Source organism: Mercenaria mercenaria, chromosome 4, assembly GCF_021730395.1.
Source record: "Mercenaria mercenaria strain notata chromosome 4, MADL_Memer_1, whole genome shotgun sequence".
Lineage (NCBI taxonomy): Eukaryota > Metazoa > Mollusca > Bivalvia > Venerida > Veneridae > Mercenaria > Mercenaria mercenaria.
The window spans coordinates 23,100,372-23,157,015 of record NC_069364.1 but is presented as its reverse complement, the minus strand read 5'-3'; the positions used below and the strand labels follow the sequence as shown (position 1 = coordinate 23,157,015).

Below are 56,644 nucleotides of genomic sequence, written 5' to 3'. Positions count from 1 at the left end.
TCAACTGTCGGCATTAGCCGAACTTCACATTCTTTAAAAAACGCTTTGATAATAAGACTAATTAGGTTACTTATGAAGTAAGATAGGAATCGTTTTTGAACTGAATGCGTGACAGTATCATTGTCATTGTTTAAAACAGACCACTTGCATGAGCGATAGCGTGGCCTTGTTAAAAGTCTGCGATAAAACTACTGCTCTTTTTAGACAAAGTAACGATGTTAAAAAGAAGCGTATTAATTGTGTGCTTACTTTCGCTAACCTATTCAAATGTGGAGGCTGTTCCTGGTAAAAGGGCAAATGATGTAAAGAATTGGGATGTACAGTTAGCAACAAAGGATGATATAAGAAATGTGTTGGAGTTAATGAAAATTCAGGAACAAAAAATTTCTAATCTTGAAAAGAAGTGAAAATTAGGGATGAAGCTTTGGCCCGTCAAAGCGCAGCGGTGATGAAACTGGAAAGAATTGTCCAACAACAGTCTCAGAAAATTTCAAAACTAGAGCTTGATGCGAGCGAAAGAAGTGTTAAACTGAAAACGAAACTGAAATATTTCGAAGAAAAATGTAAGTTGAACTGTTGTAAATTTGACGGCAGCGTTTCAAATTATTCTAATTCCATGGATAGTAAATCGATTTCGCCAGTTGAATCGAAAGAGGCCTCAATGAAAGGACACCCAGACCAGATGACGAAAAAACGTTTACCGAACAGAGAAATTAGAAGAGGTAAAAGTTATAGATTATAGTGGAAAAAACTTCTTGCCTGGGTCTACAGTCTCTAGGTTAACTGTTAAGGCGATAACGTGGTTCTGTCGAGTTACAGCGTAAACAGTTACCAGAGAGCCAGATATTCCAATCTGTCCCTACATCCAGTGGCAGAACCTTTTTCTTGCATGTTATATTCAACACATAAAAGTAAATATAGATCATACAAAGGATTTACTTATAGTACTTTATTCTTAAGGTAAAGTATTAACAAAGCACGTGAGCTATATGTCCATAAACAGTCCATAATAGTTCCGGTTTTGTTTCATCATCTGCAGTAAAACGTTGTGACTGTTCGTAAAATCGAGAAATAAATTATAAGAAACAAAGAAGAACTATTGAAGTATTTGAGTTTAATCCGTTTTTACGTAAAACATGATGACTGCACGAAATTCCTACACGGATCTCTTTCGTTATACGTCATTTACAGCACTAACTATCAACTTGACAATAAACAGCATATACCAGTTTGAATCAGGTGATTGATGTGATGCCATTATGGCCCTCTTGTTTAAAAATATAGTTTTGACGTATTTTTCAGATCTTTTCCCAAGGCGGACAGCCAGTGCCCATGTGTCTTTCTCTGCATACTTATCTTACTTTCAAGAACATTTAGGAGTACATCAAGTTGTCAAGTTCAACAGAGTAATCACAAACGATGGTAATGCCTATAACTCGCATACCGGTGTGTTCACCGTACCAGTAACTGGAACCTACATGTTCATTTTCTATGTCTGCTCTTCTAACACCAATGTTCAGTTCGATTTGGTGGTTGACGATTCCATAAAAGCGTCCGGAGTGGCCAAACCATCTCCTTTAGGACAGAGCAAAGATGTCCAAGGCGGAGGTGCGGTCATCCTTAAGTTGAACCAAGGGGAATCTGTATGGATAGAGAATATAGCAGCCGACAGTGCAGTATATAGCAGAGGCGATGATAGATGGGTGACATTTTCTGGATTTGTAGTGTATTAGAACCGAGTAATTAAAGTTCCCTATATCAGGCTGCTTATGATTTTAGTGACTTTTTCTCACCATTTGTTAAGACCACTTTTGTTGTGATGACCTAACGCTTGCATGTAGTATGTAGGATAAAAGTCAGAAAGAAAAGTCACATTCAACGCTGCCACCCATGTAAGCAAAGAGTAATTACAAGAGTCTTATCTTTTATCTATAAGAATATTACTTTTTATCATATGCTGAGATGCTTTAAAGGCAGTCTACCTTTTAAAGCTCATTTAGATGTTATTTTAAATATGTCCAGTAACACTACATGAGTTTCTAATGTTTTGCTTTGAAATAATTACTTCATTTCTGTAGGGCTTAAATAGACGCATTAAAGGGCGAATTTTTCAGATATTAATGATGAAGGAAGAACTAAAGCGGCACTTATGCATTTATTTCAGCGCAGCGGGCAACTGAGTAGAACCACCGGCTGGATGCTTCCTCACATGTACTATTCCACACCATATCTACATCAGAGAACCTCTCTGCTACGGAGGCCGCTTGTCAAATTTAGCACTTATATGAATATACCATGAATTTTGACTTGTTTTTGTCCTCTAAGTGCGCTTGTTTTGTCTCTGTGTTTGTGTGGTAGAGATTGAGCGTTTGATGTTAGTGTGCGACACATGCTGTGGATGGCGTTTGGCGGAGGCTGCATTTTTGGGACGTGGCTTTGCTGGTTGGATTTTCATCAGTGTGTGCATGCGTGCGTGTGTTCGTGCGCGTGTGCGTGTGTGGGTGTGCGCGTGTGTGTGTGTGTGTGATAATTTGAAACAAAAGTAAAGGAAGTATCCCCTTCACCAACAGTAGGATAACAAAACAGACGTTTTAGGTAAAAGACCTGTAATGAGATTTCATTATAATGTATCCTCCGTATGCTATTGCGGATTTTTTTTCTGGCTTGTAAGGAGATGCCATGCACGCACTCATCATATATCATAAAGATCTTTTTGCTAGTTGAAGATGCGGATGGAAATATGTGGCTCTGGTAACTGTTTAGGTGGTAACGAGGCTTTTGCATGCTGTTTTTTTTTATTAAAAGGTCGAACGTTTTTCTTTTGAGCAGTATTTTATTATAGTAGCGTATGAATTTACGCATTAATTTGCAACACGTGAGTCATCTTCAACCGGGGTGTAAGACGAGTTTTTCCAGTACCAACAAAAACACGAAAAACTTCTATCTGGCACGCAAGAATGACTGTGGTATAAGTATGAGAATATGTAATCTCATCGAAATTGACGAGTTTCATTAAGGGTCCACTACCTTAAATATATTGTTTCTTCTTATGACATAATAATATTATGAGAGTGATTTGGTAATACTGATTTGAAGATCAAAACACTACTTTCAAAAGGTGCCATTATGATACATGTTTTAATAAAAAATACTTTTTAAATAAAACAGCATCTTATTCTGGTAAAATAGTTGAAACGCTATACAATTATCACCATGTCCTCCAACATGGCCATATACGCCCAGATAATAAAGAATAAATGGTGGTTTTGACTTTAAATCTCTGAGTAGAAAGTGCAGGTATTTCTCATGACAAAAAGTTAGTATTTCAGGTGAATGTAAATTCCAACCAAATTTTTATTATTTTGTGACACAGTCCGTTTGATTCAATGCCCAAACACGTTTATATACAACAGTCACAAAGTGGCGAAAAACGAAATGTGTCGAAAATATTATTTCAACATGACTTGTGTGCTTATTAGTTTATAAATGATCTGTTGTTGACTGCCTGGTATCAATTTCGACTGAAAAAAGGTGCTGCGTTTAGAGAGAGAACAAGTCAAACCACGTGAATGTACAGAAACTGAAATGCTGTATGACGCTTTGTATACCCGAAAATATGCACCAAGTAAAACATCAAGGGCGCTAGTGAATGTATCACAAAAGTCTTTTTCCTCTTCAAAAACATTTTGTCATCGCCTATTTTCGTATCCAATTACGGTATGGGTTTTTTTTCGTGTTATAACATCAGCAAAATCCCGCCTGAGTATACAAAGGTGTTCTGCAGATGTTATGACACGAAACGAACATGCGTTAACGCTGTTCTGGTGTAAATGTGTATAACGTCAAAGATGAATATGTGTCAATCAACGTCATCAAATATTCATGAAATGCACGAGAATGTCGGCGCTGTTTGTTCATCGAGGAGATGAGACAAACGTATAAAGTTTCTGTCAGAGTTTTTGAACTATTCAGCCAGAAGGAAAGTCGAGATACAATAGTTTCGCGCTCACCAAGTTCCGACGTACAGAGTATTACTGGTAAAGTATTGTGCCAATATTGTACTACTAGTACTTCAATGTTATAAATGATAGCATTTATGAGCCAAACATCAATAAGTCAGGGCAGAAAAAAAATAACAAGAGAGACACAGGCCGAAAAATCTGCATGATGGGAGTGGAATGTTGTTTTAATGCATAGACAGCAGTCTGACGGGAACATCAACAAAGCCAGTAATGTAATATTTCAGCTTGTAGGGGGTTTAAAAGAACACCAGTAAATATATGCTTTTAGTTTAAAACATTCCAAGAGATTTATCTGATCTCATAAATTATTATTATAATAAAATAATAATGTATTAGAAAATCATTGCTGCACGAATCTTTGGAATATTTATGAGGGTCTCATCAGATAGTTTTTCAGCTGGTTTAAAAAAATAAGTCATGTCAGGTAATTAGACTAATTTCACTTTTCGAGATTTAAAAAGTATAGGCACATCCTAGAGCCATATCTCTTGACAGTACGCTCTTAAACTCCTAGATTATTTCAACTATCGTCCCCTGACAAACCTCATTTTCTTTTACAAGCACTTTGATAATAAGACTAATAACGCTTCTTATGAAGTAGTAAATCGTTTTTGAACTGAATACGTGACAGTAACAATTGCCATTGTCTAAAGCAGACCGATAGCATGAGCGATAACGTGGCCTAGCAAAAAGTCTGAGATAAAGCGTCTGCTAGTAGCACATTTAACAGCTAGTATGATGGCGATGTTGAAAAGCAGTGTATTAATTGTGTGCTTACTTTCGCTAAGTTATTCAGATGTGGAGGCTGTTCCTAGTAAAAATGCAAAAGATCTAAATAAGGGTGATGTGCAGTTAGCAACAAAGGATGATATAAGAAATGTGCTGGAATTAATGAAAATTCAGGAACAAAAACTTTCTAACCTTGAGAAAGAAGTGAAAATTAGGGATGAAGCTTTGGCCCGTCAAAGCGCAGCGGTGATAAAACTGGAAAGAATTGTCCAACAACAGTCTCAGAAAATATCTAAATTAGAGCTTGATGCGATCGAAAGAAGTGTTAAACTGAAAACGAAACTGAAATCTTTCGAAGAAAAATGTAAATTGAACTGTTGTAAATTTGACGGCAGCGTTTCAAATTATTTTAACACCATGGATAGTAAATCGATTTCGCCTATTGAATCGGAAGAGGAAGCTAAGAAAGAACACCCAGACCAGAAGACGAAAAAACGTTTACCGAACTTAGAAATTAGAAGAGGTAAAAGTTATAGATTATGGCAGAAAAACTACTTGCCTGGGTCTACAGTCTCTAGGGTAACTGTTTAGGCGATAACGAGGTTTTATCCGGTTTTACCTGAAAAAAAATGATAATAACTGCAGGAATTTCCTATACAGATTTAGTTTGTTATACGTCATTTACAGCACGAAGTCATCTTACACACTGGGTTGTAAAATGAAGTTTTCAAGCACCGATAAAATGACCGGAAATCTCAGTCTGGTATGCAAGAGTTATAGTCATTCGATAAACAAACAATTCATACGACCATAGACAATTTGGCTTTTCTAAGCTACTTGCCTAAACAAAAGCGCTAAGGTGAAGTTATTGTTGGCCAACACCAGTGACCTTTGGATACCGTACACTAGGAGAAAATGTCCCGATTCAGGAAGCATTTTACCTATATTTTCCTTTTTACTTGGTGGATTTTCATAAGAAAAAGAGCGCCGGAGACAGCAAAATGAGTGCTTTTCTGTGCACAAAACGTCTCAGTACCTATCTCAAACACTTCTCCCGATTGGGAAATTGTTTGCGTTATCTACACTGTTAGTCCACGAAAAGTTTAGATAATGCAAATATGACCATCATATGTTGCATACTGTTATATCATGGAATGCGTAAATTCATGACTGTTCGCCATTCATATATCTTATCTTAAAACTACCAACTTGACTATAAGCAACATATTCCAATTTGAATCAGGTGACCATTATAGCCCTCTTGTTTAAAAATATAATTTTGACTTATTTTTCAGATCTTTTCTCAAAGCGGACAGCCAGTGCCCATGTGTCTTTCTCTGCATATTTATCTCACTTACAAGATCATCTAGGAGTAAATCAAGTCGTCAAGTTCGACAGAGTAATCACAAACGACGGAAACGGTTACAACACGCACACCGGAGTTTTCACCGTACCAGTGACCGGAACCTACATGTTCATTTTCTATGTCAGCTCTTCAAGTTCCAATGTTCAGTTTGATTTGGTTGTTGACGATTCCGTAAAAACGTCCGGAGTGGCTAGACCATCTACTTTAGAACAGAGCAAAGATGTTCAAGGCGGAGGTGCGGTCATCCTAAGTTTAAACCAAGGGGTATCAGTATGGATAGAAAATATAAACACCAACGTTGCAGTATATAGCAGTGACGATCACAGATGGGTGACATTTTCTGGATTTTTAGTGTATTAGAACATAGTCATTAAAGTTTCCTGTATCAGGCGGCTTATGATTTTAGTCGGACTTATTCTCACAATTTGTTCACACCACTTTTGTTGTAATGAAATGTAATACATAGGAGAAAAAAAAACAGACAAAAAGGGCACATTTAACGCTGCCACCCAAGTAAGCGAAGAGTAATTACAGGAGTCTTATCTTTTATCTATACGACTGTTATTTTTTCAAATGTTAGCTTGTATTTTTTACCATATACTGAGATGCTTTAAAGGCTATCACCGTTTCGAAGGTCAGCAAGATGTTATTTTGAATATGTCTAGTAATATTGCCCGCTTAGCTCAGTAGGTAGAGCGTTGCTCTACGGATCGCGGGGTCGTGAGTTCGATCCTCGGGCGGGGCGTATGTTCTCCGTGACTATTTGATAAACGACATTGTGTCTGAAATCATTAGACCTCCACCACTGATTCATGTGGGGAAGTTGGCAGTTACTTGCGGAGAACAGGTTTGTACTGGTTATGTTAACTGCCCGCCGTTACATGACTGAAATACTGTCGAAAAACGGCGTTAAACCCAAAACAAACAAACAAAAGTAATATTGCATATGAATTTCTTATGTTTCTTTTTGAATTATTTACTTTATTTCTGTTGGGTTTAGAGTAGACGCATTATAGGGCGTCTTTTCCAGATATTAATATTTTTGAAATAAAACACGTCAGCATATAATTCTGGTTTAAAAAGGTTAAACTCCATACAGTTTTCACGCTGCCCTCTAACATGGCCATAGAACTTTACGCCCAGATAAATAAGAATAAAGGGTGCTTCTTACTTAAATTCTCTGCGTAGAAAGCTACGATATTTGCCATGACATTAGGTTAGTATTTCAAGCGAAACTGTCAATTCTAACCGAAGTTTTATACTTTTGTGACACAGTTCGTTGACTCAATGCCCAAACACTTCGATATACCGATATCGTTCCTCATATACCGCAAAGCAAGTCACAAAGTGGCGAAAACAAAATGTGTCGTTTTCAAAAAACGCCAAATCTTGCCTCCTGGTGTACGATCCAAGATGGGTTTTTTTTTAAGTCATATAAGGGTTAAGGTCATTTAGGTGGGCCGTGGTCTTGTGGTAACACGTTTGACTGTCAATTCAGAGGTCCGGGGTTCGGACCCCGGTCCAGGTATAGGAAATTTCTGAGGTGCTCTTGAGTGTCTCCCTCCGAACTAAAAGGCCTGTACTGGTTTTCCTAGGAAAGACGGGTTCTTGGGGCTGTTTCTCACTCTGACGGTCTGGTCAGATCGCTCTGTGTCTGTGCTAGTAGAGGATGAATTTCGTGTCCTGTGTGGCTGCTTTTGCTAATATGTAAAGCGCTTTGAACGTGTTTATCATGAAATGGGCGCTATATAAATCTGGTATAATAATCAGTTAAATTTAATTTATATATATAAAAGACTGAAACTGCTTTATTTGATTAAATGCCTAATTTTACACATAGTATATTCACTGGCGTTGTACATTAAATTAAAAAAAGGAAAAAATATGATAAATTATATACATAATGGTATCAAACAATGAAACACGACATATTTGACAAAATTACTGTACAGTGCAAATTACAACATTGCGTATAAAACATACGTCGATCACACTACATAGTAGAGTATACTCAGCGTCTCTACCATATTCAGTCCACCAACAGAGAGATAATCAGAACCATGATTCAAAGCTTTTAAAAAAACAGTGTTTTGAGCTTTTTCTTAAAAGTGTCTACCGAATCAGAATTTCTCACTTCTACTGGTAGTTTGTTCCATAGTTTCGGACCTACAGTTTGAAAACTTCTATCGCCAAATGTTTTACGTTTGTTAAATGGTACATCGTAACAACCTGTAACAGAGTCTGAAGACCTTAAACTACGTTTTGGTGCTTGTTCCGATAATGATTCAGTCAAGTAAGATGGAGCTTGGCCGATTGAACAATTAAACATGACAGTTAAAATCTTAAATTCAATTCTAGCTTTGATAGGAAGCCAATGTAGTCGGAACAAAGCTTGTTTTGAACTGTCGTACTTGCTGAGTCTTAAAACGAGTTTTTTCCTATTTCTGTTTTTTTTTTTTTTTTTTTCTTTTTTTTTTAAACGAGTTTGGCACACATGTTTTGTATCCTTTGCATTTTCTGAATTTCACGCTATATAAATCTGGTATAATAATCAATTAAATTTAATTTATATATAGGTCTTAGTCTGTGTCGAAGTGTCCGAAAATTAGAGTTTGTGTTTTTTTTTTGCTATATTTTACAAAGTTGTGTTTTTTTGAAAGTTTAAACACCCAACCTCTCAAAATCCATTGGTAACATTTTTTGATCATCATTATTTTGGCGGCCATCTTGAAATCTCAAATTACGCTATTTTCCATTTTCTTACCAATTAAATTTCTCTAAAATGTACTATATGCACTTTGTACGTTACATAAATGCTAGAGTGTATTAAACAAGTTTAAATGGAACATTTAATTCTATCTTGTGCTTTTAAAGTGGAATAATTTGTGCTTAAAGGGAGATAATTCGTTTATAATGTTATAAATTTAATATAATTTGCAATATCTTTCAAATACATATTTGACATGAACAAAATACATTTCTTTATACAAAATGTATCTAAATCAACAAAACTATATGCCTTTTTAGTTAATCTTTACAATATAAAGCATAGCGATAACATGATAAAGACAAAGTAAAGGGAGGTAAAAAGCAAAAAATGTGTTTTTGCTTCTTGTCATCCTATATTATTGAAATTATTCAATTATCGACAAAGCGATTGTATTTATCAAATTAAATAAGTCAAGGTAAATTTTGTGTGTTATTATCAGTATTTATCTTTTTGGTTTAATAAAAAGGGAGATAATTACAAAATGTGAGAACTATATCAAGATACTTTAGAATGAACATTCACACTGTACCAATTTTTCTCCATTTTGGAGCTGCAGTTATGATATACAATGCTTTATTATAAAACCTTTAACTTGAATAAAATAAATAGGAAATACCGGGAAGTAATTTTAGACAAATTGTTGTTATAATTATCAAATGTAGTGTTATACTTTTACTAAATGGCGGCTATCTCAGAGCAATGCATAACTGAGTGGTTAAAAGGCCTTTCTTTGCCATTCAAAGCTGACCATTGACTTTTAAATCACTTTTCCATCACTTATGTGGGATTGAAATCCTTCAAGTGACGTAAAATTCTTTCAGTTATGTTATCAATGCAGCTATTTACCGAAGATTATTGGTTCTACCCAGGCATCTGCTCATGCCTATAATGGCGGGTGCCAGGGCCTTCCTTTACCATTCAGAGCTGAAAAATTGCCATATTCCTAAATTGTTTTGGTAGGACAAAACAAAGCTTCATGGCCTATTTCTTGAAGACACTCTTACGTTGTACATAATTATATATGTTTAAAGTTTTGCATCCCATTGACACAGTGCAGGATAAAAGGAAACTTTCTATCTGTAATTATTGAGGGAGACTCATATGCCCTTCTGGGCATTATTTCGGGCAATTGTGGGCACCTGGCTGAACCGCTGTCGTTCCGCAAGCAGGCTGGATGACTTACATGATGACCAAAGCAGGGCTCGAACCCTCAGAGACTATGGTCTAGTGATTTGACACAGACATCCTTCATTACTTGGCTACGGAGGTACCTTGCTAACTGAACTAGATGACCAGTTAGATTGTCAAAAATAAAACATTACTGAATAGAACATTTACATTTCTGGGCAATGTGATGTGTTATTCAATGAGTTAATTATGATTTTTTTTTAAATAAGGTTTTACAAATTTAGTAGAAAGGTATTTCCCTGGCTTTTCTTTCATTAAGGGTTTCCAGTTTTTAATACATGTAGTAAATTATTTACATATAACTGGGTATTCGATTTGTATGCCAAATATGTAGAAAAAGTTCAACATTAACTGGAGCAAGATGAATGAAATATGATTACAAAAGAGGACCAATGGCGTTGAATTTGGGAGAATAAAAGTGAAGTACCAACGTAAAACTCAGTGATGCTCAGATAGATTCAGATCATTTTTAACTAGAAATGACAATATTTATACATATCAGCATGTGTAGTTAAACTTTTCCTAATCTCAGGAATTTCATACAATACTAAAGACACCTTTTAGATTTGGTTGCTTACCATTTCTTGATACCACTAGTGGTCAAGGAAGTGAAGGCACTTAAGTTTTGTTCTGCGGCATTTTCTTTTGTATATTCAACTCTAATCTCATCAGATAGTCGACATTTCAAGAAAGAGTTAAATCAAACTCGTAAAAACAATATAGAAAGTAGATTTGAAGATTAATTCCCCAACAAGCTTACTAAGGTCTAACAATGTTATTGCCATATCTACAGTTGGCAAGCCATTAAGCTTGCTTTGTTGAACAAATGTTTACATGTATTTAATTAAGAGATAGCGCTCAAAAATGCATTTTTTCTTCAAAAAATGTTATAATAAGGCCTTGTTAAGGACTCATTCAGTGGGTGATTGTAATACTTGAAATTCTTTTAGCAACTGTTAATACTCAGTTGTCTGAAGATATTGGATTAAATAAGACTAAACTCATTAGATCCCGATAGAACACATATCAAATGTTATACTTTTACTAAATGGCGGCTGTAACAACTCTAATTTCATCACCATTATCCATATTTGTGTTTTCTTACACTATACATGTAGTAGGTATTCATTGCAGCTGGGACTTTTTTTCTACATTCTTTCAGTCACGATTTATAAATACAATGTCTTTAAATAATTGATACTATGTTTAAGATGAATGTCTTAAGTGTGTATTTGAAAAAATATACTATTTCTTTTAAAGAATGTCCACATTTTACCATTTAAAAATTAGATGTATAAAAAAGATGATTTTCTACTCATTTGAAAGTCATGTTTTTCATGTATATAAAATCAATACTTGATTAAAACTTTAAAGAAACCTGATAAATACAATCCATCAATTACTATTTAGAAATATAAATTTCTATTTATTAATTAGAAAAACAGGTTTATTTGAAGGCTAGATTGAATATATAAGACTATACTAACTGAAGTATAGCCGCCGTTTTGAAATTCAAGATGGTTGCCACAGTTATGGCCGAAAAAAAATGTTAGCAATGGAATTCTTAAAAAGTATCACATAAGCTTTCATAAAAACATAACTTTTCCAAATATAGGAAAAAAATCACAGGATTACGATTCGCCACAGACTATCTTGTCACAAGGATAATTGAGTGTGAGTATGAACTAAATCGAGTCATTAATGTGGTCTGTAGGCAATCTGGTTCGTACGGACGAACGGACGGACAATCTAACAGTTCAAAGCTGTATGCCCAGGGACATCTGTATGCCCAGGGACATAAAAAGGTTTATCGCTGATTGTAAATTTTATCCCAGCGCAGGTTGAATATGAGATTTTTGGTGCATTTCTAACACATTAGAGGTCAGAAACCTCTTTCAAGGGTTATAAAGGTAAGCTTGGAGACCAGTCACGAAATTCCAGCATTTGATAGGTAGGGTCTGAGCTCATTTTTGGTGTGACATTCTGAAAAAGGTTTCCAAACCTCATATCTTAGTACCAAGTCTTGGAAAGAGGTTGGTTTGAGTAATTTAAAATGCGTGATGTTTTAAGTGCGTGCAAGAAATGCAAGAAACGTTACACATTTTGCAAAGAACACTTTCAGATATTCATGTTCAAGTGTTAACTCAAAGACATTGCATAAACAGTACAAATGAGAAAAATTGTCCTAAAGTTGATCCTTGCCAAAAGCTTTGTAAAAACTAAAAAGTAAAGCAGGCGATAACATTTTCCCGTTAGCATTTTCCACCATCTGGGAATCATCTCCACTTGCAATCTTTGTCCGAAAAATAACTGCTATTCCCTCGTATGTGCGACTGTCCGCGGAAGAAGACAATTGAGCGTAATAAACAGATTGAATTTATGCCATTATGGTTCTAGAATGCTATTGATAATAGTACATGTACTTACTTAAACCGAACATCAAAAGTTGAAGTTCTATCAGAGTTATTTAGCTACTTAGCCAGAATGAAATTTCCGGCATATAGACAGCCGGGGCCTATATAGCTTTACTAATACAGAAATGTTTTAGATGATATCATTTATGAGCCAGACATCAATGAATCAGTACAACTAATTAATTAGAGTGAAACAGGCCAAGCATATGCACGATAGGAGTAGAATACTTTTATGTTAAGACAACAGCCTGACGGGACTGCAACAAAAACGCCATGCAGTCAAGTAATATTCTAGGTTGTAGGATGTTTAGCGGAACAATATTTTAAATGTATGCTGTTGGTTTAAAGCATTCCAACAAGAGATTTGTCGAGATTTTTCTTATTCCATAATAGAAATTACTTTTAGATATAATCAAAATAATTTGAAAATCAATGGCACACTAATCATATAATATATATAAAGCCTCGTCTACATTGTTCAATAAAACTTGCTCAAAACATAAATCACGGCAACTTGTATAGCGTAGAAAGCATATTGTATCCCCCATTAGTGTCTTTTTGTGTGGCAGCTTCCAAATAATTTTCGGCTACAAGATCTTTAGAACTCTTCCTATTTTTCTTGTAAGGTCATGCTGTCAAATGCTCTGGTAAAGGGCTTTTGATGAGGAGCACCTGCCCAGTAAGGTATTTTGTCTAAATTTTTTCATTAAATGTGTATTGAGATCTTAGATTCATAACACAATTGTACTATAACCCCATTCAGAACTTTGGCAAAATATGACTGATTTATAATAATTCCTGAAATAAAATCTTTTAAGTAGCTTTGTTCTTCAACTGGATATGTATCACTATTACTAGAATTTTTCTCAATCAATGTTTTCACTAGATTCTAATGATTCATCTTTTTAATGTCCAAACATTTTATATTTATAAACACTTTGTATCAGTTCGGCCATCTTTTTTATTTACCTGTCATGATTTCCTTCCATTTAAAATTCATGTGTCTTCCAAGTTCAAGAAATATTTCAAATCACTAATTGCTTGTACAAGAGATAAATTATTTAGTGATTGATGAGCCCTACAAGATTTTCTTGCAGCATGTAGACGGGGCTTAAGGGTCTAATCAGATATATGGTTTACCAGAGGACACTCAGCATAGATTTTCTTTTCTGCTGGTTGAAAAGATAGTCTCCTCAGTAAAGTAGACTAATTTCATTGTACAGGATTTAGAACATGTAGGCACGTCCTGGAGCCATATCTCTTGACTGTACGCTCATAAACTTCTTGGTTATCTAATTTCAACTGTCGGCACTAGCCCAACTTCACATTCTTTCGCAAACGCTTTGATAATAAGACAAATTAGGTTAATTTTGAAGTATAATAGAAATCGTTGAACTGCGTGACTGTGATATTTGTCATTGTCTAAAACAAAAAAAACGAGTTGTGCTAATTCGTGGCCACGAAATATAAGCAAGAAAAAGAAACGAAAAACGATTTTTTCTAATTCGTCGCCACGAAATATAATATTTCTTACTTATATTTCGTGGCCACGAATTAGCAAAAATTGTTTGTTTTTTTTTTCTTTCCCTTCTTCTTCTTAGTTATATTTCTTGGCCACGAATGAGCAAAAAATGTTTTTTGTTTTTTTTTCTTAGTCATATTTCGTGACCACGAATTAAGAAATTGCTTTTTGTTGTTTTTTTCTTAGTTATATCCCGTGGCCACGAGATAACATGTTTTGTTTTTCGGTTTTTTTTTCTTAGTTATATCTCGTGGCCACGATATGAATTAAAATTTTAAAAAAATCAGATGTCCCCTTCATGCTTTCGTAGCTAAATGGTTTACCATTGAACACTCAGCACAGTTTTTGAGCTGGTTTAAGAGATAGTCACCTTAGGATAGTAGACTGATTTCATTGTACTGGATTTAGAACATGTAGGCACATCCTGGAGCCATATCTTTTGACAGTACGCTCTTTAACTTCTAGGTTATCTAATTTCAACTGTCGGCCCTAGCCGAATTTCACTTTCTTTTCGAACTTAATACATGACAGTATCAATTGTCATAGTCTAAAACAGACCAATAGCATGAGCGATAACGTGGCCTTGTAAAACATCTGTCACAAAATTACTGCTCTTTTCAGACGAGGTAGCAAAGTTAACAGCAACGTACGATGGCGATGTTGAAAAGCATTGTACTAATTATGTGCTTACATTCGCTAACCTATTCAGGCGTGGAGGCTGTTCCTAGTAAAAAGACAAATGATGTAAATAAGGGTGATGTGCAGTTAGCAACAAAGGATGATATAAGAAATGTGCTGGAATTAATGAAAATTCAGGAACAAAAAATGTATAATCTTGAGAAAGAAGTGAAAATTAGGGATAAAGCTTTGGCCCGTCAAAGCGCAGCGGTGTTCAAACTGGAAAGAATTGTCCTACAACAGTCTCAGAAAATATCTAGACTAGAGCTTGATGCGAGCGAAAGAAATGCTAAACTGAAAACGAAACTGAAATCTTTCGGAGAAAACTGTAACATGATTTGTAAATTTGATGGCAGCGTTTCAAATTATTCTAACACCATGGAAAGTAAATCCAGTTCGGCCGATGAATCGGAAGAGGCCGCAAGGAAAGGACACCCGGACCAGATGACGAAAATACATTTTCCGAACAGAGAAATTAGAAGAGGTAAAATTGATAGATTATAGCTCGAAAAAAGTACTAGCCTGTGTCTACGGTTATAGAGCTAAAATTTTGCCTTAAATTATTCCAAATACAATTCTAATGTGGAAGGTAAATACATAAAAAACAAAATAGTCCGTCCCTTCTTGATAGATAGTCGGGGACGCTGTTTCAATCCAAAAAGGTCCGAGTTAGGCAACCGTTGTTTAAAGATTTGTGTTGTTTCCGTCTCTTTTCACGTAATCACTGGTCCACTGTGGAAGCGTCATGGTACCAGTATAGAGATGTAGAGTAACTCATAGGTGTGACTTACTAATTCATACGCGTTACTAACTCGTACGTACGGCTAAGTAACTTTTACTTTCGACTAACTGACTCATCTATACGATTTATCAATTTCCCGGGATATCATTGTCTCCCCCTCCACACACACACACACACACACGCACACGCACACACACACAAATATACACCCTACAGGTCTAAGGTATCAGTACTGGATTCCCCCTCCACACGCACGCACGCACGCACGCACGCACGCACGTACACACACACACACACACACACACACACACACACACACACACACACACACTAAGGTATCAGTACTGGATATATATATGTTAACTTTATTATGTATTAAGCCAATTCTGGCCCATGTACATGCATCAATATAACATAATCACAGAAGAAATAACAATGCAACTATACAAGATGTGTTAGCAAGATGACAATAGATATATCAAAAGATGAACACTTCATACCAAATGCATGTTATATCTTTGAGAGAGGGAGAGACTGTGAGAGCATTATTTAACATTATGACAAATATCAAGTGTTACATCATAATAGAGACTTTTTAACATATATTACTGACTGCTACATTGAATTAAAAATCAAGTTTCGTTTTTCAAACGCCTTGTAAACATAAGCTGAAAGTCTTCTTAAATCATTAACATTTTCAGTTTTAATTAGTTCCATAAATTTGATATAGTTAGGATGAAACCAAAAGTATCTTTTAATATACTGATGCCTTAAATCTGTATATAGAGAGCACTCAATAATAAAATGGTATTCATCCTCCAAAACATTACAAAATAAACATTTTCTTTGATCCAAAGGGACGCTTACAGGTTTCTCCATCTGCCACTTTCTATTTCTAGATATCTAGGGATTCAGATCTTGGAGATACAATGCATGCAAATGTAGGCCATCTGTTTTGTTGCCTCGAGATATCGGAGTATAAGCCAAAGTCTGTCAATAGTGTGCTGTTTTCCCGTAATATAATGTTCCATTTCCTTGAGCGATTCTTATCTACTATAGAACTGTCTGACTGAATCATTGTGTTTAAGTTCGATATATATATACTGAATTAGTAAGAACACTTTTGCCAGTTCTAAATCATCACGGTTATTCTCTTACACATAAATGATTTCAAAAATAATCTTTTTAAAGCTTCTAAAACAAGCTTGTGTGCCTTCAATAATCTGTTGCAATACTTTCCCGTCGTTAACTACTCTATTGAACCTCCTGCACAGACTCCTGATTCAATTACTGTATCTTAGAAACCAGGCCTTCTCATAACTTTCCCGACAGAACTAAAATTAGAGTCAATATTGTGAACCATAGGTGGAAGTAACATAGCTAGGATACAGTATGGGTCCATGAACCATATACACTTTTACATATATAACTTTATTACAATGATAATGTTTTCTGAGAAAAAAATGCCAAAAAGTCATTTTGAAAATGTTTTGCGCCTTTGACAATGAACCATTAGCTAGGTGATCATGAGCATTTTCCCTTAGCATTGCTTCCAGGTTCATTTTTTTTTCTTTATCAATGATTGGCCGTATTTTTGGCAAATGAATAATCTTTCATAAAAATCTTATGATAAAGAAATATTTTTAAAAAAAATATGGACCTGGAAGCAATATACATGTCAAAATGCTCATGATCACCTTTCTAATACGGGCTAAAGTTCAGAATGACTTTTTGGCATTTTTTTCTCAGAAAACATTATCATTGTAATAAATTTAAGTGTATATATGGCTCATGGACACATATTATTTCGCAGATACGTTGCTTCAACCTGTGGTGTGAACAACACTCATCAGAATAATCCCGTTAGTGTAATGTAAAGGTTATCGTCATGTTAAAGTAAATGCAGTTTTTGTCACTGCAAGATCAAAGAAGCAAGTCTTGCCCTGTTTCTTGAGAGTCTTATTGTGGATTCTTAAAACCCTATTGTTCAGTAGAACTAGTTATTGGGTCATGCATAGTTGGTATGTAGTCAACAGTGCCCTGAATATTGTTTTCGTATATATATGGTCATTCGCTGCTGACAACCAACCAATCTAGCTTGATACGGCTTGTTTTTGAACATTACAACAAGAAAGTCGTGAAAGTATCCATAGCATTTCTGTAAGATTCATCTACATTAAATCATTATCATTTAAATGGCAGTCAAGTGTGTCTTTGCGTTTAATTTTAAGAAACGAGACTGAATCAGTTTACTCGCGCTTTTTTTTTTGTTTTTCGTGAGTTTTGTATACATATTTATTTGTTTTCGCAAATTATGCTTTTATCATCTGGATTTGTATTTGCGGTGGTGTGTAGCATCTTCTTCGTTTTTCGAACAAGTGGAACTAGCATATATGTCTTTTGCGGAGATATTTTGTATTTCTAAAATATGCATACATCCTTCTGTCTGTCTTTAACAACCATATTTCAGTTTATAAGACGCCTCACTTCTTTAATTTTCGTTCAAATGCCTTACAATGCCATGAGTTTTCTAATTTTTAAACTATACACCGGTTCTGTTGATCTACCAGACAGCACTATTTTTCGACCGACCCATGTTCGTTATCTGAATAGAGATTAAAGTGAATAGAACAGTCACTTTACATGAAGTACATGAATTGCCAACATAATGGTACTGATGATAAACCCGAACGTAAAATGCGGTTTTCTACCAGTAACTTTTTTATTTCTGCAAAATATAATCAATGGTCGGTATCAAAATATAGCTTATAGGGACTGTATGAATGTTGACTGATGATAAATTCGACCACTTTGTCATTTACAAACTTTTCTTCGTAGTATTATATCGAAAATTTCACAAAAAAGCTGCAACAGTCATTCCTGATCAAGTAATGAAAAGTGACCCAACGTCCAATATCGTTCTGGGTTTGAATGTCCAATGTCGTCCTGTTTGAATGTGCAAGTCGTTATAATTTCGAATGCCCAATGTCGTTCTGGGTTTGAATGTCCAATCATCGTTCTTGTTGCGTATGTCAAATGTCGTTCTTGTTTCGAATGTCAAATGTCATTCTGGGTTTTAATGTCCAAAGTCGTTCTGGGTTTGAACGTCCAATGCCGATCTTTTTTCGAATGTCTAACGTCGGATGTTTAACTTCTCGCCAACTTCACGCTTTGTATCTCCAATGTCGTTCTCTATTCCAATGTCCAATGTCTAACTTCTCGCAAATTTAACACACTTGATTATTTATATAGTGCTTTAACAGTTAGTTGGCTACTTGTTAATCCAGTAGGATTTGAAAATGGCTCGCCTTGTCAGTAAAGATCAAATAGGGTCTACCAAACAACCAAACTGATCTTCAGCAGTACAATATACTAAAATAATAGGGCAATGTTTACTAGTATACACCAGTCAACTGTGGCACGAAACAAAGATGATATATATCAATGTAATTTGGTTTGTGGTTAGAGTGACGTACCATTTGTTAATCGACCATCCCATTTTCTCAAAGTAACATGCTATTATGATACCATGTTGCTTTGACAAAATAGGCTGGTCGTTTAGCAAAATAATAAATCACTCTAGCAAAATAGCACATACGTTAAACATGATAGAATTGCAGGTCAATATGATAACACAATAATTAACAAGACATAACAGGGTACTCTAAATGAAGAAGAGACCTCGTATTCATCATGCATAAAACAGCTCTGACATTCCATAGAAAATTTTGTCAACTGTTCCTTTGCAAATAAACGAAGATGAAAAATAAGTATTTTATAATCAGAACTGCGTTAATCAATAATTCAAAGTGTAGAGCAGTCATTAGCTGTTTACAGATTAGGTGACATTTGATTTGAGGAAAACTTTACTGTAACCGTTAAAGCTGGGAAATAAGCCCCCAGCTCCTATCGTTGTTATGTTTCACTTAATTGAACAATGTGTCCAATCTTTTTTTTAAAATTGTCAGTATTTGGCAGAGATAAACAAGGATATTCCTTTGTGGAGTCAGAAAAGTTATAACTTAGTAACAAGAGGGCCAGCTCTATGTACAATTTCATACGTGAATAATCATATAATTACGTTGTTCAAAGTTCAACTCCTAAACAAAGAAAGAAGTCTTCAATCAAACGGTTAACACCAGGCACGCTATGTGCATTTATCATTTTAGAGTTTAGAATATTATTCATGAATCCGCTTAAGCTCATTTGTTTATTTGTCTTAAATATATTCAAAATTAACTTCAGTTCCTTCTACCAAAAGCTCACCCAGCATCGCTGTGTCATTCTCGGTGTACTTGTCCCACTTGTTAAACCATTTAGGAGAGAAGCAAGTTGTCAAGTTCGACAGAGTTATCACAAACAACGGAAACGGTTACAACACGCACACCGGAGTTTTCACCGTACCAGTGACAGGGACGTATGTTTTCATCTTCTATGTTAGCTCGTCTGACTCCAGTGTTGAGTTTAATTTGATGGCAGATGATTCCCTAAGAGCATCTGGTATAGCAAGGCCAAATGACTTCAGCCAAGATAAAGATGTCCAAGGTGGCGGTACAGTCATTCTACATCTGAACCAAGGCGTTTCTGTATGGATCCAGAACACATACGCTGAGAGTATAGTGTTCAGTACTGACACGCACAGATGGGTGACATTTTCCGGTTTTCTGTTATACTAGCTATACAATAATTAAAGAAGTCTCGAAAAGTCAATTATGTTGTTAGTTATATATTCAAATGAATTTATTTTCACAATAAATCTTATCTACTCATCCGACAACTAGGCGTTTAAAATAATTTGCAAAAATTTAAGAGCATTTTGGATTTTCTGATTAGATTTTATTCAAGGAATTGCTGTATTTACTTTAACTGTAAAATAAATGTACCCCATCATCAGCCACACTACATATGACGGGATCCATAACAGTTTCTGTGGAACAAGTACATCATGACTTAGGTCCCTTTTTCTGAGAATTTCATATAAATTTATGGTGTCTTAATCTGCAGATAAGACTAGATTTGCTTCAAACTTAAAATAGGCGGAACGTCCACACTTGTTTCTTAAGACATGGCCTTTTTTACTCTCCAAAAAAGGTTCGTCTTTTGACTACTTGCAATTCTCCTATAAAATTTGACAGTTAATAGTCCGTGTTTTCTTGTTTTTCCTGTCGTGTTTAGAATTGCACGGAGGAACCTAAAGTCATATGGCAACGTTTCCTTGATTGATGGTTGAGGAGCACCACCAGATGTTCCCTGGCGTTGTTACAGGTATGTGCGGGCACCTTGGTAAAACCACCGACATTCCGTAAACTACCTGGATGGCTTCCTCGTAGTAAGAATGCTATACCCCAAGCGAGGTTTCGAACCTTCAGCGGCGAGATGCATGTAATGCAAAGTCTGCGGCCTTAACCATTTGGTAACGAAGGCTCATACTTCCTCTAGCTAGTGATTGGCAACTACAAGGTCATTATTGTTCTTGTATAAATCATGTACAAATAACAAGTGACATATATAAATGAAACGTTTGTAAAATAACACAATTTCATGAAAAATTAACAAGATTGGTGAGCCAAGTGTTTCCAGTGTAGCCTCTATTCGACGGGGTCGGTGATATATAAGTAAAGAGAGTAATCAAAGTGAATACATTAAAAAGCTCACCATGTTCACATGAAAAAGAAAGCCAGCAAGAATGTCAGTGCCAATATTTCCACCATCGACCGGCAAGCAATTCAATAAAGATTCAATTACATGACAGCTGATCTCAAACTTTTTATTCTAAAGTTTTGACCTTAGTTCAGCAAAATGTGATGAGATATGGACAGAAAATAGTACATATTATTCATTGCATGACTCCTTATATAAACGGCTGGTTCATAGTCTGTTTGTTTTGTTTGTTTGGGTTTAACGCCGTTTTCAACAGCATTTCAGTCATGTAACTGCGGCCAGTGTTCCTGGATTCTGTACCAGTACAAACCTGTTCTCCGCAAGTAACTGCCAACTTCCCCACATGAATTATCAGAGGTGGAGGACGAATGATTTCAGACACAATGTCTTTTATCAAATCGTCACGGAGAACATACGCCCTGCCCGAGGATCGAACTCGCGACCCCGCGATCCGTAGACCAACGCTCTCCCTACTGAACTAAGCGGGCGGGTTAGGTTCATAGTCTGAGCTATATGACCAAACTTTATTCAAAACATAGTGACTGGGCTAATATGTCGACAATTTAAAGAGAAAAGTCTGAAAATTGATTATATATTACATTCAATTATACATTTATTTAATGACTTGTCGGTCAATAGTCAAAACTACTGACCTCCAGTCCCTATGTCCTCAGGCAATATGTTTGATTGCTTACCGGAAGACCATTCAATTTTTGCATACAGTACTATGGACTGACGATTTATATGCGGAAACATGTGATAATATATGATAATAATTCATCCCGTGCAGTGAGTTGTTGTTGAATAAAATCATTGTCTGGAGCTCAGATGTGAAGGAATTATATCACGAGGGCTGCGCCATTGTGATCATTAAACATGCCTGCTGGGGGAACTTTTTCATTATATTGAAAATTGTCTCCTCTGAATCTGAAGGCCAGTTTTCAAAGAAACTTGACAAAAATGTTTCTTAGAGGACCCTCTGTCCCAATTGTTGGAAAAATTCAGGTGAGCGATCTAGAACCACAATTGCCCTCTAGCTATGTGAAAATAGTTTGATAAGCGGTCTCGCAGTGGCGAGAAAAAGCAAACCAGATTGTATTTAATAATATGTCAAATGCTCAATTTCACTTTGCAGTAGGAAAGAGATGTAAAACAAGAAAGTTCAAATATTGCTATCTATTTATTGTAAGCATGCATAAGAGCAACAACAGAGTTTAAACACAAGTAACAATCAAAATCAAAGCACTCGCCTTCGTTGAACACTGTATTGGTCTGACAAACAGACAGTGTTATAATAACTTCATTATATGCCGTGAATTAAGAGATAATATTGGTAGACAATTGGTTTGTTTTTAGTTTCAAACAGACAAATATTTCTTGGCATATTTTGCGCTCGACTGATTTTACTTTTTTTTATTAAGCGTTCATTATAGACCAATATGACAATACTATCTGACTGAATTTTGAAGTTAGTACTATTATCTTAGCAGTTAAAAAGACTTTAGATCTGCTAGTGAGGAGTTAAAAATGCAACGAAAAACGTATTCTACTAAATACAAACACAGTGACATGTATAAACGTATCATAGAGAAAACTGCCGCAAAATCATGCTTCTGACTGCAAGTAATTTAAAAATCAACAAGAGTTTGGACATCAGTTTGCGACAAAATATAAAACATTACAGCACAACAGACACAAACGCAAGTACGCAAGATTATCACAGCATTGCTTTGATGACAGTAACAGATGAATATATTTTTTATATGTAAGACGACATCCTTTAGCATGTTCGTCAATCCCTTTCATACTGCGAACCACTTGTCCCTCTCCTCTGCGAAGTCAAGGTTTCGTTAGTCTTTGAAAATTCCGTACCTTTGTGTGTTTAACTTAGGTTCGCGACTAAGCATGTAACACTAGAATCAGAATATGCAGTTTTCGCCACAAGTAAAATTGTATGTCGTAAGTCTGTTTAGCTTTTAAAGCTAATATAATGCAAAATGAAATGTTGGTGTGCTTTACACTGAATAAACGTGTTTTTTATTATGTGTAAGCTTCAGTTTCTATCACAAGGTTTGTTCGCAGGTGAACTTTGCCTCCACGTGACACATACACCAGTATATAACAAACGTTTACGATGCAACCATTGTCTCTAGATCACCTGCAAAAAAAAAATTGAAAATTTGATAAGAGTTTATATGTATACGGTGAAATCAATTTACACGAACAAAGCTAAAATTGTCCATTCTTTCTGTAACTTTTTTTAAACATTTTCATATAAGGTTTGGATCTCTAGATTTACATGCTACTGGCCATATTTAGAACAACAGAAATCACCAAAGCAAAGGCCAAACATAACTTGCAGGTCCTTCAAGTTTCAATTCCAAAAAGTATAAACCAAATATGTATGCCGAACATAAACAGAACAAAACGTATCGGATATACTCACGAGACAATCGTTCTTGTTTAGCTGTTTTAAGATACGTCGCTAAAGACGTGACCGTGGCTTCTTCTCCCGCAACGTCTTTCCATGTCTCCAGACTGTTGTAACATTTCTCTTGTCCAGAACCACCTGATTCGTCAATGCGTTTGATTTCGTCTTCAGAAACACCAAGGTTTTTCGCAAAGTTCTTCCAGTGGTTGAATACTGCTGTTGTTTTTGCAACCTTCACGAAGGCTTGGCGGAGATGCGACACTAAATGATAAATTTTTTACATGAATATTATCATAATAATAAAAGTCTTAAGCCTGGAACAAGTTTATTGAAGTTTGTTTTGTTTTGGGCATAGAATCAAACAGAGGTTATTTACAGTTATGTCATATGGTAACTTTTCCAGCTTTTGGTGTAGGAAGACTCCATGTGCCCCTTTGTGCATCTGGGTAAATCCACTGGCCTTCCGTAAGCCAGCTAGATGTAAAATATTGATAAAACATCTACCACTCGGTAAACTTTGTACGTGTTTAATATAAACACGATTGATAAATAACATGTTATAGAAAAGGGGATGACACTAACTCGGACTATAAATTGTCTATTGTCTTTGAAATGCGTATTCATCATTTATATTTGGAAAAATAATTAAAAAGTGACCAGGTAAAGCAGGGTATTTACAGATTAAAGTTTCGAGTAAATATTCCATCATATTTCTAATGAAAACTCTTCATTAAAATGTGCCCATTACAATTAAGCAATGTACATGTATACATACAAGACTCCATACATTTACTTGTATACTGCTACCTTAATACGAATAACAACAGTATAGAATAGAACAGAACAGTATTTTCAACACTTTTTCAAAAAGGAATTTTTAATCAACTCAAGATATTCCTGTAATATATTCAGCTAATCATAAAATAAATGACATAACTGACCTCTAGCACTCATGAACCTTTGTTGCTTGTACTGCTGGCCCTTATGACGCACCTCCTCAGCAACGTCCCCTCGTCCACATGCAGTTAGAGCATTACACAAAATCTGTACCTAGTAAATGGATACCTTTCTTTAGTGTTTGTACAACTTGATTTCTTTATGAAACATGTATAAGCCTACAAATTTTACAGAAAATGAAAGAGTTTGCGCAGTTTGTATATGACGGAAGAACAACAAATTAATGCACAGCGTAATTAGGTCACGATCAGCTACTTGACCTAGTTGCTCAATACATTATTCACTGCGTTATTCCAACTCATGCTTTTATATTCATTTTTTTTTCAGTCTGTAGACGGACCGTCAGGGCAGGTAACTAGGGACACTTTTTCCGATCATGCTTAATTTCAGTGCAAGAGAAACTGCCAAATTTGCGTTAATTACATAATAACACACCTTACTGGCAGTCTTATGGACACGTTTTGGCCAGATAACAGTCATAAATACTAAATATCAAGTACATACTTTATATATCATAGAACGCACCTTATCTACAGCTTTCGGGACTCGTTTTGCCCAAGTCACTAGCATATCGAACCTTGTCTCAGCCGTGTCCTTGTTAACATGGTTCCGCAGAATAGCCTGTATCCGCATGGGTTTTAGACCTAAATGGGCAGCCACCTCCTTCCATTCTTTACCTAACATACCAGCTATATACCTCAATACACCATTTGTGAGTGGACCTGTTTGGTAGAATATAAATGTTCCATTAAAAAAGTACAGTCATCGTCTTCAAACTTAACTTGAAAGATTACAAAGTAATAGGTGTACAGAATTTGTCTTTTATCTCGTTGGAATATTTGCATTTTTTTTAGAAATTTGCTTGGTCTGAGGAAACGTCTTTTTCAGAGGTCATACTCTATATTTCTCGAATATTTGTGCTTGTATTAAAGCGTCAAGAATGAAATTTCGCGGTATACAAAGCTTGTAAAATAAAATGAAAAGGAAAGCTGGCCGTCTGTAGTCAATATTTAATTTGTACTCCGTGTGTATTTACCTTCCTTTAATTGCAGTGGCGCCGTAGCTAAAGGTTTGGGTGGTTCAGCTTCCGGCTGCAATTTAAAATTAATTAAAGTCATTAATCGTAAGGCTATCTGAAAACATTATTTGCCGATTTTAACGGTAAACAGAGAGGCGCAAACATCAAGTATACATATGTATAAAAAAAAACACAAGTGTCTGCTAAACACTATGCTATATAACTAAGTCGCTTCCAACACGTGAAACTAAATGTTATAATTACGTCTTTACAAGTATATATTAAACATGAACTGCTTAATTGTGTAAACTTTTGCAATGTTCTTAATAAAATTTTAGAACGAAATCCTTGCACATTTTCGATACCCCATTCTCTCGGATTTATATAAAATTACAAGGTTTAAACTTCCTAAGACACAAACTGTATTGACAGTAAAGTTTCCGTTTGAAACTAGACGTACAAAGAGACCATTGAAAACATACCTTAGGTAATTCAACAAGAAGTTCGGTCAGAAGCACTTCTGCTTCAACCATTTCCGGTTGCACATTTTTCGGCGCACCTTCGGGTATAGGCTTCGGTACGAGAGCTTTCGTGAAAATCTGTAAAAGGAAATGAACAGCGTGGTAGATATGGCCTTTTCCTTGTTTTCTTTTGTTTTTCAAAAAGTATGTTTGGTAAAATCACAACTTACAAATACAGACGCAGTCAAAGTTGTGGATGGTGCTGACATTCATTGCATAATTACTTTCTGTCTGAAATGCTCAGACCACTTTTAAAATATTAAAGTTTTTTTTAAAATTTGCCGTTTTGATTTATGTTTAATGTATATTCGACGCTCCAGTACTAGCAAAATAGCAACAGTTGACCGAATAGGCCGCCGCTACGTTTTATTTGATATAAATTGAGTGTCGTTCTTAATAGATATAAAACCAAATACAATCCAGTGTACACTCAAAGTATGACGTTTAATAGTTGGAATATGCTGTTAATATCTATGCCAAATGCAAGTAAATTGGTTGTGCATTTAATTCATTAACATTTTGCCTCGAGAATTATAACAGAATTGCATTTACAGAAAGTCATTTATTGTTGACAATCCATTTAGTTTCAATACGTACCTGTACAAATCCCCTATAGCAGGGAAGTGACTTTTGTGCAAATTCTTCTCTTTCGTTGATTTTAAATTCCCTTGTGGCTCTAATATTTGTGTTGTAGATAAAACTAAGCGACGGATTTTCGCTTATACACTCCATGTTACCCCTAAACTTCATGTACAACTGCTGACCCTCTTTTATTACAATGTCGGGACTAGGGTTCGGACCTTCCGTGAAAGCATTATCTTCCATGTATTTCAACGTCCTTTCGGCTCTATTAGAGCTTGTACACGCGACCATGACGTCAGCAACGTCATCATTACGTTGACGGACTATCACCTTTACGTTTCTCTGTGTTGTTATATTCTCTAGCAGTGTTGCCATTTTCTCAACAGCTGTTTCTCTCTTTCCAGCCTTAGTTCTTAGAAGAAGCATCCTTAAAAAACATCAAAAACTCACATAGAAAATTTTGTATTAAGTTGTTACAATCGACCATTAAGCATGGGTTTAAATCCGGCTAACAAACTTATAATATATTCCTTGATCTTCTTTTGAAAAAGAAATAAGTACAAAAGTTAAGACATCAAAGCCAGTGGAAATCTGCCAGTATCAATAAATGGTCGCATATAGATACTTTGAGTTTATACTGTGGATTTCTATGCCTTGGAATGTTTTATAAATTGACAAGACGCAAGCTTCATCAGAAAACTTCAAAAATATGTTTTGTGTTCAAAGTTGTGTCTAATGCGTGGTCAAAGAGATGCAATGTACCTTTCATATGGAAGAGTTATGTCGAATGTGACTGTATCCTTGGACTTTGGTTGCACAAGATGCATTTTCGAGTTAACAGTCCAACCTGACTTGTCGTCTCGGTGTAGGAAAAATATTTCCTCTGTAGCATCCTCTAAAAAGGAGAACGTTTCTATTTTGTGAAAATAATAGATTAAATGAAAAATCAGTGATTCGAACATACTTGGTCAGTTTGCCCGCTACCCTTTCTGGATTTTGAAAAAAGTACCAAAAATGTATCTTTAAAATACGACCCAAAATGGATTCAAACGAAATCGTAACATAGCTAGCTCGAAATTCCCCTTACCGAAGACGTTAAGACATCTCCCAGCTTTCCACCACACCTCACCCCAACACCGCCATCCCACGGAAAAAAAAGATTTAAGGCTGTGTGTTTTTCAAATTCAGCAATGTTGGTCAATAAACAATTTAGACCTGAACACTCGTTATCAACTTTTCGAAATGATAAGACATGGTCCAGATGTTGCTGCGATTACAAATAAACGCACTAACCTTCAGTTGTAGTCGAGGGCCGTGCAGTTGACGGCCTAAGATCTTGTGTTGGCCTCGTCTCTCGCGTAATACCGGTCGCCGGTCTTTTCTGTCGGGTCTGAGTCTGTGGTAGCGGCAAGGTCAGGGTCAGAGGCTTCTCAAACGTCCTTACAGGCATGGAGAACTTGATAAAAGGGCTTGCAGTAAGAAGATCCTCGCACTCTTTAGAAAATCTCGTTTTGAGGTCATGGACAGCATTGGAATCTAGTGTCTGGACCTGTTTATAAAAGACATTATTTTTAAAAGTATTTAAATGCAGAAATATATCGCAAGACAAGTATCACCATATTTGGAAAATGGGTTGATCAGCAAAGTCTCTCTCGAAAAAAAAAAAGACAGCACAGGATGTAAATGTTTTTCTTTGATAATTTTGCATGAATGTATGCATATAACCGCATGTGTTTACAGCTCATTCAATAAATGAGCCGTGCCATAGGAAAACCAACTAGTGGCTTTGCGACCAGCATGGATCCAGACCAGCCTGCGCATCCGCGCAGTGTGGTCAGGATCCATGCTGTTCGCTAACAGTTTCTCTAATTCCAATAGGCTTTGAAAGCGAACAGCATGGATACCGATCAGACTGCGCGGATGCGCAGGCTGGTCTGGATCCATGCTGGTCGCAAAGCATCTATGTTGGTTTTCCCATGGCAAGGCTAAAATATAAATTATATGCAGGTAAAATCTTCTCGAAGGTATTCCAGTACTATGTTATATTAAGTGGGTGGGATAGGATAATGCATATATATTTGTGTAAAAGTTTTGAGCGCCGGTGATGTAAGGTACACTTACATATAAAAAATAAGGCATAAAAGTTTTAAAGAAAATAAGCCTTAATGACAACCCGTATTTCCGTTCCTTATTTTATGATATGGAAATTGTCGATTGTCATTACGTGACAATGACCTTAAAAAGGATGTCAGCAATATATCAATTTGCTTCTGAAAATATTTCGAATATGGTCAAAATATTGTATGTTTGCATATTATTATTAATAAGAAGAATTAAAGAATATTGACCATCGAAATATCCTTTTAAAATAAATACATGCACCACAATGTTTATATGTACATAGATCTTTTTATGTTAAGAAAACGAACAGAAACCGTGCGAGTATTTTCCTTACCTCTAGTATGGCGTTGATATTTTGCTTGAATGTTCCAGGTCTGCTTGAGAAGGAAATTCTAGAATCCGAACTACAAAGAAGCTTGCATCCTTTCTTTTGAAACTGCAGCGTGTCTTTCTTAGGTCTCAATACAACGACGAATGTTCCAAATTTACTGCACCGCCCTTCAACAAACTTCAATTCCTAAAGGGAAAATTTGTATTTAGGCAGATAGAAACGGGCGAAAGAATGTAAAATAAAAGAGAAATGCAGTCTGAGGAGAATTATACATCTTTGTTTTCTAAAAGACGCATCTTGTATTCAAAATTTTAATCAACTAGTTGTATAGACATAGAATTAAACACACTGTTGTATTAAGTGTGACTCTCCTCAAATATTTGGAAGAAACTGGTTCGAATGATGCTTTGACTGTGTTTGAATTGAATTCCAGATAAATCCCCATTAAGACAAATCTAGATCTTCTCATCTATGTAGAAAAAACAATTACTCTATAATCTTCAAACTGAACGTCTGCCGTCGGAAGCTCTCTCCATGCACCATTCGACATCATTTGTTTAACGACAGTTTCCTTTCCCGTGGGTATCCGACTAATACATACTGGCAGGGCTACGGACAAGGGCTCTTCAAACTGAAAATACACATGAATTTTAGCGCACCCATGTATGTTTCATGTTTTTAAAAAGATGCATCAAGTTTAGTACTGTAACATTTATTTACACACTGAAAATTCTGAAAAAAAATATCTGAAAACATTATCTAGGTTCTCCTGAAGGTAACTTTGTTGTTTGATCATCTTCAAAACTGAGTGAAGGTATTCTTTTCTATGTAACATATAAAACTGAGCCGCGTTATGAGAAAACCAACATAGCGGCTTTGCGACCAGCATGGATCCGGATCCAGACCAGCCTGCGCATCCGCGGATCCATGCTGTTCGCTAACGGTTTCTGTGATTACCATAGGCTTTGAAAGCGAACAGGATGGATCCTGAACAGACTGTGTGGATGCGCAGGCTGGTCTGGATCCATGCTGGTAGCAAACCCACTATGTTAGTTTTCTCATGGCACGGCTCATATCTAGAAACATTTGACTCCTTGTAAGAATGCGTTTTAAAATTTCATACAGTATACAGGCTTTTAAACTGTAGCAAACTCATTTTCACGTTGACAACAGAGTAAAGTGTTTTTCCTTTAAACAGAGAAAGAAAATCTTACCGTAAAAGCCCTGTCCTCTTCTGTCTGTTTAACTTGGATTATATTACTGACAAGTTCCTCGGTATTTCCGAGCGTTAAAATGCCTTCTGATTGGTCTACATATGAACACTTGACATCGGTGTTACGCATGCTCCCTTCAATTGCCCGGATAATGCAGCCAACTGCCGGATTAAAATCAACGCCTTCAGTTTTGTATCTAAAAGGATACATAAGAATAAAAATCAAATCTGAAAATCTGAAATATTATACACAGTTACCCACTAAGGAATGAATCAAAGAATATGCATATTACTTTATCAGTATGTTATCATTTCTGTCACAGAGATAAAATACAATATTCGAGAGATGAAATACAATATTCGATCCGCCATTAAGGAATAACAAAGCCCATTTACGATGTTGCAACCAGCCTAGAAAGGTTGGTACATCATATAAGTTTATCACATTTAACATTCATTTTGTAACACGTAAGTATCTTTAAAAGAGCGGAAATGTTTCAAACAACGTACGACAATCGAGGCCAGTTCTTCGGATTTTTCCTTTCTTCTTCTTTTCTTTTCTTCTCTTCCATAAAAGTTTTGCGTTCATCCTCAACTGAAGTTCCTTTTGCGGCAGCTTCTTGATGAATTTTCATTTCTTCTAAAGCTTTCTTTTTCTCTTCTTCTGCAGCTTTAATTCTCGCTCGTTCCTCTGCTCGCTTTTTCGCCGCTTCCTCGGCTCGTCTTCTCTCCTCCGCGGCAACTTTAGCTTCCTCCGCGGCAATCAGCGCGGTGCGCGCTTGCGCTTCTGCCTTCAGAGAAATAGCTTGCGCTTCAGCTGCCTGTGTTTCCATTTCTGCTATGAGTTGGTTTGCTTCGGCAACACCGGAAGTTGCTATAGCTACGGCATGGCGGGCTTCCGCAGCCTTGGCCATAGAAGCTCTCTCCGCTGCAACTGACTCCTCCTGAAGGCGTTCTTTTTCTAAATAGATTTATAGATATGATAATAACAAAAGTTATGTCAACATTGTATGATGCAAACACACTGGAAGTGCTTTAAATGATAATTAATAAAGTCAACAACAAAACCATAACTCTAGAAATATATTCTGACATTAAAGTTCCGAAAATATGAACACCTCCACATTCTGCTAAGGACGTATGCCAAGTTTCATTTCAATTAGATCGAAACTGTGTATACAACAATTTAATGTAGATGTAATATTCCAACATAAAAAGAGCCATTACTCAGAAAAACAGTAATCAGAAAAGAAATTCCCGAAACTATGGACATTTCTACTTCATGTACACGATGTATATTAAGTAACTATCATTTCGTTTGGATAGAAACCGTAGATGAAGTTGAGTACACAATATCCTGATGTAGTTGTGAATATTTCCAAATGTCAAAAATGGGCCATGACTCAACAAAAAAGTAATCGGACATGAAAGTTCCGGCAATATACGCATATAAACCATGTTGATGTCATATACCAAGTTTCATTTCAATTGAATGGTAGCTGCAGAAGTTGAGTATAGAAGAAAATGTGGGACTTTTCAAATACTATAAGCCTCCTGGGTGGCATAAAAACAATGAACCACAAATCGGGGTTTTGTTTCAAAAATGAGAGCCAGGAAGGTTATTCCCATTACTCAGCGTATCTTTTTGATATGTATTTAATCTTTTGATTATATATTTATAACTTGAAATGTGGTAAAAGTCATCATTAAAAGTTGAAGGTCGATTAGACCTCGACATAACAGTGGACAGCCAGTGGAAGTAAACGTTTTAAATTTAATAAAGAGTAAAAGCTGCATTAATGACAGTCTGACTTAGGAAGAAAGCATATAGTCTCAACTTTGTTTTAGAGGCGAGACTGTTTAAACGAATTTTAGTGATAGACATACTGGTTAAAGCATTAGCAAAATAAGCAGTTGTTATTTCCCCTGATACAAGTGCTGTTAATCTGTTTTAAAATGACAAATCATATATACTGACAAGGCTGTATGACACTAAACAGATAAACTATCTATTCAGTATAGAAATAAAGATTACGATTAAAAGAACATCGATTGTCTGTATTGACTTTAAAATTGCGCGTTATTATTTGATAATTGCTGAAAAGAGCGATTTCAGGCATTGTAAAATACCGTAATAATTGTATGATCTTATTTCTTTATATTCATCAAAAGCAATAAAAAAAAAGGTGCAGAAGAGAAAGCAGAGTTCATGCAGATCTTTATTTCTCTCTCTCTGCCTGGTTATATATGAGCCGTGCCATGGGAAAACCAACATCCGCGCAGTCTGGTCAGGATCCATGCGGTTCGCTAACGGTTTCTCTAATTGCAGTAGGCTTTAAAAGCGAATAGCATGGATCCTGACCAGACTGCGCGGATGCAGATACCCACTATGTTGGTTTTCTCATGGCACGGCTCATATATCTTATTAATCAGATTTAATCTTTTCATGTAAAGAAAATATAATAAGATAAATCGATTCAACGTATATAATATCTGCCAAAATAGAAGTCATGAAATATGGATATTGTCAAAATCATACATGTGCGTAAAATACGTCTAAAAATTAGCAAATTTCGTCACGTGTAATTCAAAGTCTCGCCAAAAAAAAAAAATAAAAAAAAATAAAGCCGCATCACTTTACATTTCATATCCGAACAGATCATTTTAGAAGCGAAATATATGTTCAACCATATTATGTTCAACCATATCAGTTATAAATATTAAACGTGTTTATATCATATTGCTTAACTGCCATATTTTCCTAAATAATTAGTAATCTATTTTGGCATCGAAGCATTTGCTTATACGTCTTGTTAAGAATTTGTTTTCTTGTATTGTCTTACTTAGTTGTATGTTTTGGGTTTAGCGCCGAGTTCCGGCAGTAATTCAGTCATGTAACAGTGGGAAGTTAACATAAACAGTGTTCCTGGATTCTGTACCAGTACTAACCTGTTCTCCACAATCAACTGCCAACTTCTATACATGATTCAGAGGTGGAGGATAAAATTACTCCTGATATAGTGTCTATGATCAAGTCGTCACGGAGAGCATACGCCTCGCCCGGGGATTGAACTTATGGCCCCGCGATCCATAAATACGCTTTCCCTATTGAACTAAGCAGGCGGGCTGCACTGTTACAATAACTTTAATGTTGTTTAAAGATTTTAAAATATAGCATTGCCCTTGCAATATTGCATTGTTACATTTATTTCAGTGTTGTTAAGAAATATTTAGATATTTCATTGTTACAACAATGTGCACCATTGAAAATGAGGTAGCATTTTACCTTTCTCTTTCTCCGGAGATATATCCACCCAGGTACTGAGATCTTCTTGTTGAAATTTTCTATGAATCTGCGCCCTCACATCCTCAGTTACATGACGCAGTTCCTTTAAGTGCTGGTTTACATTCATTGACATAGAATTGCATCTTTTGAAAGCCTCATTAATGGACGTGAAATCACCTCTAAACTTTCCTAAATCGTTAGTAAAATCTTTCAACGCTTGCAATTTTAACAAATCTGAGTAATATTTCATTACATCTTTCATGCTATTTAACAGTGTTGTCACGTTTGTCTCCAGTTCCGTCACAGAATCTACCGTGCCGTCTATTTTCACATTTCTCTTCAGCATTTGTTCTAAAGGACTTTCTTGTTTTGGTACTGGGACAGGCTCTGGCGATTTTGATCTTTCTTCTGCTTTTGGAATAGGGGTACTGTTCTTGGAATTGTCATTTTCGGTGACTTTCTCAGTAACTGTGCCACCATCTTTATTTTGCGGGGCGGGCTCATCAGACTGACTTTCCGTTTTATCTACTTTAGTATCTGCTATTTGTTCATTTTCTTTGTTACTTTCGTCTTTAGTTCCGGGTTCTTCTGTTTCTATAGCATCTTGTTCTCCAGTTTGAGCTTCGCTTACATCACCTTTTCCACTTTCATTGTCCTTCTCGTTTATGACAGAATCGCCGGTGTCATCCTTTCCCGCATTCTCCATCTCGACTTTGTCAGACATTCTGTCTTCTTCTTCTTGTTTTTCAGACTTTTGCTCTTCCTTGGCCCGGCTTGCCTCTTCAGATTCCTTTGATTCTGGTTTATTTCTGTCTTGACCGGCTGTGTCGAAATCGAAATCTTCAAAAGGATCCGATTTATCTTCTGAATCACCAGCTTGTGATGATGGCGGTCTGTCAGGAACTGTTGTTATTGCTACTTTTGGAATACCGTCTTCGTCTATGACAATCTCAGTTAATTCCTTTTCTTCGCGTTCTTTGTTGACACTCTTACTACTGTTACTGTCCACACTTTCCTTGTCAGTTTTTGTTTTAATATTAATATCAGAGTCATCAGATGTTTTGTTTTCACCTACATTTGTTTCAACTGTAGCATTTTTCTGATCTTCGGTTGTTTCTTTTGAACCGTTTTCGTTTATATTTAAGTTCTCGCTACTCTCACCTGCATTAGATGTACGTTCATGTTCTTTACTATTAGTCTCAGTGTCATCTAAATTACCTGTATCATTTATGGATGTCTTTATATTTTCACTACTCTCACCTTTACATTTGCTTTCATTTTCTTGATTATCTACATCAGTATGATCTAAGTCCGTATTTACTTTGTTCTTATCGTCTTCAGTTAATTCTTCAAAGTCGTCCTCATACGCTTCTGTGTCTGTTTTGTCAACTTGAGTATCACCTTTATTTTCATCGGACGCCCTACTTAAAGCTTCTGTATCAGCTTCTCGCTCTTTCACAAGATCCTCCGGAAGATTTGTTTCTGTTATATTTTGTTTCTCATCCGCGTTATTTTCTAAAGTTTCGTTTACCTCAGGTTCGTCTCCAGTGTCCTTTTCCTTTTCCTCTTTATCCTTTAAAATATCTGATGAATCAGGTTTTGAAAAATGAGGTCCACTATCAGTACAAAGGCCAGTTGATTTATTGTCAGCTTTGCCAATTTCCCCCTCAACATCAGTTTTATCATCAGCAACTGCTCCTGATGTAACACTTTTAGAATCCTTATTGTCCTGACTTTCCTTAATGTCCGCTTCCGAGTGCAAGACAGATTTTGGCAATGATTCACGAGAGCTTTCTATATTTTCACCACCACTTTTATTGGATTCTGCAGCTAATACCGCGTTTTCAGCCAAATTTGTGCTGTCAGATTCGTTTCTGCTGCTTACTTCCGTAAGACATTGTGACTGACTTTTATCATCAATATTGTTTGAATCGGCCGACTTTTCAATATCTAAGGTCGATTTTTCATTAACAGAGCCACTATCATCATGTTTATTTACATTCTTTAAATCCTCCGATATTAAATTAGAATCCCTACTTTCATCCAATGAGTCGCTATTTATTTTATGATCAGTTTTATTCGGCAATTGATTAGTGTCACTACTTTCCTGTATTAAATTGGGCTCCACATTTTGTTGCGTATTCAAGTCGCTATCGGCTGGCGTGTTTTCTGTTTGACTATCGGAGATCTCGTTGTTAAGCTCTTCTTTAGACATTTTTTGAAAATTTGTTTTCAAAAGATTATTTTATTGATAGATAACCATTGTACGATAGTCATACGTTTAAACAAAATTTTATTGCTTTATACAATTGCCAGAGTTAAAGTTAGCACAATGTATTTCACTTTCTTTGTATTGATTGAATAATATCATATGGGCAGTTATAAAAATTAATCTTAACGTGTCCGCAGTAACAAAAGGTCAAAAGATTTTAATTGAGGCCCCGTTATTTATTGCAAATAAAAATGACCGTGCGATATCTTTGAATTTAAATTCTGACTTTATATTCTTATTTGTCCTTATATTCTGATAGCAAGAACATAAAAGAAGCTATTAAAATCGAGTTGAAACATTTTTCTTATAAGGCGTGTGCGATTAATTTATTTCGTTTTATCATTAAAGGCCCTTAATTCTATGGTTTATGGTATGTCGCACAAATAAACTGCATACAAGACTATGTGAATATAATAATATTCCATCAGTGCATCACTTCAATGTATACTTATAGTTTGCAAAAAAAAAAATATGTTTTATATTTCTGAATTATAAATTACCAGATCAGACAGTTTTGATAAATTCAGTATCTTTGAATACCTCCCCCTCTCTCTTTAGTTGGCCTTTTTAAGGTCTGCATTTTAATAGCGTAAAATTGGAGAAATTGTTTAACTGAATAAGAAATTTATCTTTTCTTGAATTTAAAGATAAAAACACCATGGGACTTTAAAGGCACGTGGAGGTAAAGGAACATTCGGCTAGACAAAAGTAAATATCTAATAATCCTAAACTATTTCAATTAAAACTGACTTCGGTCGTCCTTTATACTTTGTTAACAAAAATATTTTATCAGATTTGTAAATAATGTGTATTTAGTTAAATAGTGGTTAGCAATTTTAGTATGCCTTTTGACGGACCATGGTATGCGTACATTTAACAATATTTTCATTTGAAGTCAAGCTTAAAATTGACTGTCTCTTGAAAATAAGAGTTCGGGTATAATGTGCAAAGTGTTACTTTATGACACAAGTCATTTCTGTCCAAGCAACACCATATTATATGCGCGCCGCGCATTGTGTAAAGTCCAAAAAATGCCGCGGTTCAGCTCGGACATTAAAGATTGCACACCAGACTGGCGTTTCTGGTGAGTTTACATACCGGCAAAAAAAAAACAAAAAACAAAAAAACAACAATCTAGCATCCCTATACAGATGACTCTCGTGCTGTTAATGATCACTAACGATTCGTGCATTCATTGTTTATTGTTGATTTTCATCTGCATATACTGTCAGTGACAGATTTATTGTAACATTATCATAGTATTAGATGACGTCAACGTTGCGGTTTACGTTAACAGCGTAAATATGTCATATTGAGTAATTGGAAATAACTTCTTCTTTCTTAAGTAAACCACAAAAAAATATCCAATGGCATGTGAATACTAACCCTTATCATGCTGGACACGATTAATTCTGCCTTTGCGACTAGTGTAGATCATGATCAGCCTGCACTTCCGTGCAGTCTGATCAAGATCTGCACTGTTCGCCATTCAGTCAGTATCTTTTTTAGTAAGCACCCTTTTTAACAGTTAATGGTACTGTCCAAATTGAAAGATGGACAAGTTCATTTTAGAAATTTAGCAGGGTAAGGGCTAAACAAGTTGTAGGGACGCAAATACTTCAAAAGATTCAACCAGCTGGTAAGTTGCGGCCGGGTTAGCTCAACAGGTAGACGCCAATACTAGGAATGGATAGGTCGCGAGTTCGATCCTTAGGTGATAAAATATATAAGGTCCTTTGGAAGCGTGAATGCAATCAGGTACAATAGCAGACCCGGTCTGACCGAGTCTGTTCATGACAGGTAATGAAAAGTGTAAATTCTATTACACAGATATTAAATGGACCCCTATGACCCCAAAGTACCTAGAAATATAAGGAGTATGTTTTAAATAAACAATATGTCTAAAATTATTTCTTCTCCACCTCTTAATCATACGGAGAAGTTATCAGTCACTTGCAGAGAAGAAGTCAATACTAATACAGAATCCAGAAACACTGGTCAGGTTAACATGATCGAGTTGTCGTAAACTATTTGAGTAGAAAATCCATTTTCTCTTAACAATTTAACTGTCGTTATTGATCGATTAAAAAAATGCCGTTTCGTGTGCTTTGTAATTATCTTAACACTGAACAAATGTAATTGCTCTTAACTACAAATCGAACTGACACCTTTTTTTCTATGTACAAGATTTATGAATGTGGGTGTAGGTCACTCAAATACAGTCAAGTTAAGCCAGAGAAAATCGAAAAAGGCGTAGCTAGATACATGTATAAATTGTTCGCAACTTGAAACGCAAAAAAGAACACATTTTCAGACTTGAAAATCAAGAAGTGAACATGTAATTAATTAGTATGTGATTTTGCTTCTTTTTATAAACTGTTTTTTTTTTTATCTGTAAAGCTCACTGCTACATGTGATAGCTGGGGTGTGTAGATAATTTGAAAATATTTGAAGAAATGTTGCTACAGGCGACTACAACAAAGAACACTGCCCTTGGGTTGTATGGAGAAGTGAAGGGAGGGCCGGGGTGAATAACGATTCTGAATTGTTGCCAGTAACCTATACAGAAGACTGCTGCTGGCAGCGTAAGAGGGAGGATGGTGCAAGATGCAGAAGACGATCTATTTACAGAAGCTTCCCAGCTTTTTTAGCGTGCAAGGTGTAAAGCTGTTAACCCGTGCCCTGCTAAATTTCTATAATGAACTTGTCCATCTTTCAATTTGGACAGTACCATTAACTGTTAAAAGGGGTGCTTACCAAAAATATACTGACTGAATGGCGAACAGTGCAAATCATGATCAGACTGCACGGATGTGCAGGCTGGTCATGGTCTACACTGGTCGCAAAGGCAGAATCAATGGTGTCCAGCATGATAAGGGTTAAGCATCAGTGCTCGGTACTTTTATCCAACTGTCAATGGTTTTTAGTTGGAGGGGCTTGAAGTCACGAACCCTGGAGTGGTAGTTAGACTGTAAAAACTAGACAACTACGTCCGCTCTTGCAGACTTTGGGCTACTGTGACAAAGAGCACTACCCTCGATTGTTTCAGTTCAATGAGTAAAAATATCCATGAGGCTTAAGCTTAAAGTCTCATCCAAAAGACATTTGGGTGAGCAGGGGATTAAAATCGCGACCTCTGGCTTCCTAGACCACTGGGCCAAAACCATTGGTCCTCATTTATCAAAATGTGCACGGGCCTCCGATTTAATCATTTAATATTTCATGTGTAATATTAAACAGATAAATTTCATTTGGGATTATCAAATCAATAAGTGGATAGACCGTTTATGAAATATATGATCTTTTAATCTCCACAAACAGAGGATATACTGGTGTAAACCAATTAATCAATTGAGGATTCGATTTTTAATATTATATTTAGAATGAAAATAATCAAGGTCGCTGCAAACCGTTTTTTTTTTGTATTGATAAAGCATATTTATTAAAAATGTTGCATAAAACCATTACTTGTGCATAAATGATAAAGCAGATAAATTAGTCTTGCACCGAGATGAAAAAATGTATAAGAATAAACAATTATGAAAATTAAATAGTTTATAGTCAAATCATTTATTTCTATATATTATATGTACTTTTATAATGTGTAGCTGTTCAGTATAATCTTTTATGCCTTGCCTTATACCAGTTTCTTCTAAAAGGACTACTATCAATTGCCAACCTTAGCCTGACTCAGAAGCCAAATTTTGTTCATTTAGATTTAATTATTCTCATTGAAAAACACAAATTACTTATAAAACATAACTTATTGCTGCAGGCTCAACCTATAGCTTGAAAAAGGGCCATAACTTAAGGTATTGAAGATAAAAAGATTGTGTGGTTTCAACCTTATAAAACAGATTAATAAAATATTCACAGTGATAGATCTACATGCTTGAAGAAACTTTGTGTCATACTAGTACTAATGATTTTAAACAATTATAATATGAAATGGACATTTTTTTGTTTTCTTTAAAATATAAGTTTTAATGACTAAAATTCATTCTCTGATATAATACTAATTAATGTTATTAATGTGTTTAAAATGTTGCTACCATTAATGATATACATTTGATATACTTTTTGAATCTTGACATTATATTGTATATACCAATATGTTTTGTGGTGAGGAGATATGCTGGAATCTGAAAATAAGATATACATTCTGTTCAGTTAATATTTAGATATACTGGAGTTAAATTAACACTTGTTAGTTACCTAGCTACACTTGCAGTAATTTTACATAACTAATTTTAGATATTGGTACTACAAGGCCACTCAGCTCAGCTGGTTACAAAAACTAGTCCAAAGTGACTTCCCTCTCAGTCACAAATAGCTACCATTATACAATTACCAAGTAATCTGATTCATTCTAAATCCTGATCATTTTAGCTGCTGTATGAAAGAATTGTATTGGCATATGCCACAAAACAAATTCTCCTTATCATGATAAAAGTGCCAAAATTCGTTTACCCTTAAAGATTTTTGGTTTTCATGGGTAATGTTATATTGTTAAATAAAGGTTTGGCCAGAAAAAATTGTTCAGTTTCTGGAACCACAGGTGTTTGTAGCTCAATCAATAAAATAGTGTATGCAGGTTAGATCTCTTGAGTATATAAGGGTTTTTCTTTGTATCATAATTTTGCACTTTGAAAGTCCCTCTCACCTAATTGGTGGCTATGTCATATATGGCACCACAATATTTATTTATTTTATTTTGTTGGGTTTAACGTCGCACCGACACAATTTTAGGTCATATGGCGACTTTCCAGCTTTAATGGTGGAGGAAGACCCCAGGTGCCCCTCCGTGCACTATTTCATCACGAGCGGGCACCTGGGTAGAACCACCGACCTTCCGTAAGCCAGCTGGATGGCTTCCTCACGTGAAGAATTCTACGCCCCAAATGAGGTTTCGAACCCACATCGATGAGGGGCAAATAGTTTCAAGTCAACGACTCTAACCACTAGGCCATGGAGGCCCCGGCACCACAATAAAAACAATCACAACTACAACAGCTCTTAATGTAATCTGTTGTTCTATGGATCTTGTCAAAACTGGGACTGGTTAAAATGTAGAAGAACCACAAACTAAAAGATCTATTAATAAAGATTCTTTATGTACAATTTCTAAGACATCACTGGTAACAAGTTACAATATACAACTTACAGCATTAGCCCAGCTTAAAGACTTTTTCCTTATGTATAAATGCTTTTGCTGCAGAACACTAGAGGAACCTTGTTGTTACTAAAAAATGTTGTCAGGAAGGGAATGCCAATGGGCTAAAACATTGTCAAATATGAAAATCAAAATGATGATAGATCTGTATTATTTGACAGTATTTTAATTATAATATTCCCTATTCAACAGGTTACCATTAAATTAATCTAACATTCCCTTCAAACAACTGAAAATAAAGAATTGAGCTGTTCCATGAGAAAACCAACATGGTGGCTTTGTGACCAGCATGGATCCAGACCAGCCTGCACATCCGCGCAGTCTTGACAGGATCCATGCTGTTCGCTAATGGTTTCTCTAATTGCAATAGGCTTTGAAAGCAAACAGCATGGACCCTGACCAGACTGCCCGGATGCACAGGCTGGTGTGGATCCATGCTGGTCGCAAAGCCACTATGTTGGTTTTCTCACGGAACGGCTCAATTTATAACAATGGTATAAGTTTACAAGTAAAGTCATCTCAATCCACTCTGACCGGTAACAGACAAAACTGTCATAGTAAATCTAGAAGATATACTGTATCTAAAATATAAATAATTTCATGTTGTCTTAATAAAATTTATGAACACATATTGCTTCAAAAGCATGTCTGTATTAATCTTTATAGAATATCTGAATTATTTCATCAATTCTTTCAGCTTCCATTTTTTATCATTTAAAAATATGCTATGTTCAAATTCACCAATTAGTTTAAATGTATGAAAAGTGCCTGGAGCAATTTGGCTGGTTATCGATCTTGGCTCAGACATTATGCCTACAAACATTATCTGCAAGTCTGTGGATGACCGGATGAAAAGTGTTTGACTTAGAGAGCGGACAAGGCTAAATTCGCAATTTTTCAAGTAATTCAAGGGCCATAGTCCAAGAATGCCTGAGGTAATGGGCGTATAAAAAATACTCGTCCTAAAAAAAGAGAAAAGAGTAAAAAAAAAATTCTACAAATTTTCTCAAAATGGTTAGCAATTTCACTAAGTTGTTTGAAAATATTTTCATGGTAAATGTAAAACTATCCTATTTGACCTTTGATGCATGTTGTCGTAACATTTTTGGTAATAAAGTGAACTATTTGAAAATAAAATGCTTAAAACCTAAAAAGACAACTTTGTGATGGACAGGCAAGACAGGCAGAGGACAAAAAACAACTTTTTTGGGAAACACACAAACCAAACTTTTAAGGTGTACTCATTCAAACATCTTCCATAGGGAAGTAGGTATAATCATTCTTGTTAAAAATCACCCTTTACTGAATTTTCGGCCACCTGGTCTTTATCAAAACATGAAAAGTCATTAAATACAGCTATGTAACATCAAAGGCCAGGTAGCCAAAAATTCAAAAAATAGCAATATTTAAGAAGAATTATTAAAGAGGTGTAGCTTAAACATGTTTATATATTCAACCGGATGATTCTACTTTCCAAAATCGTATACAGTCAAACCTCCTACACTGACCACCAGCCAGACAGCCAAAGTATGTGATGTGGTCTTCATTCTCAGGTTACAATACACTACAAATGTTTAAATCAGAAATGAAATAGAGCTTTTTTTTAGCCATGTAGTCCCCATAAACAGGTGGCCTTTAGCACAGATTTGAGTGTATTAGCAACCGATGAAGAAAATAAACCAAATATTCTTTTACTGATTTTATATCCTAAAATTGGGTCATATTCCCTTTTGAAAATTGTATTTCTTTTCTTTTTTTAAATTCCCAGTCAAAATCTAGAAACCCACCTCATTAAAAAGAGTAATTTTTATAAATATATAAAGAGAGAAAAGTACACAAAAGTGTACAAGTCACACATTTATCAGATTTCCTTGCAAATGTAAGAATATACATATAACATAAATCCTTATCTGAGAAAATACTGCAAACATTCCACACTTCTGCAGGTACTGGGTTATTTTCTCAAAAAAGTTGAAATACTGTAGCAGTTCACACACAGAGAACACAACATTGGTTTACAACAAGACGGACATAGATAAAACACCACTACCTGAGATCTGACATAATGTCTAAATATAATAAGTATACATAACAAATACGCAATCTTGTAAATATCTTGTAAATACAAAATGTATCTTGTGGACTTCTACCAAACTATCAAAGAAAGCATTTTCTTTACAACAAATAAACCTTGCTCAACAGCAGTAAATTAAGTTACTTTGTACAAAACCTGTAGAAATCTTGTGCAAACTCTTATCATGCTAAGTTTCTAAAATGAACTACTCTATTTTTCAATTTGGACATTACCATTTATAGTTCATAGGGGTATTCACTGAAGATTTACTGACTGAACAGCGAACAGTGCAGATCACGATCAGACTGCATGGACATGCAGGCTGATCTTGATCTGCACTGGTCGCAAATGCAGATACAATTGCCGCCAGTATCCTGAGAGCTAAGAAACAAATCTGACATACAGTAATTTACAAATGGATATAAAACTCCATGTTGACCATCCTCTTTCAACACTCTGTATTTATGATCCTCTGGAACAGAACAATTCAATGCAGTGAGAGGAAAACTAATGCCCAAAGTCTGAACATTTAATTACATGACAGGGATAGATTTCAGTTAGTAACTCTAAACAGTTTTTTCACTTTAGCCCTACAAAATATGGTGAATAACTTTAGACTAGCCATAAAGCACTAACTGTGCAGTCAAATTATAATAAACTCTATTCACAGCTGAAATTGCACACACTGTTTCCGCTGAATTCGTGAATATCCTATTAACCAAGTTGTGGCATTTATCTTAACTTCACAATATTATAGACTTATATATACAGTGCAAATTGCACAGCTCTTCTTAAAACTTTTCTGGCAAAAAAATATTTAACCAGGTGTTCATACACCCATAAACTAAAGTTTGTCTCCCCAATGATTTGTTCAAATATGTTATCACTTGACAAGGCTTCTAAGGCAAAGAATTCCAAAATACTATAAGCCTTATACATACTGTAATAATTTAAAATGGCATAAAAATCTTCATCTGCTGGTAACAGTTCTGGACACAAAATCTCAGCAACTCTGCAAATCCAAGTCTTGGAAATAAGATTACTTCAGAGAGAAATAGGTAACATTCAAATTTCTGAGTGTTTTCCAACGTCACAATCCTGCAAAATTTCCATTTTCAGAAGTACAATCCTGTACAATTATCACCTCTACGACTGCTGTGTCCAGTTAAATGCCTACTATCAAAAGTTTATCAGTCACATGCTGCAGTAGTTCACTTATCAGCCTGCCTGAATTTCATACCAGTACAAATCTGCCCCACATAAGCTACAAAGAACTTCTCCAAAAGGATTTGTCTTTGGAACATAATGTCTGAAAACAAAAATACATGCACATGTAAACAGACAGTTATCATGACAAGTTAATTAAATAAATTATAAATTACTTAACATTATGCTAAAAATATCACCTTCAAGAATAATCTTTGTTTTTTTACTAATAAAATTTAATATATGTTACTTTTTATCACTTTTTTTTAGATTTTGATGTTTAATACCTGGAAACAGGTACTACTACATGTATATATTAAAGTCATGACGAAATCCCGTCAGACAGATGGACCTGTGTGACAAAAAAATGGCTAGGTCCTACATGGATGGTTATGGTGTCAAACTGTATGTCTGATATGGTACAGAGTGGGTCAGTTTTTACTACCGCCAAACACCCTATACATTTTTCATTACTTCCCACAAAACATCATAACAACATCCACTATTAACATATCTAATTGTTTTTGTTAACACTTGTGTAACGACATGTTTTCAGTCAGACGGTTGCCCTGGGTCGTCTGTCAGAATGTCAGACAAGTCTTGAAACTCTTTCTCCATGACTGATAACACCAAATGTTTATTGCTTGACTACTGATAATTGCTTTTTTTTTCTTTCTACAAATTTAAATACTAACAAGAGCACCGCCTTGCGGGTGCTGATGCTCATCTGATTTTTTTTGTATAATAGAAATATTGTCCTACCCATGATTTTCTAAGTCTAAAAAGGGCCATCATTCTTGCAAAAAGCAGGATAGAGTTATGTTTCTTGATGTAGTGTCCACTTATGATGGTGAAAAACTGTTGCAAGTTTTAAAGCAATAGCTTTGATAGTTTATGAGAAAAGTTGACTTAAACATAATATTCAACCAAGAAAATGATTTTTCTAAGTCCAAAAGGGGCAATAATTATTGCAAAAAGCAGGATGGAGTTATGTTGCTTACTGTACAGGGTCAGCTTATGATGGTGAACAAGTGTTGCAAGTTTCAAAGCAATAGCTTTGATAGTTTAAGAGAAAAAGTTTACCTAAACATAAAACTTAACCAAGAAATCTGATATTTTCTAAGTCCAAAAGGGGCCATAAATCTTGCAAAAAGCAGGATGGAGTTATGTTTCTTGCTGTACAGGGTCAGGCTATGATGGTGAACAAGTGTTGCAAGTTTTAAAGCAATAGCTTTGATAGTTTAGGATAAAAGCTGACCTAAACATAAAACTTAACCAAGAAATCTGATATTTTCTAAGTACAAAAGGGGCCATAAATCTTGCAAAAAGCAAGATGGAGTTATGTTTCTTGCTATACAGGGTCAGCTTATGATGGTGAACAAGTATTCCAAGTTTCAAAGCAATAGCTTTGATAGTTTAGGAGAAAAGCTGACCTAAACATAAAACTTAACCAGGCAACGCCGACGCAGACGCCGACAACCGCTCAAGTGATGACAATAACTCATCATTTTTTTTTCAAAAAATCACATGAGCTAAAAATGAGTAAACGAGTTTTTACAAATACATACTACTTAGACCTTCTTAAAATATTTTGACTTAAGTTTCTTTGTACCGGGTAATTATTTTAACAATTACAGTCAAAGACGACCTTTTGGAACTGAGAAAAAAGTTGTCTTTCCGGACAGATGGTCTCTAAACACAAGAAAATTTACACTGTTTTATGATTACACAGGAAGTGAAATAGTGGCTTTTATGAGGGTTGTCCCAGAAAATCGTAGACTTTTTTATTATTTCAAAAATAAGTGATGCATCAAATAATTATTTTAACTGATGTTATTTCATTGTATACTCTACAGGACTATAGAGTTTAAAATTAAACATCTGTCATATTAATTGACTACTTTTTAAATAATGGACGGCAGTCAGTGCTAGTCGGCGCACAATCAATTTTCCCACTTAACATTAAACATGTTCGTTTTAAATTAATGTAACTTACCTGATATACATCTCACAAGATTAAAATTTATGTCATCGTTAAGAGCAACTTGTGGTGTGTAATTACCGGTATGTTGCGTTTCAAGACTTTGACATCACTTTGAAGCGCAGAAAGTATTAAAGTTTTATGTTGCTCTCTCTATGAATCACTCCCCTAACCTTCCTTAAAACGATTTTGTCACATAAAGACAAGTGTCCTGCTAACATTTGCCAAACTTCCCAAATTTTCCACTCCTCGTTTTACTAGTTAAGGGGTCATACCGCGATCTACGCAAAATTTTATTAATATTTTCTGCGCCACCAAATTATCTGACGTCGCAATTTCTGAAATGGTGTGCAATCATTACTTTCAAAATTACGTCATTGTTTTAATGTCAGTGATGTCAAAGACTTGAAATGCAAGATAATTACACGCCACACATTGCCATTAATGACGATGTAAATTTTAATCCTGTGAGATGTTGTCACAAATTGACATACGGGCCTTAATTTATCTGTAGTGTAAATGCAGGTATTGCATCATTTTTTTGTAAATTTTTGAGTTATTGAGGTAAATGTCAGATTTCACGCATAAAATACCTCTCATGTTTTTCTGTATTTCATAACTTAAATTTCCATGTAAATTTCATTAAATTCTGTTCAGTAATAAGAAAGTTGATATTTTATAAACTTCAGTAATTTATGTTTTTATCCCCAAAACCACTATAATGGGCCTCAAATTGTCAATTTAAATTCGCGCCAAAGTAGTTAGATTCCCCGGCTATATCGTGAATCCCGTGAAAATGACAATAGTCGGAGTCCATGGCTTAGCCGTGAATCCCATGAAATTTAGTATTTGGCGGGACATTATCCTTTAAATAGACTGGACTAGATATGCCTTGCGCACACCACCTTACGACTTTATAGACGAATCTATGTCTGAATTATTTTCTTGCTAGAAATTTATGCTCGATCGAGGTAAGAAATTTATTTGTTAGATTTTTGTATGATTTTTGCATTACGATTTTTATTTGATAAATTTTTGTTCATTCTACAGAATTTTGTAACATTTACTTTTCGGCATGTGATTTTGGCTAGTTTCGGTATATCAGGATAATTTATTAAATTTTTCAGACTTCTGTAAATTATTTAGAAAGAGGAGTCTAAATGTTTCATTTATATAAGATGTAAAATTTATACTGAAATTTGTAACATGATATTTATAAAGTACTTTGTTTCAAAAACTTATGTCAAACATTTTGTTAATTATGGAACGCCATTACTGCAGTGTATTGTTATGTATAAATCTATATGGCAAGTCTAGTACCATGTATGTATATATTATTGTAATTTGTAATTGTGTGCCAGTCTATAGCACATCTAATTAATGTCCGTTTTAGTATATGGCATTAGATATTATATGGATGCCAACTATGATATAACATTTGATTTATATTGAATTTTGTTAATTTGTAGTTGTAAATAATGGCTGCAGTTTATCATTTCCATTACTATAATGTTTCATCATATACTTTTCATATCTTTTTCATACTTTAACTTTAGTCTTTTAAGTAATTAATTTTGGTAATAATGGAAGTAATAAGTGACGTATTTTAATCATGTGACGTTTGAACTTAGTAGCACATATATTTTGTATAAGTAGCACGTATTATTTATGGGAGCCTACGGAGGTATGGTGTACCCAAAGGAGCAGTTTTATGCCCTGACTTATTTGTTTTGCTATGGTGCTTACCATATGTTATATATTTTAGCTTCTTCCGCCAGACGATTTTACCTGGTGATGTCATAACCCGGAAGTACAATGCCCGAGGTTCACTTGTCTTCACTCGCCTGGATGTGATATTCCCAGCGCAGAGCTTACGTCCCCTGGTTGTGCCGTAAACCGCAAAGACGATGATTTTTGTTATCCTCTGAAGTCAGCTCAGGGATGCAATCACCTACCACCATAGGGAGCCAACACGGAATCAACGTATTCACGGTTTAAAGGGACTGTATTTTGAATTTAGAAGCTACGTTTTGTTTGTGCTACTTAAAGATCACAATTACATTAAAGACCTGTGTCACGTCAGATTAGAATGGAAGTATAAGAACTTTTGTATCTAGAGATACTGATTTTTTTTTTTTTTTCTTTCTTATAATCAGTTTTTTTTTCTTTTCATATCTATTCATTGTAAATAATCATCTTTTGTAAATAAATTTGTAAATATTGTAAAGGGTGTTGATTTGTTTTGATGGTTGCTGTCGCCGGTACGGCCTTTCCTGCCACAGATGTATATCGGGTAAGTTACACCAATTTAAAAGGAAACAACTTCTTTTTGTAGTGGGAAAATTGAGCGTGCGCCGATTAGCACTGATTACTTTCCATTATTTAAAAAATACTCAAATAATATGACAGATATTAAATTTTAAACTCTATAGTCCTGTAGAGTATACAATAAAATAACATCAGTTATTAAAAAATAATTATTTGTCAGATGCGTCGCTTATTTTTGAAATAATAAAAAAAAAGTCTACGATTTTCTGGGACAACCCTAGTATAAGCTGGTTTTACAGTAGCAGCAATTATACGGATGTGGTACTTAATGCAAGTTTGACTGTCCTAACAAATGGACAAGATTTTCTGAATTTCAATATTTTTTACAGAATGCTGGAGGTATACTTCTTTAGGCACACACTCACCTTCAGTCGGAAGGTCCATGTATATGTATCTGTGATGTGATAAGTTCCTGACCCCTTTGTATGACTCGCCCCTTACATCGGGGCCGTCCGCACTTCCAGTACACTGTTCCGCTACTGCTCTGTTTGTCCTTGATGTATAGATAACCATTCAGCATAAGGTTGAAAGTGTTCGATTTCTTCCGTGACTGTTTGTAACAACTTATATCTGGAATAATTTTTTTATATGAATAATTTTTATGAACATAAAATAACGTAAGAACATAAATTAAAATCTAAATCTTTGTTAACTTTTTGTTGTAAGACAATATTTCATTTCTTATTTGCATTTTGCAATCAGAATTCAGATAAAATACTCAGCGTTCCTGGATATTAAACCAGTACGTAATTGTTCACCACAAATAAATGATGTGTGAACCTTTTAAATTACTGAAGCTCTTAGATTTATTAATTACTCTTCAGTCAAACCATAATATGAAATCGCGACATCTAACAGGTTGTCTCATTCATGCTCTAAAGCAACAAGTTGAGTGGGGGTCTGTCTCTTTAACAAGGAGTAACATCTAAGGACAAATACCGACACAATTAACAAAATAAGCAACAGAAAAATTCTCACTTGGTGTTATTGGGGTATTAGTCGACTTTTCTTCTGCTGTTAATTTCACGTCTTCCAAACATTTATCCCTGTTTTGATAAAATTCTTCGACCATAGGCAGAGCTATCTCCTCCTCTTCTCTCCGCACCCTTACAATTTCACTATCCTTATTCTTTTCTTCCTTATTCTTATCTTCTTGAGAAACTTCACAAATATCTGATTCCTCCAAACTGTTGTCATGGTAACCATTTTTCTGAACGATAATTATCTCTTCCCTGCCTTTAGATTTAACTGACCTTGAACTTAAAACTGCATTTCCGCTAGTTCTTTCCTGGTTTGAACAGTCACTATCGATATACACAACAAAATCTTTACTCTGCGATCCTTCTTCCACTTTATTCTCATTATCAACATTACCACCATATTCCTCCATGTCATTCGGCTCAATTTTAATTGTTATTACTTTATCTCCTGATGTTTCAGCACTTCTAGTGTCATTTTCTTGCACTGTATCATTTAACCCAGCTGATTCATCATTCTTAACATTTCTGCCTGCCCCCGGAGATATTGTCGGAAAGAATTGTGCAATAGGAATCTTTTTCGGTTCCGAACAACCTTCTGTATTAAAACTACTAGGATTAAATGTATTATGAAAATTGAACGAGCGTTTCCTTCTTAGTGGCGGAAGGCTTGTGCTGCATGATGTGGAGCTGTTTTTTCTCTCCTTTTCTTTACCTTCTCGTAAAATGTTTTTCACTAATTTCGACACAGTTTCATCAATAGCTTTATCCTCGTGATCTTTCTTGCGATTAAACTGTTCTATCTGATGCTTTTTCATGTGCATGAAAGTTTCCGGTTCATCTGAGCTAACAGACGACCTTGAATGGTTGTTTTCTCTTTGACAAATTCCTTGTTTCAAACTACAACAGCCTGAAGAACCTGCTACATCACCAGCTAGACTGTGTGTTTCACCTAAAGCAGATAAAATATTTTTCTACTGAGCAAGCATGTAATCAATAATTTCAAACAAAGTCCTGACGTCGTAATTTTGTCAAAATGGACGTAATGTGGAACATGTCTTATAAGACTCCCAGTAGTATTGACATTTTCAATGGTATTGCATTCAAATTATATGTTAATAAAAATTTGTTTTGACAAATTGTCTCTTATCTGAATATATCTTCAAATTATTTTCTGATATTGGCAGAAACTGCAGCTGTTTAGACTAGAGTATATTAAGGACAGATTTTATGAAACACGTTGTACTATGCAAAGCCAAAGCAACTGAATAAACAACAGCAATGAAACTAGTCCTATTGCTATTCAAGAAATTTATTTACAGTAGACTGAACAACAGGTGTTTGTAAAACTTCACAGGCAATTGGGTCTGTAAGTTAGTATTCTTCAGCCTTAAAATTTGACCTAGTAACCTAAAAAAATCAACACTGACACAAATTAGGTCATATGCAACTTTTCCAGCTTCTGATTGAATAGGAAACCATGTGCCCCTCTCAGTCTGGCATTATTTCATTATTTTGGCATGGGTAGGCACCTGGATATAACCACCAACCTTTTGTAAGTCAGCTGAATGGCATTATCGCATGAAGATTTCCACATCCCAACCCAAAATGGAAGAGGGCAAGAGCTTTCAAGTCAGCAACCACTGATGCCCCCAGATAAAGAAATTGGAATTCTTAATAATTGTAAGTCAAACTTAAGACTATCAAAAACTCTGGTTTTTACAAACAGATAAAACACTTCCAAAATTCCTTTTTAGTTGCTGCTATTTACTATTCTAACACGACCAGCAAATAACTACATACATGTAGAGCAAAATCAATCTCCGGTTATTCTGCAATAAACCACTTGACGTCATCAGATCCAGGTGCATAGCATGGTCGTAAAATGTAGTTACCATTATTTTCTAACCCTGTTGATACTAGTATGTCGTGTTAGAATTGAAATAAGTTCCCAAGTGTGATTTATCGTAGAATATCCTGTGTTTTTCGTTCTTATGCGAAACAATATATCACTCAGGCCTATGGCCTTCGTGATATATTCTTACGCATAAGATTAAGAACTCAAAACACGTGTTATTCTACGATAAACCATGTTTGGGAACTTATTATTTCTTAAGTATTTACCTGTACTCAGTTTAAGAATTCAAAGATTCAAAATATAAAATTTCTTTTATACGACATTGCATGAAAAAAGAAATTCTACATACCAGTAAAAAGAAAACGGACAAAATGGTCCATAAAATGGGAGACAACTCCATCATGTAAGAATTTTTCTCCCTGGTCTGTGGAAAGCACTGAGTGAGTACCATCTACAACATTCGCTGTTACAACAACACTTTCCTCCCCTATCTCAGCAAGTCTTTGCAACTAAAACATAATATAAACAAGAGGGTTACTGACCTTAAAGCACTCACCTGTGTAAAAGGCTTCAAGAGTGTTTGTATAATGTAATGGGACAAGTACAGAGTTATATGTCACACTCAGAGGCATGGCCATCTTTGAACCTAGGGCAATAATTTGAACAATTATGGTAGAGAGTAAAACCCTGATATCAAGGCTCTAGGTATTATGGTTTCAGAGAAGATTTTCAGTCTCTTATATATAAGCCGGCCTACAGTATTATACATGTCATACCCGGGAGCTTAGGAATTTTCACCCTTGGACAGTAATTTGAACAAATATAATAATCAAACTCTGAAATTGTATGCCAAATATAAAGGCTCTAGCTATTATGGATTCAGAGAAGAATATTTTCAAAGTTATGTTATATATATAAGCCTATAGTAATACATGTTACAAACAGGGACGTGACCTTTTTTTTACCCTAGGGCAATAATTTGAACAATTTTTGGTAACAAGTCAAACCCTTATATCAAAGAAAATATCAAGACTCTAGCTATTATGGATACAGAGAAGATTTTCAAAGTTTCTTATATAAGCATATAGTATAGACATCTCACACTCAGGGGCGTCAACATTTTATGACTCTTGGGCAATAATTTGAACAAACATGGTAGACAGTCAAACCCTGATATCACAAGCCAAATATCAAGGCTCTAGCTATTAAAGCTTCAGAGAAGAAGATTTTTAAAGTTTAATAGACGAAAACCTATTCTTAATTACAGTGACTCGCATGTTCAATGAAACAGTAAAACTTCAATAACTTTGAAAGAGGGCCACCTAGAGATCATTTTGTAAAGTTTCATTAAATGAAATTGTTGGCAACAAACGGACAGATACAGTGTGATCACAATAGCTCCCCATGAGCACTTTGTGCTCTGGTGAGCTAAGTTATGTTGTACATATATATTGCATATACTGTTTAAAGGCAACTGCATCATAAATACCTGAAAAATGTGAAAGTTAACAGAAAAATCAGCAGAGTAAACTAAAAAAAACGTTTGATTTAATAACGCTACAAATAAAATTTGATGAAGATCCATTTGGCAGTTCATGAAAATTTTTTTTAAATGTAACAGTATAAAATTTCTTCATTTAGCTCTAATGGCCCCCTAAAAGGGGCCAAGTGCCCCTGTTTAATAGAATTTGGAGATCGCCACAAAGAGAACATGTTTGTGTAAAATGTTGATGATGAATGCTGGACAATCCATCAACAGGTCTATAGATCTATACTATAGATCACCCTGAACCTTCAATTCAGGCGAGTTGAAAAGGGGTATTGATCAGGTCGGATATCCGGGCACTTCACCGATAACGTTGCGTAGCAACAAGAGCGAGGTGAAAGTAGACGCCATTTTGTAAAGTGAAAGCATTGTGTGTATCACGGGTGATCATTGTTTTTATTAATTTAAAGTGATTGAATGGAAAAATAAAAAGATGCCAAAAATTTATAATGTTACAGAATGCACCTGTATGCATTTGTTAATCATTTGTGAGAGAGAAACCTATCGTTCTTTTAGTTTCCTGACGTGAAATTGAACAATGCATCGCCGATTTAAATGGAGTCGTGCATGCGGCAGACAAAATCCTGACGGCTCTGAATGGATACCAACTGCAAAGTATATTTACATTAGCAGTCAGCACTTCCGAAGTTTTTATTATAAATTTATTTAATTCATGCCGTAATAATCGCAAGAAATCCGATCCCCTTACAGTTTAAGGACGTGAAAATAAACTGGGTAAGTGGGTCTCTCTCTCCATTCCAGTCGTTCTGTAGATGGCCTCCAATTATAAAATCTCAAATAATATTTTTTCATAAACCTTTTTGTCTTAAATACATTTCCAGCAATTTCATGTTTGTTTTTTAATAAATAGGCCTATTGTTTGTCAATATTTTTCTTCTTTCACTTAATTCATTTTTGATAAAATTATTTCTAAACACTCCCTGTCAACTCTGGACTAGGTCTAATTTGGACTTGTGAAATGTGTTACTAGATAATAATTGTAAAGGTTGATTCGTTAACATTAACTGTTATTCTATCAACACCTTCAATGTGGGATTTAATTAGCAGGTATCGTAATATTAACACCTATATTTAACCAGAAAAATGTGTGATGAATAATGGAGAGAGGATTATTCTAATAATTTCTTCAGCATTTCATAGGATAAAACAAAACAATTATGTATATAAATTTCATTTATTATAAAAACATTTTTTTTTCAATGTGACAATCCTTAAAAAAAATATAGATCTAGATATGAAAATATAAAGTATACATATATCTCTACAACATAAACAGCTAGTTTGTCTTAATTCATAAGTGAAGAGTCTTGAAAAAGTCGTTCCGACTTCATCTCAGTTTTGTTATATTTTCTGGTCCTTTAAATTTGGGATCATTGATTTCAACTCATTTGAATTTGAACATTGAATACCGCTTTAAAAGCCGGTGCTAGGGAGCGCGGGCAGTGTTGCATTTTCCATTAATGCTCATGAACAGATTCAATCAAACCCAGTCTGCAATTTTCACTGTTTGCATTGTTCTCGTTGCTTCCGGGGGATCTGCTTTTCAAATTATATTAGACATTCACAGTATAAAAATCATAAGTCACAGGGATCACTATGGAGACGAGTAGTAAGTATGTGGCAGGTTGGTAAAATCCAGTTCTGACCGGTTCTGTCCAGATCCTGGATGCCCGTCACTAATCAAAGAGACTGATTTCCTGTTCCTATCCCTTTGATGTACACTATGCCTCCAGGGACTTATGTTATTTGGACACTTGGCAGGTGGATGCACATTTTTGTTATTTGCATAACAGTATACCTTAAAGAGATTAATGACACCATAGTAATAAACCCCTTATTACATAATACAAAAATTATATAATCCATCTATTGTTTTATGTAAAAAATTGAGTTCCAAAACATTTCATTCAAATAGAATCTATTTTTTTAAAGGGACAATATTTTTGGAATATATACAAAAGAAAATAGATATAAAATATAAATGTCACATTCATTTTTAGGATTCTCACACAATGTATATGTACATAGATATAACTTATATATTACGCAAATGGAATCTTGCCATCCGAAGGGCCGAAGAACTGGCAGTACACAACATGTCACTTCTGCCACCAGAGTTTAGACACGTTAATAAATCGATAATTTCCAGTAAAATTAGAGAAAAAAATGAACAGGGAATAAAAAAACACAAATAAAACTATATTATGATCTATTTTATTCAAAAACAACATCGCCGAAAACTTGACAATACTCAACATATGTCACTTCTACCAGACCATTATTGACACGCTAATAAATCAATAATTTCCCGTAAAACTAGAAAAACCTTTCAGGAATACATTATAAATGGACAGGGAAAAATAAAAATTAAGAAATAAAAATGTATTATGATATATTTTATTCGAAAACAACATCGCGACCCGTACCGCTACTATAATCGCTACGGGTTGCTACGTGATACTTTCACCTTGCTGTATCTCGGATTTATCGGTTGCTAGGAAGTGACGTCACGCCGACCTGATCAATTTAAATTTACGACAGACAGACAAATAGACTACAGTCTAACAAGAATACAAATAGTAAAAAACATTGAAGTAAAAACAAACATGCGTATAAACCAACAAGACTCCTTGCTGAAACCTCAGACTTTCTAAAACTATTTACCAGTGATTGCATTTCATATTTCAATAAAATCCGAAGGATTTGTCGCTGCACTGGATCTTCCTTAACAGATTCCACCTTTTGATCTAGCATGAATCTGTCCAGCACCTCCATTCTTTCCCTGAAACAATATCATAGTTATGCTGGTATATATTTAACAAAAAGAAGCAATCATCATAAACACTGCACCCTCAATAACAGGAAATGCACAAGCTTTATCCGAATAATTACACAATCCGAACCCTAGATAGTCGTGCAACTATTACCTGTTTGATAGCAGAATTCGATTAATTTACAACAGCTACAGTCGCAGTAAATACATAATTATACAAAGAGTATTTTTTCAACAATATGGCGACGCAATTCGTGCATATTTTATGACACGAAAAAATCGATACAAATCAATGCATAGTCGATAATTTCATGCTATTCCTAATTATACATTACTTCAGAAGCCTTATTTATGTTAATCCAATTCTCCTATGTTTCAGTTGAAAAGGTGACGCCCTGTACTAATAAACCGTGCGTATATATGCATTTGTTTCGAAATGCAATACACTACGGAAAACTAGAAAAGTTCCAATATTCACTGTGATCCTTTGTGATTAATTTTAAAATACTTTATGAAAGGTCAATTTAAATCTCGGGAGGTAGCATGTGGTATCAATTGAAATTTAAATGCAATACAGTACGGGAAAACTTGAAAAAGTGCAATAATAGCAGTACTGTAAGGATTATACTTTGTGATTAATTAATGTTTTATAAAAGGTCAATTTAAATCTCGGGAGGTAGCATGTGATATCAATTGAAACTTTAATTACACAACTTATCTCTAGAAAATCTGGGATATAAATACATTGTATCATGGTTTACCTACTGTTAACTTCTATTTGTATCATGGTTTTCCTGCAGTGTAATTATAACTGTTAACTTCTATCTGTAATATTCTTCAACTGGGGAAGAGGTGTGCCTATAAGCCGTACTCTACTGTAACT

The 56,644-nt window shown here is 35.2% G+C and overlaps 5 protein-coding genes across 5 annotated transcripts; 3 read left to right on the top strand and 2 right to left on the bottom strand.

Moving 5' to 3' along the window:
- Nucleotides 1–360: 360 nt before the first annotated feature.
- On the top strand, nucleotides 361–1,733 carry LOC128556570 (C1q-related factor-like). The gene is made up of 2 exons (XM_053542082.1): nucleotides 361–722; nucleotides 1,303–1,733. The coding sequence occupies exons 1-2, from the start codon at nucleotides 449–451 to the stop codon at nucleotides 1,731–1,733; spliced, it is 705 nt and encodes a 234-aa protein (XP_053398057.1). The 5' UTR covers nucleotides 361–448.
- Nucleotides 1,734–4,685: 2,952 nt separating this feature from the next.
- Nucleotides 4,686–7,111, top strand: LOC123557399 (uncharacterized). The gene is made up of 2 exons (XM_045348845.2): nucleotides 4,686–5,274; nucleotides 6,047–7,111. The coding sequence occupies exons 1-2, from the start codon at nucleotides 4,758–4,760 to the stop codon at nucleotides 6,475–6,477; spliced, it is 948 nt and encodes a 315-aa protein (XP_045204780.2). The 5' UTR covers nucleotides 4,686–4,757; the 3' UTR covers nucleotides 6,478–7,111.
- A 7,435-nt stretch (nucleotides 7,112–14,546) lies between these two features.
- LOC123558704 (uncharacterized) lies at nucleotides 14,547–20,141 on the top strand. The gene is made up of 2 exons (XM_045350581.2): nucleotides 14,547–15,173; nucleotides 19,677–20,141. Exons 1-2 carry the CDS (start codon nucleotides 14,663–14,665, stop codon nucleotides 20,105–20,107), a joined length of 942 nt encoding a protein of 313 aa, XP_045206516.2. The 5' UTR covers nucleotides 14,547–14,662; the 3' UTR covers nucleotides 20,108–20,141.
- A 2,116-nt stretch (nucleotides 20,142–22,257) lies between these two features.
- Nucleotides 22,258–35,767, bottom strand: LOC123557364 (titin homolog). Its single transcript, XM_045348801.2, has 14 exons — nucleotides 33,553–35,767; nucleotides 30,777–31,227; nucleotides 30,268–30,463; nucleotides 29,544–29,684; nucleotides 29,057–29,239; nucleotides 27,895–28,150; nucleotides 27,364–27,496; nucleotides 26,617–27,028; nucleotides 25,981–26,097; nucleotides 25,517–25,571; nucleotides 25,006–25,202; nucleotides 24,465–24,573; nucleotides 23,539–23,784; nucleotides 22,258–23,250 (listed from the first exon to the last, which is right to left on the bottom strand). The coding sequence occupies exons 1-14, from the start codon at nucleotides 35,765–35,767 to the stop codon at nucleotides 23,222–23,224; spliced, it is 4,740 nt and encodes a 1,579-aa protein (XP_045204736.2). The 3' UTR covers nucleotides 22,258–23,221.
- A 5,150-nt stretch (nucleotides 35,768–40,917) lies between these two features.
- Nucleotides 40,918–56,105, bottom strand: LOC123556192 (uncharacterized). The gene is made up of 6 exons (XM_045346757.2): nucleotides 55,916–56,105; nucleotides 55,653–55,770; nucleotides 51,771–51,930; nucleotides 49,565–50,515; nucleotides 48,952–49,156; nucleotides 40,918–44,380 (listed from the first exon to the last, which is right to left on the bottom strand). Exons 2-5 carry the CDS (start codon nucleotides 55,761–55,763, stop codon nucleotides 48,954–48,956), a joined length of 1,425 nt encoding a protein of 474 aa, XP_045202692.1. The 5' UTR covers nucleotides 55,764–55,770; nucleotides 55,916–56,105; the 3' UTR covers nucleotides 40,918–44,380; nucleotides 48,952–48,953.
- Between the last annotated feature and the right edge of the window lie 539 nt (nucleotides 56,106–56,644).

Excerpts from the sequence above, each read along its gene's own strand:
- LOC128556570 (XM_053542082.1), top strand. The coding sequence starts at position 449 with ATGAAACTGGAAAGAATTGTCCAACAACAGTCTCAGAAAATTTCAAAA. Across the intron at positions 723-1,302 it reads GAACAGAGAAATTAGAAGAG|ATCTTTTCCCAAGGCGGACA; the intron begins GTAAAAGTTATA and ends CGTATTTTTCAG.
- LOC123557399 (XM_045348845.2), top strand. The coding sequence starts at position 4,758 with ATGATGGCGATGTTGAAAAGCAGTGTATTAATTGTGTGCTTACTTTCG. Across the intron at positions 5,275-6,046 it reads GAACTTAGAAATTAGAAGAG|ATCTTTTCTCAAAGCGGACA; the intron begins GTAAAAGTTATA and ends CTTATTTTTCAG.
- LOC123558704 (XM_045350581.2), top strand. The coding sequence starts at position 14,663 with ATGGCGATGTTGAAAAGCATTGTACTAATTATGTGCTTACATTCGCTA. Across the intron at positions 15,174-19,676 it reads GAACAGAGAAATTAGAAGAG|TTCCTTCTACCAAAAGCTCA; the intron begins GTAAAATTGATA and ends AATTAACTTCAG.
- LOC123557364 (XM_045348801.2), bottom strand. The coding sequence starts at position 35,767 with ATGTCTAAAGAAGAGCTTAACAACGAGATCTCCGATAGTCAAACAGAA. Across the intron at positions 29,685-30,267 it reads AAGAGGACAGGGCTTTTACG|TTTGAAGAGCCCTTGTCCGT; the intron begins GTAAGATTTTCT and ends GTGTATTTTCAG. Across the intron at positions 25,203-25,516 it reads GCCACTGCAATTAAAGGAAG|GTCCACTCACAAATGGTGTA; the intron begins GTAAATACACAC and ends TCTACCAAACAG.
- LOC123556192 (XM_045346757.2), bottom strand. The coding sequence starts at position 55,763 with ATGGAGGTGCTGGACAGATTCATGCTAGATCAAAAGGTGGAATCTGTT. Across the intron at positions 51,931-55,652 it reads AATATGAAATGCAATCACTG|TTGCAAAGACTTGCTGAGAT; the intron begins GTAAATAGTTTT and ends ATTATGTTTTAG. Across the intron at positions 50,516-51,770 it reads TGTCCGTTTTCTTTTTACTG|GTGAAACACACAGTCTAGCT; the intron begins GTATGTAGAATT and ends TATCTGCTTTAG.